This window comes from Phyllobates terribilis, unplaced genomic scaffold (assembly GCF_046119375.1).
Source record: "Phyllobates terribilis strain yellow unplaced genomic scaffold, ASM4611937v1 Scaffold_391__1_contigs__length_1789467, whole genome shotgun sequence".
NCBI lineage: Eukaryota > Metazoa > Chordata > Amphibia > Anura > Dendrobatidae > Phyllobates > Phyllobates terribilis.
In genome coordinates, this window is record NW_027363151.1 from 1717021 (window position 1) to 1789109 (window position 72089).

General features: G+C 45.8%; 1 pseudogene; it reads right to left on the reverse strand.

The window, feature by feature from the left end:
• Nucleotides 1-17360: 17360 nt before the first annotated feature.
• Nucleotides 17361-49315, reverse strand: LOC141224332 (uncharacterized; annotated as a pseudogene).
• Nucleotides 49316-72089: the final 22774 nt, after the last annotated feature.

Here is a 72089-nt window from a genome sequence, read left to right on the forward strand (position 1 = left end):
TCACCCCCTCCGATTTACAGTTGGCAAAATCTCTCATATAAAAAATCTTTTTACTCATGGATCCCACGAATTGTTTACTGGGTACGACCCATGGGCAAAACTTGCAACTTCCACGTCTATAGGTCCCACAGACTTTTCGATCTAGCCATGTTCCCTGATGTGCTGGTTGTTTATACAAGGAGTGGACCAATCTGTCTCTAATCGATCGTCCCTTCCTATATGTAATCTTTGGATATGGGGGCACACATCCCTTAAGGTCTGGATCAGCCATTAGGATCCCCCAATGCCTTTTAAGGATATTATACACCTCATTGGATCTAGTGTCAAAAGTGCCTATGACTCTCATCGGTCCCCTCTCATCCTCCCCACCCCTAGGGTTTAGTAAAGTGTGTCTATTCTGGTTTTTTGCAAATGTAAAGGCACTATCCAGTACCCTTTCTGGGTAACCCCTTTCCATAAAGCGGGATTTTAACTCCTGCGATTGCATCAGGAAGTCTCTGTCGTCTGAGCAATTGCGTCTAATGCGCAAAAATTGCCCTTTGGGGATGCCCCTTCTTAGGGGGGGTGGGTGATAGCTTTCCCATTTGAGGAGGCTATTGGCCGCAGTGGGTTTCCTGTGGGTCCGAGTTGTGATGGATCCTTCCTTATTTTTACTGATGACTATATCCAGAAAAGTAATCTCGTGTCTTCTAATTTCTGATGTGAATTTCATCCCTATTTCATTCACATTTAGGCAATTCACCAAATTCTTTCATAGACCCAGACCAAAAAATCAAAACGTCGTCAATAAAACGTGTCCACATCACTATATGTGGAAACCACCAGTTGTCCTCCTGCAGTACAATAGTCTCCTCCCACCAGCCCAGGAAGAGGTTTGCATACGAAGGGGCACAGGGATTCCCCATCGCTGTCCCCCTGAGCTGGTGGTAGGTCCTCCCATTGAACCCAAAATAGTTGTGACTAAGGATGAAAGACAAAAGATCCAGAACAAACTCGTTGTGTGGTTTCATCTGGGTGGATCTTGTACTTAAGAAGTGTTGTACACCTTTTATTCCAGCCCAATGGGGGATGTTGCTGTAAAGCGATTCAACATCTATAGACGCCAAGAGAGTGCCATCATCAATGTTAATACCCTCAAGTTTTTTCAGAAGGTCGGAGGTGTCCTTTATATGTGAGGGGAGAGAGGTTACGAAGGGATTCAGGATTTTATCGACATAAATCCCTAAGTTTTGTCCTATAGACCCCACCCCTGATACTATTGGTCGCCCCTTTAAGGGGGTCAGACCCTTATGTACCTTGGGTAGGGCATAGAAGGTGGATACTACAGGGTAATTCAGCAGTAAAAATTCAAATTCATTCTTAGAAATCATCCTTTTTTCAAGATTAACTATCAGAAGGGATTTCAGTGTTTCCAAATATTGCGTAGTTGGGTCAAATTTCAATATCTCATATGTTTCAGTATCTTTCAAAATTGATTCACACATAGCCAGATAAAGGGGGTTGTCAAGAATGACCAAATTCCCCCCCTTATCTGATGGTTTTATAATCAGATGTTTATTCATTTCCAAATTATTAAGGGCTTCTAGTTCAAATTCTGTTAGGTTTGCTTTATAATTCATGGGATAGGGATTTTTCAAGTTGGATAATTCCTCCTCTATAACTTTGAAGAAAATATCCACACTATCCAGTTCCCCTTTTGGGGGTGTTCTGGTGCTCTTGTTTTTGAGCTCAGTAAATGGCCCTAGGCCCGGTGTTTGCTCATTTTCTTCCAACAAACCTGCCAGTGTTTCTACTGCCCCTAATTCATTCTCTGAGATCCCCAATCTATAACACTGTTCTCTTTTTTCCTTTACAAAATGTTTGTGCCATTTTAATTTACGTCCAAAGAGTTGCATGTCTTTTACCCATGTGAAGGGATTAAAGGGGGTTGAGGGGACAAAGGTGAGGCCCTTCTGTAAAACATTAATTTCCTCATTAGACAGATTATAAATGGTCAGATTAATAATCTGGCCCTTATTCAGTTGGTCCGGTTTCTCAATTGATAACCTCCCGGGGCTCTTTGTTCCAAAAAAGACCCCGATGAGGAAGAGGATGATGGTACCGGATCTGGATTTGCTGTGACATCCAATGTTGGAATAGCCTGCCTTAATGTTGCCAATGGTGTCACACTCATCTGTCTCCCCATATCTCTGTATTGACCCTGTCGCATATTTCCTCCCCCTCGTCCTCGCCATTTATTTTTTGAGGATCTACCTCTCTCTCCACCTCTAAACCTCCACCTATTCCTGAGGCCCGAACCTTCTTGATCTGAACTTTCTGCTTCAGATGATGATATATCAGTATTATTTATTGGTGAAATGGACACAAAATTATATGCCCTATTATCTTTAAATTCATTATAGTCTCTAAGGAACTGATTATGCTTCCTTTCCTTTATTATGGTCTGGAACCGCTCTACCAATGACTGGAGTAGTGCTTCCCTTTTACCAAAATCAGGATCTCCTTTCAATTTCAAAGTTCTCTCTATAAGTCCATTCAAGTGGGCTTTCGTACGCTCAAAGTTCTTTCTCTCCTCTTGGAGAAGGATGTGCATAAACCTCAACGAGGAAGCTATAGATTCTTTTTGCCAGGCCTCAAGTACGTGGGTATTCGCGAGGCGATTAGAGACAGATTGGTCCACTCCTTGTATAAACAACCAGCACATCAGGGAACATGGCTAGATCGAAAAGTCTGTGGGACCTATAGATGTGGAAGTTGCAAGTTTTGCCCATGGGTCGTACCCAGTAAACAATTCGTGGGATCCATGAGTAAAAAGATTTTTTATATGAGAGATTTTGCCAACTGTAAATCGGAGGGGGTGATATATATGGCTACTTGCTCATGCCCCCGCAGCTACATTGGTAAAACAAAGAGAGAACTGCGAAGACGTATTGGGGAACACCTGGGGGACATAAAACACAAGAGAGATACCCCCATAGCGCGCCATATAAGAGAGTGCCATCAAAATGACCCCAAATCTCTATCTTTCTGTGTAATAGAAGTAATAAGAAAGAACCCACGAGGGGGAAATTGGGATAGGCTACTCTTACAGAAGGAGTGCCAATGGATATACAGATTGAACACCCTCACTCCGGTGGGACTCAATGAACAGCAGAATTTCTGCTGTTTTATTTGATTCTAAAACCCATGGTTTATCAACCTGCTTAATGGCCTGATTATTAAATTATATTTATCTAATATCAAAAATTAAATTATCTAATATATATATGACAGATATGATATTTCCCCTAGGAAAAATAACTGAGGGTATAACCTAATCCCCGGTAAGGGGTATAGGATAACCTTTGTATTGAAGGACAACTTGCCACGTAGATTATTCATTAGGGGAAGCATTTTCATTGTTAAATGACCCTATAGACAACCACAATGTATATGGATCACATAAGCAAAATGAAACATAACATGCTTTATATGTGAAGCTTCAGGAGCGATTTGACACACACATCCTTAATGCCTGGACTCTGAAAGAGCTGCATTACGTGTCATGTATGGGTTAAATCATGGCAGCATGAACAACGCAGCGGCAGAAATACTTCCTGACAGGGAGATGACGTCAGCATCAGATTAGATGGGAGGTGACGACTTCAGGGCTCCGGAGGGAAGGGAGGTCATGCGCAGTAGGAACAGAGACCTCTAGTGTCTGAATCGCGACTGACACATGCACAGTGGAGATAGATTAAGGATACAAATTGGCCACAAACGGGACTTTCAGGCATGCGCAGTAGACATTGGGAACCTCTAGTGTCTGAATCACCATTAGAGCATGTGTAGTAGAGAGAGGAGACAGAGGAGTATAATGATTGTGAATGGGGCTCTGTCTCTGGATTGTGGAAGTGGATTCAATCAGATTTCACGTGGTGAACACATATAAGGAAGGGGATAGAGTGGCACAATGTAGCTCTCTGCAGGATGATCTTCTCCTGATGAACCACTAAACAACGGGGAAACGCGTCGAGGAGTTTGGAGGAATGATGGGGGCAACCCAAATACATATTTCAGATAAGTCCTATTTTTGATCATGTTATTGTCTTGAAAAAGTATTTTGGAATGGAGTATCAGCTTATCATATAAACTCAAACTGTGAGGGGGATTAGCACTGTTAACCTTGTGAATATCATACTGTAATATGTGTAAAGCATCTGATTAAGGACTCTATATATAGGGTTGAGCCCTTGACATGTATGTGGTATATTGATACAGTTTGGGAAATAATAGATATGTATTCATAAGTCCCACCTATAATAACCTTCTCCTGCTGTTTTTAAGATTAGTGACCTATTATGTATAGGCTGTTTTTGTTCAAGTTCACACCTATATATTATATATCAAGTAGTGAAAGATTATCGTCTTCAGTAAGAAGGTGTGAAAATAGGAAAAATTAATCATGATGAATGTATATTTCTGCCTGCACTAGGTCACTTTTTATGGGCACTTTACGGGCACTTTATGTATGTTATATTTGTCAAATATGACTATTAAAGATTATCTTTCATAATAAATAGATAAAAGGGCTTTTTGTGTTAGTTGGTAAAAGATATTCCCTTTATATATGGAATCAAGAATTTGTGATCTTATGAAGCTGAGATGACACATAATAAACCCATGGATTGGGGACTTCAAGCCCTCCCATTGTTTTGTTTCTTCGCAGTATTTCCAGTTTGATTCTCGCAGTCTGTTTGTCCCATATTCATTTTCTAAACTCCTGACTGACTTTAAAGAAATACCTCTGATTTATCCATATTGGGGAGTTGTGTGGAACATACAGCAACATTAGGAGCAGCTGAATAATTTTGATCAGATTAGCACGGCCCACAACCGACAACAGTAACTTGGACCAAGCCCCTAATTTACTTCTAAACTTTGTTAATATTGGGTGAAGGTTCAGCTTCTCATAATCATCTATTTTAGCCGTTATGTTAAAGCCTAAGTACTTAAACTCCGATACTACCTGTAGGCCCGAGTTAGTGTAGTGGGAATCATTCTCATTTGTATCTAACGGAAGTATAACTGATTTGCTCCAATTTATCCCTAGGCTCGAATTTTTTCCAAATGTTTCAATCGTTTTCATTGCTATAGGAAGGGACTCAGAAGCTTTAGCCAAGAACAGCAAAGTGTCATCGGCATGGAGAGCAACCTTCTAATTTCTATTCCCCCTATGGAACCCAATTATACCTGGATGCTCCCTAATAATCGCTGCCAGGGGCTCAATGGCCAATGCAATGAGCAGGGGAGATGGGGAGCATCCGTGCCATGTGCCCCTACTTTACCCAAAGGTCGAGGTGAGATGTCCAGTCACTCGTATTCTGGCCACAGGCCTACCATATAGTAATTTAACCCATGATATGATGCCAGACCCTATACCAAATGTTTCCATTCCTGCCGAAAGATATTCCCATTCAATAGAGTCAAACACCTCAGCGGCATCTAGTGAGCATACAGCCCTATCCCTATCACCGTCCACCGGCAATTCAAGGTTAAGAAATAGTTTTCGAATATTGACAGCTGTGGATCTAGCAGGCATGAAGCCTGACTGGTCAGTATGGATTACTGTAGATATTACTGTATTTAATCTAGAGGCCAGAACCTTCGCTATGATCTTAGTATCTGTTGACAGCAAAGATATTGGCTTGTATGAATCGGGAAGTAAAGGATCTTTACCTGGCTTAGGTATGACTATAATCACCGCCTTCTGCATTGAATGAGGCAAAGCTCCTTCCTTAATTGCATCCTGAAAGGTAGTCAGTATGTGAGGAAGTAGGATGTTTCCAAATTTCTTATATACACTGCTCAAAAAAATAAAGGGAACACTCAAATAACACATCCTAGATCTGAATGAATGAAATATTCTCATTGAATACTTTGTTCTGTACAAAGTTGAATGTGTTGACAACAAAATCACACTAAAATCATCAATGGAAATCAAATTTATTAACCAATGGAGGCCTGGATTTTGAGGCACCCCCAAAATTAAAGTGGAAAAACACACTACAGACTGATCCAACTTTGATGTAATGTCCTTAAAATAAGTCAAAATGAGGCTCCGTATTGTGTGTGGCCTCCACGTGCCTGTATGACCTCCCTACAACGCCTGGGCATGCTACTGATGAGGTTGCGGATGGTCTCCTGTGCGATCTCCTCCCAGACCTGGACTAAAGCATCCGCCAACTCCTGGACAGTCTGTGGTGCAAAGTGACGTTGGTGGATGGAGCGAGACATGATGTGCCAGATGTGCTCAATTGGATTCAGGTCTGGGGAACGGGAGGGCCAGTCCATAGCTTCAATGCCTTCATCTTGCAGGAACTGCTGACACACTCCAGCCACATGAGGTCTGGCATTGTCATGCATTAGGAGGAACCCAGGGCCAACCGTACCAGCATATGGTCTCACATGGGTCTGAGGATCTCATCTCGGTACCTAATGGCAGTCAGGCTACCTCTGGCGAGGATATGGAGAGCTGTGCGGCCCTCCAAAGAAATGCCACCCCACACCATTACTGACCCACTGCCAAACCGGTCATGCTGACGGATGTTGCAGGCAGCAAATCACTCTCCACGGCATCTCCAGACTCTGTCACGTCTGTCACGTGCTCAGTGTGAACCTGCTTTCTTCTGTGAAGAGCACAGGGTGCCAGTGGCGATTTTACCAATCCTGGTGTTCTGTGGCAAATGCCAAGTGTCCTGCACGGCGTTGGGCTGTGAGCACAAACCCCATCTGTGGACTTCGGGTCCTCATACCACTCTCATGGAGTTGGTTTCTAACCGTTTGTGCAGACACATGCACATTTGTGGCCTGCTGGAGGTCATTTTGCAGGGCTCTGGTAGTGCTCCTCCTGTTCCTCCTTGCACAAAGGCGGAGGTAGCGGTCCTGCTGCTGGGTTGTTGCCCTCCTACGGCCCCCTCCACTTCTCCTGGTGTACTGGCCTGTCTCCTGGTAGCGTCTCCAGCCTCTGGACACTACGCTGACAGACACAGCAAACCTTCTTGCCACAGCTCGCATTGATGTGCCATCCTGGATGAGCTGCACTACCTGAGCAACTTCTGTGGGTTATAGAGTCCGTCTCATGCTACCACGAGTGTGAAAGCACAACCAACATTTAAAAGTGACCAAAACATCAGCCATAAAGCATTGGAATGAGATGTGGTCTGTGGTCCCCACCTGCAGAACCACTTCTTTATTGAGGGTGTCTTGATAATTGCCAATAATTTCCATCTATTGTCTATTCCATTTGCACATCAGCATGTGAAATTGATTGTCAATCAGTGTTGCTTCCTAAGTGGACAGTTTGATTTCACAGAAGTTTGATTTACTTGGCGTTATATTCTGTTGTTTCAGTGTTCCCTTTATTTTTCTGAACAGTGTATTTCAGTAGGGAGTCCATCCATCCCTGGTGACTTATTATTTGCCATAGAAGCTACTGCCATTTGTAATTCCTCCAGCTGTAGAGGACTATTCAGATATTATCGATCCTTAACAGAAAATGTCAGCAGGTTAATCTCCTTCAGATAGGATGAAATTTGTTCTCTATTGAATTCTCTATTGAATTGCAATTTAGATTTGTATAGGTCTTTATAGAATTCTAATAAAGTATTTGAAATCTGGTCAGTCTGGTTTACTACCACGCCCTCCTTGGTTTTTTTAAAAAAAACCTCCCCGTCCGGGCCCTTGTTATCACAGCCATAAATGCCCCGCTTCCCACCCCCCTTCAAAGAAGTGTGTCTGGTAGAACATGCGTTTATTTTTAGCTTCTTCCATGAAATGTCAGGGAAGCGCTTCCTGCGCCTCCCCCCAAATCATCAGTTCCTCCCTTGTACCAGTTAATACAAATTTCTCTTCTGTAGATCTAACTCTGTCCTGTAAAAACTCTCCAAATTGTTTGGTCTTAGTTCTAGATCTATTAATGGCCTGTATTAAGACTCCTCTTAAACACGCCTTCATAGCGTTCCATAGTGAGCTTTGCGACACCGGTTTAATATCTATAATTTGAAGCCAGAAGGGATTCATTGCCCACATAGTCAGAGATGTCTGCGGCCTGGGCAAGAGTCAGATGGTGGTCAGCAAGGGTGGGTGGTCTTATAGCACTCTGGGCAAATATTCCACCGTCTTTAGCAAGGGAGAAATATGTTCTGTACCCAAGATTAAACCAATGCATTACAATGTATTATGCGTGTATGTATCTATCCCAATATGGATGAACAATATTGGTGAAGTCTCCCATGCATTAAGTCTGGAACTCCCGGTACCTTATTCGTAAGTGAAGCAATGTGTAATGCACACGCCCGGGCTGAGCGGCGTGTGCGTGTGATTCCACTGGACCGTGCCGGAGAGTGAATGCCTGGAGGGGCGTAACTAGGTATTCACCCGATCCGACCAGGGTCGCACGACGGCATACGACGCCAGTGCACCAAGGAGGAACCGAGCAGAGGGACCAGGTGCTACTCCAGGACAGACCCCGGACACGGCTGTTGACCCACACAGGGGAATACAGGAACAGACTGGTTAGGCTGGCACACAGACTGGTGAGAATAGGCAGGCACGACTGGTATGCAGGCAGGCGGGTATGCAGGCAGGGGGGTACCGGCAAGCACGGCTAGAGTGCAGACAGGAAGGCACTAGCAGGTAGGAACACAGGCGGGATAGGACCCAGTACACACTGGGACCCTGGAACAGAACCACAGATGTGGCGGACAAACACAGCAGAGTGAGGCCGCCCAGAGAGGTGAGCAAGAGCAGGGCAGGACGAGACCGGCCGGAGCGGTGAGCAAGAGCAGGGCAGGACGAGACCGGCCGGAGCGGTGAGCAAGAGCAGGTCAGGACGAGACCGGCCGGAGCGGTGAGCAAGAGCAGGGCAGGACGAGACCGCCCGGAGCGGTGAGCAAGAGCAGGGCAGGACGAGACCGCCCGGAGCGGTGAGCAAGAGCAGGGCAGGATGAGACCGCCCGGAGCGGTGAGCAAGAGCAGGGCAGGACGAGACTGCCCGGAGCGGTGAGCAAGAGCAGAGCAGGACGAGACCGCCTGGAGCGGTGAGCAAGAGTAGAGCAAGACTGCCGGAGCAGTGAGCAAAAGGATAAGAGCGGAGCGAGACTGCCGGAGCAGTGAGCAAAAGGGTCAGAGCAGAGCAAGGCTGCCGGAGCAGTGAGCAAAAGGGTCAGAGCGGAGCAAGGCTGCCGGAGCAGTGAGCAAGGAGTCAGAGCAGGACGGACAGGGCTCTGTTCACACGGAACAGACAGGAAGGGAAAGGCAGAGCCAGATACCCACAGGGTACTTGCAGTGAAGTAGCGAGTGGACCACAAACTCACAAACGGGAGTACAGAGACAACAAGCAGGAGTTAGGTACGAGTTCAGACTCTGCAGAAAAAGGAAAGGAACAGACATAGAGAAAAAACAGGTAAAAGATAGGAGAGAGTTCAGACTGGAACTGAGTGTACGGAGGAGACCGACACTGCAGCGGGATACAGGAGCGGGTCTGGGAATACGGCCCCCAGAGAGGCGGGACGAACAGGCAAGGAGCGTGTTCAGACAGGACAGACAAGATACAGGAGCGGGTCTAGGTAATCGGCCCCTAGAAGGCGGGAGGAACAGGCAAGGAGCGTGTTCAGACAGGACAGACAAGATACAGGAGCGGGTCTAGGTAATCAGCCCCTAGAAGGCGGGAGGAACAGGCTAGGAGCGTGTTCAGACAGGACAGACAAGATACAGGAGCGGGTCTAGGTAATCAGCCCCTAGAAGGCGGGAGGAACAGGCTAGGAGCGTGTTCAGACAGGACAGACAAGATACAGGAGCGGGTCTAGGTAATCAGCCCCTAGAAGGCGGGAGGAACAGGCTAGGAGCGTGTTCAGACAGGCCTGGAAATACAGCCTCCAGGATAGGCAAACAAGAGAACACAGAACGGGACCTGGCACCTTCAGAGTGCAAGCACACACTGAATGAAACAATGCTCAGGCAGGGATTGATTGGGGCAGCTGGGTTAAATACCAGGTGACAGACAGCAATAGACTGAGGACGCACAAGGGGTGTGACCCACAGCAGGTACAAAAAGCAGGAAGTGATCGGGCGCCGCCCTTTAGCAGCAGAAACAGACAGCATGGAGGGAAGCCAGAGAGACATTCTGGACTGGAGATCAAGTGCGCGCTCTTGCACAGTGGGAGATGGACCACTATGCAAGGACGCCGCCAGGTATGTTACAGTACCCCCCCCCTTACGCCCCCTCTTCTTAAGGCCTGCCAGAATCTTCCGCAGGGAATTCGAGGGCCAATCCTTCACTTCAAGGAGATCACTTCCACTGTCCACAGGAAAAACTGGTCTCATCTGGTTAGCTAGGATGCTACCTCCTATCCAGCCATCCTCAGCAACAGACGAAACGGGTGGAGTACCAGGAACAGCACACAAGGAAGTCTCTCTCCACATATTTTCAGGTGGCACCCCAGAGGGTACAGGAGACAACTGGAAGTCCTCCACCGGGTTGGAGGGGAGCAGAGACTTGGGGGTAATCTCTGCTTCGAGGTACATCTTGTCAAATTCACAGGAAGAAATAGACGGGTTATCAGGTACAGGGTGAGAAAAAGTCACTGTCTCTTTGTTATCTGGTGGTACCCCGGAGGAGTCAGGAAACAACTGGAGGTCCTCTGCCGGGTCAGAAGAGTGCAGAGGCTCGGGGAAAACATCTGTTTCAGAGTACACTAGGTCAGACTCACTGGACGAAGCAGGCGAGGTATCGGGTACCGAGTATTGGAAAGTCTCTGTCCATTCACCACCAGGTGGCACCCCGAAGGGTTCTGGAGACAACTGGAGGTCCTCCGCCTGGTCAGTGGGGTGTAGAGACTCATGGGTAACCTCTGCTTCAGAGTACACTAGGTCGGACTCACTGGACGAAGCAAGCGAGGTATCAGATCCAGGATATAGGAAAGTCTCTGTCCATTCACCTCCAGGTGGCACCCCGAAGGGTTTTGGAGACAACTGGAGGTCCTCCGCCTGGTCGGAGGGGTGTAGAGACTCGGGAGTAACCTCTGCTTCGGAGTACACTAGGTGGGACTCACTGGACGAAGCGAGCAAGGTATCAGGTACAGAGTATAGGAGCGTCTCTGTCCTTTCGCTACCAGGTAGCAACCCGAAGGGCTCAGGAGACAACTGGAGGTCCTCCGCCAGGTCGGAGGAGTGAAGAGACTCATGGGTAACCTCTGCTTCAGAGTACACTAGGTCGGACTCACTGGATGAAGCAGCCGAGGTATCAGGTACCGAGTATAGGAAAGTCTCTGTCCATTCGCTACCAGGTAGCACCCCGAAGGGTTCAGGAGACAACTGTAGATCCTCCGCCTGATCGGAGGGGTGTAGAGACTCAGGGGTAACCTCTGCTTCGGAGAACACTAGGTCGGACTCACTGGACGAAGCGGGCGAGGTATCAGGTGCAGGGTATAGGGAAGTCTCTCTCCAATTGTCCTCAAGTGGTATCCCGGGGGATTCAGGAGGCAACAGGGGGTCCTCCGGTGTGAATTCTGGGTGGGCAGCAGTCTCTTCGGGCAGGAGAACTGGTGCACTACCCACGCACATTACCCGTTGGGGCTTCTCCGGGATACAGGGAAGTGAAGCTTCAGTAGGGACTTCAAGGTTGGGGTCAGGAGGTCTCAGGGAGGACAGACCCTGGCGTGATGGCTTGCCTCTACGTCTAGCACGTCTGGACTGCCTCTTGAGGTTGGGAGAAGTATTCCGGAGAGTGTAGTCACCCTGTGAGGATTCTGGGTGGGCAGTAGTCTCATTGGGCTGGAGGACTATTGCGCTACCCACACACATTACCCATCGGGGCTGCTCCGGGATACTGGGAAGTGAAGCTTCAGCAGGAGCCTCCGGGTTAGGATCATCGAAGACCATTAGAAAGGCCACCAGGAAGGCCATTATGTCTAGGACGATAGGATCCTGTGCGTCCCATAGGGGAATGATCCAATTCAAGGCATCACCCGCTAGGTAAGACATCATGAATCCCATCTTAACCCGATCTGTGGGAAAACAGAGGGTAGAACTTGAAGTGTAGCATGCATTGCTCCACAAATGCACGACTCTGTCTTGGATCCCCATAGTAACGTGGCGGATCCGCAGGAACGAGAGCTGATAGATCCATCTGGACGGGTGCGTAATTCGCCTGGAACTCAGCTAAGGAAAAAAAAAATATTTATTTATTTTTAATGCACGTATTCGCTGGAAAACATCTCAGAGAGTGAAGGCCGTGGGGCTCAACGGGAACCATGGTCTGAGCATGCTGTATTGCACACGCCCGGGCTGAGCGGCGTGTGCGTGTGATTCCACTGGACCGTGCCGGAGTGTGAATGCCTGGAGGGGCGTTACTAGGTATTCACCCGATCCGACCAGGGTCGCACGACGACATACGATGCCAGTGCACCAAGGAGGAACCGAGCAGAGGGACCAGGTGCTACTCCAGGACAGACCCCGGACACGGCTGTTGACCCACACAGGGGAATACAGGAACAGACTGGTTAGGCCGGCACACAGACTGGTGGGAATAGGCAGGCACGACTGGTATGCAGGCAGGGGGGTACAGGCAAGCACGGCTAGAGTGCAGACAGGAAGGCACTAGCAGGTAGGAACACAGGCGGGATAGGACCCAGTACACACTGGGACTCTGGAACAGAACCACAGATGTGGCGGACAAACACAGCAGAGTGAGGCCGCCCAGAGAGGTGAGCAAGAGCAGGGCAGGACGAGACCGGCCGGAGCGGTGAGCAAGAGCAGGGCAGGACGAGACCGGCCGGAGCGGTGAGCAAGAGCAGGGCAGGACGAGACCGGCCGGAGCGGTGAGCAAGAGCAGGGCAGGACGAGACCGCCCGGAGCGGTGAGCAAGAGCAGGGCAGGACGAGACCGCCCGGAGCGGTGAGCAAGAGCAGGGCAGGACGAGACCGGCCGGAGCGGTGAGCAAGAGCAGGGCAGGACGAGACCGCCCGGAGCGGTGAGCAAGAGCAGGGCAGGACGAGACCGCCCGGAGCGGTGAGCAAGAGTAGAGCAAGACTGCCGGAGCAGTGAGCAAAAGGATAAGAGCGGAGCGAGACTGCCGGAGCAGTGAGCAAAAGGGTCAGAGCGGAGCAAGGCTGCCGGAGCAGTGAGCAAAAGGGTCAGAGCGGAGCAAGGCTGCCGGAGCAGTGAGCAAAAGGGTCAGAGCGGAGCAAGGCTGCCGGAGCAGTGAGCAAGGAGTCAGAGCAGGACGGACAGGGCTCTGTTCACACGGAACAGACAGGAAGGGAAAGGCAGAGCCAGATACCCACAGGGTACTTGCAGTGAAGTAGCGAGTGGACCACAAACTCACAAACGGGAGTACAGAGACAACAAGCAGGAGTTAGGTACGAGTTCAGACTCTGCAGAAAAAGGAAAGGAACAGACATAGAGAAAAAACAGGTAAAAGATAGGAGAGAGTTCAGACTGGAACTGAGTGTACGGAGGAGACCGACACTGCAGCGGGATACAGGAGCGGGTCTGGGAATACGGCCCCCAGAGAGGCGGGACGAACAGGCAAGGAGCGTGTTCAGACAGGACAGACAAGATACAGGAGCGGGTCTAGGTAATCGGCCCCTAGAAGGCGGGAGGAACAGGCTAGGAGCGTGTTCAGACAGGACAGACAAGATACAGGAGCGGGTCTAGGTAATCAGCCCCTAGAAGGCGGGAGGAACAGGCTAGGAGCGTGTTCAGAAAGGCCTGGAAATACAGCCTCCAGGATAGGCAGACAAGAGAACACAGAACGGGACCTGGCACCTTCAGAGTGCAAGCACACACTGAATGAAACACAATGCTCAGGCAGGGATTGATTGGGGCAGCTGGGTTAAATACCAGGTGACAGACAGCAATAGGCTGAGGACACACAAGGGGTGTGACCCACAGCAGGTACAAAAAGCAGGAAGTGATCGGGCGCCGCCCTTTAGCAGCAGAAACAGACACAAACAGACAGCATGGAGGGAAGCCAGAGAGACATTCTGGACTGGAGATCAAGTGCGCGCTCTTGCACAGTGGGAGATGGACCACTATGCAAGGACGCCGCCAGGTATGTTACACAATGTTTTTCAAAATGGCATTGTTATAGAAAGGAGGAACGTAAACTGCCATAAGTAGAATTTCTTTTGTAAATATTTTACAATGAATACCTAAAAATCTCCCTTCTCCATCTATCTTGGAATAAATCAGTTCAAAAGGGATAGTCCTATGTACTAGGATGCTAACCCCTCTAGGGTATGTAGGAAAAGTGGAATGGAAGTTGTGGCTAATCCATTAATATTTCATACCTGCAACACTGTTTGTTCCAAAGTGCGTTTCCTGCAGACACACCACGGCAGGCAGATGGTCCCGGATATGTTCCATGACCGCCACTCTCTATAAGGAGTCACCCAGACCCCTAACATTCAATGAAGGGAATTTTACTTTATCAGCCATTATATCTAATCATTTAGGTGATGATTTGAAAATGATTTGTAGAGTATCACGCCCACTGCTTCCCTTTTCAAACCAGCTTTGTAATATTTCCACTTAATCAATATGACTACTGTTAGTTGCAGAACCGAGTGGCTTATTTATAGGAACAGAAACCCCACAAACACACTCAACAAATAAACATAAATCCATCCAAGCTGGGGGAAGGAAGGCACCAGTCCATTCTGTAGCCGTGTGCAAGGCAAGCAAACAACCTAAAATAAGAAATGTAAACATTTCTTAGAGGCTTGCAAGAGTAGGATGTAGTACAGGATAAGTGTGTCCACTGGGCGGTGGGTTAGATAATAAAGAATATGACCCCAACAGTCAATCGGGTAGCTACCGATGGCATAAATCTTAAGTTATTCAAGTTCAACGTTGCTGACTTTGACGGATCCTCTGCTCATTTAGGTTAATCCAGTGGAGTACATCTTTCGGATGTTCAAAGAAACAGGTCTGTCACTGAGTCGCCACCCTAAGTTTCACAGGGTAAAGCATGGAGTATGGTGTTTGCAAACTACACGATCGGCATTTTACAGCTAGAAACTGTGCCCTGCGTTTTGAAACTTCAATGGAGTAATCCGGAGAAAAGGAAATTCTTTTGCCATTGATGGAAATGCCTGCTTTATCACGGGAACCTTTAAGGATGGTGTCCCTGTCTTTATAATGCAGCAGCTTCATTAAAACTGGACGTGGAGAGGCCCTTGGTGGCAGTGGCCAGGATGGCACTCTATGCGCCCTCTCAACAGCAAAGAGACAGGCGGTCAGTCCCAAACAGAGAGTCCAGCGATTTCTCAAAATACTCAGTAGGGTTATTGCCCTGAGTTTTTTCAGGGACACCAACCACTCTTATGTTAGTTTGCCTGAGTCTGTTCTCTAAAACATCTGTCTTAGATAATAAGGCCAAAATCTGTTGATCATGTCTATGAGTGTACCGGATAATTTGAGGTTGTTTATCCTCCAGATCACCAATTCTGCTGCTTTGGTGCGGTCATTAACTTTTTGTAGCCTTTGCCTCATATAAAAAAATCCCTCTTTGATCTCCCCCATCTGGCTGCTGAGTGAAGATAGCGCAGATCCATACTGTGTTACAGCCATAAATACATCTTTTATCATAGGCTCAGTTATGTGCTAATCTGTGTCCTGATGGAGAGTAGCGAGTTCTGACTGAGGCTGCAGGCCGCAGGAACTTTCAGAGTCATTTTCAGCAGTATTATAAAATTCCTCTGAGCGCGCAGAGAAGCGGTTAGATTCCTCAGTAATTTGTATATGTGCCTCATTGCCGGTCTAGGCTCCGAGCCTGGAACTCGAGCAAAGCCAGCCTAAGTGCTGCGCCTGCAGCCACCGACTTTCCCACTCTTGTACCTGCTGAAGACGCGCCAGCACCATCTTGGATGACTCCATCCGCTACTTATCCCCGGAGTTCTTCTGCCGCACATCCGCTCACATGTCCGGCCAGGCCATGCCCCTGAGCCACAGGGAAATTAAACCCCTTTTGGATGCAAGTCATAGACTTTTAAGGGAAAACTGAAGGGTAAATAGAGAATCTTGTGATTAAAAAAAAATACAACTTCTATTTTATATGTATGGGAAGCCATGAAGGCCGACCTTAGAGGAATATTTCCAAAATAAATCTCAGCAGCTAAATCCCATACTAAGCAGCAGGATCCATTGGTGTTTCAGGAGTTGGGAGATGCAGAGAATGCGATAATTAGAGATCCAATGCCGGCTGCGCAAAACAGGCTGAAAGCAGATCCGGACATGAGGAATCAGGTAACATTGCATATGCAGGAAGGAAGAAGCGGTTTCTAAAGCTTCTGGTCCTTTCCTTAGACTCTCAGAATTTATTAGATGAACTACTTGATATACAAGAGCTAGAATGGGCACTGAGCTCAATGTCCAATGATAAAGCACTGGGAACAGATGGTCTTCCAGGGAAGTATATAAGAGATACAAGGAAGTATTACTACCACTGCTATTCGAGATATACAATTCATGTTTTGAGGGGATCATTGCCCATGTCCATAATTATGGTATGACCTAAACAAGGCTGTTCTATTTTACAGTAGCGACCAAAATGATTAAGGCCAACGAATAGGCCGAAACGTCTTGTATTGTTGCCATCCACGACTGGATTGATACTTCTATTTCTTTATTTCTTATGTTAATAATGAATTTTTGCATCTTCACCTCCCAAGTATGCGATGAATCATATTTGAACTATTGCAGCCCATGCACATTACATCAGCACCTCAGCTGTGACAGAGTGCTCGCCAATCATATCCTCTCTATTATTCCATCCATAGACCATACTAAGGACTAAGGGGCACTTCTTACAGGTGGACGAATGGCCATTTCGGCAAATAGGAAAGGGTTCTTTACAGTTAGAGCAGTCATACTGTGGAACACTCTACCATAAGAGGTAGTAATGGTAAACACTAACAAATTTAAAAAAAAAAGGGCTGGAAGACTTCCTCAGTACAAATAACATTGTGGGTTATAGATAATTTAGAGACAAAAATTTATAATTGGTGGGAAAAGGGTGAACTTGATGGACCTAGTTTTTTTTTCAACATCCACATGTTTCTATATGGCGACTTCCACCCCAGGACATTCAGAACTTATCTTAGAAAATTCACCAAAATGGGGATGAATACCATAATAACATAAAAACCTTCCCTGGATCCATCTTAAACCCATCAGCCGATAAAATGAAACCCATGAATGAAATTTACTGAACAGAAAAAACACATTTCTCAAGTTTAGCAAAAATTTTAGGAAAAATATATATCATTGTATCGTGTTAGCCAGTAGATAGAAAAATAAGATTTGAGAGTACTCAGTGGTTGATACCTTTTAATGGCTAACTGAAAAGATGGTAACAAATTGCAAGCTTTCAAGACTACTCAGGTATCTTCATCAGGCATACTTTAACACAATCTGAAGAGCCACATATTCATACACAGCAGGGCACAGGAATAATGCAATAGATAAGACAAGTGACATGAAGCAGAACTATCAGTATTGAAGAGGGAGAAGCAGTTGTGGCCGTAAATATTACCACAGTTCATAGATAAGGATTGTGAAAGTTTAATTGTCCTGTGATTGAGGTCTGGTCCATGATTGTGATGGTCCCAAAATGTTCTGAGGAGCACATTCCTTAGTTGATGTAGAAAGACATAAATCCATGCGATATACATACATTTATTGCTGCTCTGAGTGTGTCACGCCAGATGTGGGAAAGACTAAGTGAACACAGAGGGAAGAAGGAAAAGGAGCCCAGACACTAGGGAAAGGGGAAAGTGGAGACCTCCTAGTCTGGTCTAGGGTCACCCTGTCTCAACTACCGTCACTATATTCAACAATTGAGCTACTATATTGGCTCCTCGCCAATCACCGCACGTGTGCCTCACCCTGGCTTTCCCTGGCGTATGGCAAAGGCTAGGGAAGGGAGGAGATGAGCACTAGTCGATCTCACTAAACTCTATAGAAAACAAGGGTAGACAAACATGGGGGAGATTGCTTAGCTTTAGACGAACTCCAGACAAATGGGCACTCAGCCTCAAGCTCCAGAGATGATGCAGTACTGCTCTTGCTAAGCCTTCACAAGTAGAAATGAATATAGCCGGCACCTCCCTCTCAGACACACCAGGTATTTATACACCCAGGCCAGAGAGCTAATTAGCCAGAGGGAGGTAGCCGCTAGGTCCTAGAGACAGCCTCTCCTCTAAGAAGAGGTCTGTAATGCCAAACATAGAGATCTCCTGCAACCAACTGCAGGGCGACTATCTGTCACCTCTGATACACCCGTGACAGTGTGTCAAAGATTGTCATAAGATTGTACTCCCAAATTTTTTTTTGTCTCTCTGAGATTTGAAGTTACATTTTAATACAAGTAATTTCATGTCCACGGTGCTGTGATCAGGGATAAAAAATGTTTGGCCACAGGTAGATCTATTCTTTTTTTTTTATTGGGTGGCGATGAGAATTCATCCTTGTTCTAAGTTTTTGCCCTGTCTTCCCTACACACAGACACCCAGTTGAACATTTGGTACATATAATTAAGTACACGATATTAGATGTAATGCAGCTGAAATTACCTGGGATCTTGTGGTCCTGATGCTGGTTGGGAATCTTTATCTTGTCAGTGGTCATTATAAATAGACATGTTTTACATTTTTTTCTGGCTGCAGAGAAAAGTTCCTGTAGCTGTTGGAGAGGACTGCCTAAATCACAGAAGTGGGGGGTCTGGAAATATAGATTGTAATCGGGCATCTTTTTGTAATAATGGTTGTAATTTCCATGAAGCTCCCATTAGCACCTCCAGATTTGGATTTTAGGTGACTACGAGAGGCACCCGGTTGCTTTCTTGTTTAGTTTTGAAATGTAGATGATTCCTTGATATTCTGGTGGCTCTTGCAATCTGGTTTTCAATTGTTGTTTGGTGGTAGCCCTGGTTCAAAAAGGTGTTTCTGAGGCCACCAAGGTGTTTGCCTCTGTCCATAGGGTTGGAACATATCCAACTGTATCGGATGGCCTGGCTGTAGCCAATAGAGGTTATGTGTTTTGTATGGAAACTGACCCATTTAGGGGATGTTGGACGGTCAATTGGCTTCTGGTACATGGACGTCTCTATTTCATTGTTATGTAACTTAATGATGGTGTCCAAAAAGTTAATTTCAGTACAGAAGTAGTTGAGTGTTAAGTTGATGGTGGGATGAAATTGATTAAAGTGTTCAAGGAACTTCTTTAGATGTTGCTCAGAATATGTCCAGATGATTAAACTATAGTCAATTAGTAGTAGGTAGTAGGCCAGAGGCCTGATGTGACATGAGGACAAGAAGTCACATTCAAGCTTGGTCATGAAAATTTGCATACTGTTAAGCCATTACACTTCCTATTTCTGTACCAGTCTCCTGTAGATATATGTGGTTATGAAATTCAAAGTAATTGTGGGTGAGGATGAATTTTGTAAGTTTCACCAAAAAGCTGAAACTATCCTTTCCGTCTGTTTGCTTTCCCTTCCAGCAGCTTTTTCCACAGTTAGGTTTCTGGGAGGTCATACTTGTTCCTTTTATTTTTGATTCTCCTTGGCTTGACTTCTTTGCCCTATATGAATGTGTTTTAGTTTCTCACCCACAGTTTTTATATCTTACTTCACACTTTCCTTTCCACTTGTTGACAGTGTGTTGCGGCCTCCCCTCTGGTTCCTCAGGAGGTACAAGAAAACCCTCAATGGCCTACTACGGAGTTAGATCTGAGGTGGTGTTTTAAGTTGTGCAGCTAGGGTCTTTTTAGTCTATACAGAAACCAGTTGGGTGTAGTTGCGGCATTTTCCTGTGTGGGTTCTCCGGTGGCTATAAAGATGGGCTTTCTGGTTAAAACATTTTCCACATTCTGAACAGGAAAAAGGCTTCTCCCCTGTGTGAGTTCTCTGATGTTTGACAAGATTTGATTTCATTGCAAAACATTTCCCACATTCTGAACATGAAAATGGCTTCTCCCCTGTGTGAGTTCTCTGATGTGCAATGAGATTTGATTTATTTCCAAAACATTTCCCACATTCTGAACATGAAAAAGGTTTATCACTTATGTGAGTTTTCTGATGTGCGACAAGACTTGATTTCTTTGCAAAATATTTTCCACATTCTGAACATGAAAATGGCTTCTCCCCTGTGTGGGTTCTTTGGTGTATTACAACATCTGATTCATGGATAAAACATTTTCCACATTCTGAACATGAAAAAGGCTTCTCCCCTGTGTGAGTTCTCTGATGTTTGATAAGATGTGATCTCTCTGTAAAACATTTCCCACATTCTGAACATGAAAATGGCTTCTCCCCTGTGTGAGTTCTCTGATGTGCAATAAGAGTTGATTTAATTGCAAAATATTTCCCACATTCTGAACATGAAAATGGCTTCTCCCGTGTGAGTTCTCTGATGTTTGATAAGATTTGCCTTCTTTGCAAAACATTTCCCACATTCTAAACATGAAAATGGTTTCTCTCCTGTGTGAGTTCTCTGATGTTTGTTCAGATCTGATTTCCCTGTAAAACATTTTCCACATTCTGAACAGGAAAAAGGCTTCTCCCCTGTGTGGGTTCTCTGATGTACGATAATATTTGATTTCCTTGTAAAACATTTTCCACATTCTGAACAGGAAAAAGGCTTCTCCCCTGTGTGAGTTCTCAGATGTTTGGTTAGCCTTGATTTCTCTGTAAAACATTTCCGACATTCTGAACATGAAAATAGCTTCTCCCCTGTGTGACTTCTCTGGTGACTATCAAGATCTGATTTATGGTTAAAACATTTCCCCTGCTTGAAACAAAAAAATCTATTCTCTGCTGTGTACGTTTTCTGATGTTTAAGAAAAGACTTTTTGAGAAGACTATTTCCATATTCTGAATGTAAAAATGGCTTTGTTGCTTTAGGTGCAGTTTGTTTCTTAATGCCTCTTTTGTGACTATGATTTTCCTTAGTAGTCAGCAATGAATCAGAAGACAGGACCTGTTTTAAAGAATCAGATGACAGATCTTCGCTGTGAAGGGATGATGGGATATCTGGAGTAATGGCATTCACTTCATTTGTATCCTGCGGGATCTCAAGATCATCAGATTTAAAAATTGAAGATGCCAGCTGTCCCTCTGATCTCCTGGTACAGTCATCTGCCAAGAATAAAACAAATTATTATTTTTGAATAAAATATCCTTGAGTTTTATATTTTTGAGCATTTCTACTTAAAGTGTCTGTAGAAATGGCAAGTTATGTAAAAACATTGAATGATTTACCAAGACAATGACAGTTCACAGTCTAATATAAAACCTCATAGGATGAACCAGTAGAGCGTGGTGTTCAAATGTTTGTTCATTCTGGATCCCAAATATGGAATAAAAAGCCACCAAACAATGTTATGTAGGCAAAAATAATATCAATAAAAACTTCTATTCATCTCACAATAAACAAGTCCCCACTCAGGCCCATCATCTGTCAGTGGAAAAACAGAAGTTTCCACATTATTAGGGTCTCAAAGGCTCTTGAAAAGCAACATGGCTTCCATAAACCAATCCAGCAATATCCGCTCTCCCAAAGTCAGATCTCCCCCTCACTTCAGAGCCTTGCAGTGTGCCCAAACCACATTTAGCATCCATGTATTCGGCATTACTATAGGGAGAAGAACCCACTTAATTTAAGGTGTGTGTCTCCTGGAGCACAATCTGGGCACTATGTGTTGGGAAATAAAATAGTATATTTGCAATTTTCACGCTCCAACATGCACTGCGTGTTAATTTCCGGAAAGTGGTTGTGCAGTCAAAATAGTCACTACTCCTATACATTAATTCACTGAGGGTTATAATATTCAAAATGGAGTCACTTTATGAGAATTTCTACTGCTCTGGTTTTCTGCCATTTTGTCATATTAGGGCTTCTGCAAATGGTGTGACCCATCTCCTCTGAGATCTGCTGCTGCGACGTCTGCTTCTTTCACCATACCTGTCCTCATTCATTCTGCAGAGAATCTGACTTTATGGTGTAGGTAATCAAATGCCCATGTTGTCTACTATTCGTAGGGGAAACTACTCAACACATCAGGGACCATATTGCCAGCCATAAATCCACGATTTGTTGCGGCAAAACCTTGTTACCACTACCCCATCATTTCTCAAGCGCCAGGTATGCAGTATCACAACTCAGGTTCCAGGTGATCGAACAAGTACCCAGACGAGGTGGTAACCATATTAAACTCCTTAAACAACAGGAGTGGTGCTGGATACACACCCAAAAGACACTGACAGAGGGTCTCAACCATGAAATAGATTGGCTAACTTGATTATCTTTTTTTCAGACACACTAGATCAACTCTACAACCTCTCCTATTCCTCCTCTCCAGGTGAGTTCCAGAAACCCCCTTCCCCTCTCCCCTGGCTTCTCCCTCCTATCTCCGTCTCCACCCCTTCCCCTCTCCCTTCTCCTCACCCTCTTACACACAGCTCCCATATATCACTCTAGCAAACCTAATTACATACAAGGGGCATGGCCTCACACTATTTAGTTTCATACAGGACTCCATATATTCCTTACACCACCCCCCTCCATTATTCCTTTCATCCACAGCACCAATTGACCCAACCAGCACAATTTTATTCCCCCACCCAGATCAACCTCACTTTTGCCCCTCATCGATACACCATGATGACAACATAACAGAACTGAGTATGTATAATAATTCCCTAGCGCAGGAATAAGGCTGGAGATATACTAATGAGATACTAATAAATTTGTATATTTTATCGGTTTAAAATGGATTACACCACGAACGTGCCATAATAAGCACTTTTCTCTCCAAGTCACCCCTGGACTCTTTCCTGAGGTAATTGATTTAATTAAAAGTTACAATTCCTAATAAAATTATATGTTCTTTATTCTAACCTATTTTACCTTACCTATATTGTTTCTTTGATTCTCCAAGTCACCGGACCAAAAAGACCACTTGGACAATAGTAACTCGCTTCTTAAAAAGCTATCTATCAACATCCTCTTTTTCTTCCCGGTAGGTGTGGTACCACCAAACCCTTACCTGTAGACATAATTTTGAAATTAACTAATTTTCAATATTTTAGCTTTCTCTACCACCGAGAAAATACACCAACACAGAGGACCACTAACCATCCTTCCTTCCTCACCAGCAGGTAAGATCGGTTACTCCTCAATCAGACCTGCTATCTTCACACCACATTCTAAACCATTTGTCTTCTAACTAGGAAAGAAACTACTAAACCTCAACCGGACAAATTATCTGAAATACAGGAGGAAAATTACTATCCCACCATACTTCCCTCCTTTTTTTGACTGTATCTCCGACAGGCTATATTTTATCCTATTTATGCCCCAGATTTTACTTTTGTAATGTATTTTAAACCAATACTAATACATTTGTATATTTTATCTCATTAGTATATCTCCAGTCTTATTCCAGCGCTAGTGAATTATTATACATACTTTGTACATTCATTTTCCCCGACATACTGTCCCACTTGCTGCAGGAATAATAGGCCTACTTGCCAGCGCTACTCCTCTCTAAAAAAAATTACCATAACAGAACTATCGCATATAGCCTAAAGTGCATGCTCAGGCTTCACCAGACGCCATGGATGTGCTACACATGTGACACGGCCATACGGGAGGACGGGTCCGCCCCAACAGACCCACTCTCCCTGCCACATCACCTGCCTGTGACGCAACTTCCAAGGGGGGTCGAGTTTGAGCGCATGCACTTACGGTCTGACGGTAATCACGGAAACATACATAAACCCTCCAACCACAACTAGAGACAGATGCACAAGATGAAGGTGCGGAGCGCCTGTTCACAGCTCCATTAAAGGTACCCAACCAGCACATTTTGGGCAGTCAGGCAAGCCACCTGGCCACATGCCTCTATACTGATCGGTTTGGGGACCTGTACTCCCTATATGTCTCTGCCCTGTTACTTAATAAGCTTTATTACTTATCTGAGTGGGGACCTATATTCCTCATATGTCTCTGCCCCATACCTAACATAACTTTATACTCATCTATTTGGTGACCCATTTTCTTTATGTATCTGCCCTATACCTAACTTCTTTACCACCTAAGCTCTATCATTCTTCTCCTCGTCCGTCCTCCGGCTCCTTTGCTCCTCCACTTAATCATTAATCTTTTTTCTTCCATTGTCCCATATTTTTACCAATGACTTACCATGTGGCCAGAATATCAGCAATACTTACCTGCAGGACGGATGTCCTAGAAGCTGCTGAAGATTGTCGCACAATTACAAGTACATTCATGATGAGGATATGAAAGGCTCATATACATAATTTCTGTATATATGTAAATATGTATATGTGTCTTCACATTTATGTATCGTTTCTCTTTTTTCACAGTGACATTATGAATAAGACTCTGGCAGGGTCGAAACGTTAAAATTGATATGTGTCGCATATCCCTGCACCTTTTTAGGTCAGCGCTTATGTCTGAATCACCATATGTGAAATAAACTGTTTGCATACCAAAAGGATGGTGCGGTGAATCACTACCTACAGATATTCATTCTGCAGACGGCGCTGGTGATGGAGGAGACGTCAGAACCAGAAGCTCTGGAAGGCGCAGGCTCTGTCCAGCCACTAAGATTAGGGTTGCTGGGACCAGTAGTACCATCCAGTCTGGCAGTATAGGTGTGTGTGTTATCCAGCTGGAGTAATCTGCTCCCTGCTTCAGCCATTTGGAAAGCACCGCACCCTACTAAAGCTGGAAGCATATTGCCGGAAGCTTCCAGATACAGCCTTGTTCTCCTCTGGGTCAGTCCTCTGTGCTCAGCTCCCGGCTTGTGTATTTGTTTCCTGTTGTGACCTTGGCCCATTTACTGACTACTCTTGTGTCTTCTGATTTTGTATTTTCTCTGCCCTCCTGGTTCTGACCCGGCTACCTGACTATTCTTCTTCCCATCTCACTCCACAGAACAGCAGGTAACACCGTGGCCCAAGCCTAGGGGGTCTCTGTGTAACTCCAGATCCATGTAAAGGGGTTAAAGAATGTTGAGCCAACCAATCCCTGGGCTCTAGAAAACAGAGGAGATAGTGCCAAACCTGTTCGTGGTGGCCATGTTTGAGCTGCCAGGTGACCATGAACAGTGCCCCCAATACATTGTGTCTGCAAACTATTCCAGCAAAATCTGCATTCAAATAGATAAATGGCGCTCCTTCTCTTCTTAACCTGCCATGTGCTCAGACAGTAGTGTACAACCGTATATAGGGTATTGTGGGATCAATAGCCACCATGGGCAGCACGGTGGCTCTGTGCTTAGAATTGCAGCCTTAGAAAAATCCGGAACCCCCAGCGAAACGCGCGTCAGGGATGACTCCTGATAGTTTCATCAGACAGTATTATGCCATATTTGACCGCACTATAGAGTGCAGTGTTACAGTGCTGCATAAAACCAGATTTACCCCGTTTTAGCTGTCAGCTCTGTTAGACCTGACAGACTGTTGACATAGTTGAAATTGTCTCTCACGCTGATCATACCCACACACGTGTTGACAGCGTGGGAGAGGCCGATAGTGGCATATGCTAGCCGCATCTGATATCTAAATCGGCAGAAAGCGTGTTGGATCTCCTGCACAACCAGGAGATCGTGACTTAGTTGGATCACTTGCTTCTCCTGCTGACCATCAATTCTTGTGCAGACAGTGTGAGAGAGACTGTCAGTGGCATAGCTGAGCCGCTTGTGCTCTTAAGCTGGCTAAGTCTGTTATATTGCTGGAGTTATTTCACTGCCGACAGCACGACTGGAGATGCGAGTGGAATTATTAAGGATCCATTACACAGATTGTGTGACAGGTGCAATAGTGTACCCTGATAACCTCTGTACAAGGGCTCATTACACTTCTATCTATCAGACCTGCCACACTTTTGAAGTCACTTTATAATATGGGGAGTGTATCCAACGGGCTAGGAGAATTTTTTACTATTGAATTCACTCTGGCAAATTGAGCCTTTATTTAACACTAGAACTACTGATGGAGTCATTTTGACTCCTTTCGTTTTTTATTTCTCTTCTGTGACTACATTTTTCAGAATTCCGGCTTGAAACTCGGTGACTTTTCCTCAAATATGATGTGAAAAAAGATTTTGTGAGAATAAATAATTTTGGTGAAAAATTTGCGCGTTTTTTTTTTGAAAATTTACCAAGAACTACTGAAGGGAGTCATTTTGACTCCCTACTATATTTTGAGGTCCTTTTGTCACTAAATGTTGCTATAAAGTTTTGTGCATAATTTTTTCACTCTGTCTTATTTACCCTGATGTTCATATAGATGTAGTTCAATTTACATGTCAACTTTTCACATTTTCCTTGTGTTTTACCTGCTTGTATTACTGTGTAATGCTGAACAAAATAGCTTGTTTACTCTAGGCTCTTATCTTATGCTAATGAAGGGTGGTGTTTTTCTAAGGTCCTAGCAGGAGACAGTATTCTGGATAGTAACTTTACTTTCAGTTCAGCTGAAGAGACAAAGAGAACAGACGCAGACATACGAGCTCTGAAGACTCATACAGGTATGAATTGTTATGAAATAGTTTAGCTGTCTGTCAACTGATTCAGCCCACCTACTTTTGAAGGTGGCAGAACAGTTATTATTTCTTTTAGTTTTCATTTCATTTCTATTTTTCAGCAGGGAACTATATAGAATTATGGAATTTGTGAGGAATATGGAGAGAAGACGTTTGATAAAGCCTCAGGATATTCTGGCTACTTTGCAATCCATACCGGAGGATGAATCGGAATCCGAATTGCAGGAACATGTATTTGATTCTGACAGTGATGAAGATTTCATTCCTCAGAACATATCAAGTGAATCTGAAGACTCAGAAGGAACAAATCCAGAAGGTAAGTAGTTATGTGTATTTATTTGTTCTTCCACACACTGAGTTAGGGCCTGTGCACACTAGCAGAATTCTGGCTGAATAGCCATCTGGATATTCTTGCCGCAATACAGGCCGTACCTGCCCGCTCATGCCTGAAGCTCCGCTCCGAACCCCGGTCTGGAGCCGCTGTCAGGGACAGAGCAGCGCTTGCTTACGCGCGAGCACGGCTCCGTCCCAGACAGCGGCTCCAGCCCGGGGTTCGGAGCAGAGCTTCAGGTATGAAACTCCGCTCTGTACCTGAGCGGGCAGGTACGGGCCGGATTCTGGTGAGAATATCCAGTCGGATATTCCGCCGCTAATCCAGCCAGTGTGCACGGACCCTTACAAAACAAAAATTCTAAATATTCATCAACTTTTTTCCAGATATTCCAAGCACATCAACTGGGGATCAGGCTCATGCAGTTATATTGCCTCGTGACCATCCTCCTGGTCGTGGACAGAAAAAATCAGCAAAACGTCCCAGAAATGAAAGAACAACAGATAACGATGGCGGCGAAGGTAATGCAACAACAAACACCAGAGAAGGCGAATCTGAAGGAATACTAGTTTCAGCGGATGGTATTCAATGGAAACCTGTTGAAATTGGAGAACACTTGCCTGGTAGGCGTGACAGCCAAAATATTCTTAGAGAAGCACCTGGCCCTACAGGATACGCCAGAAGAAATATCATTATCGATAGTCCTTTGAGCGCATGGCGTTTATTTTTTAATTCATATATATTGACACATATAAAGAACTGTACGCTTGCAGAAGCATGCAGGAACAATAATTTACAGTTTACTCTATCTGATGAGGAGCTAGATGCATTCATTGCGATATTCTATGCTCGTGGAATATCTGGCACGAACCATCACTCGATTAGCAGTATTTGGTGTAATGACTGGGGAATACCGTTTTGCAAAGCGACAATGTCTAGGGACCGCTTTGTTGAAATTATGAGGTTTCTCAGATTTGATGAGAAATCTACTCGATCGGAGAGACTGCAAACGGACAAGTTTGCTCTATTTTCTACTGTGTGGGACAGGTTTATTGAAAATTGTATTGCGTGTTACAAACCTGGTCCATACATAACGGTGGATGAGCAACTTTTCCCAAGCAAAACTAGGTGTCCATTCACGCAGTACATGCCTTCCAAACCAGATAAATATGGCCACAAATATTGGCTAGCTGTTGATAAGAGGAGCAAATATCTGGCAAATGGCTTCCCTTATCTAGGCAAAGATGACACACGCCGTGCTGAGGACCGTTTAGCTGACCATGTGGTAATGAAGTTATTGGACCCGTTTTTGAAAAAAGGTCGCAATGTTACAACCGATAATTATTTTACTTCAGTAAAATTAGCTAAACAGCTAAAAAGCAAAGGAACAACCATCGTGGGAACACTGAACAAGATAAGGCGAGAAGTGCCTAAAGAAATAAAATCCATGAAAGAGGAATTGTACAACACTAAAGTGTTTAGAAATGAAGACAATTTTCCACTTACAGTATATCAAGGAAAGCCCAACAAAAATGTTGTCATTTTGAGTTCCGTCCATCCAGATGTTGTTGTTGCGTCTGATTCCGCTAAAAAAACTCCAGAAACGGTAAAGTTTTACAATGAAACAAAATATGGAGTAGATGTAGTGGATCAGATGGCACGAAAATATACCACACGAACATGCACAAGGAGATGGCCTGTTCATGCATTTGAAAATGCCTTAGACTTTGCGGGTATAAATGCATGGATAATATTCAAGGAGATTACCCACCAAAAAATGTCACGCAAGGCATTTTTGCAAACGCTTGTGAGAGAGTTGAGTGGTCCTTATGTCACAGATAGGGAAAAGGGTTCCACGTCCCAAGTTTCTACATGCTCAGAAGTGATGGTTCAAACAAAATTTTGCCAGATCAAAGAAAAGTGCAAGAAAAATAGATCTGTCGGCAATTGTAAGACTTGTGGTAAGTCTTTGTGTGGGCAATGTACTGCCATAAATCAAAGGCAATGCCTAAAATGCGAAACACCAAATGTTTAGAAGGTGAATTCTGCGCCATATTTTTATTTTTATGCTCCTCCACCTACATTTTCTCTGCTTTTTGTTCTTCAGTTGTTGTTTATATGTGTGCACTTGAATAAAAAAAAATGTTTGAAAAACGTCTATTATAATTATTGTTATTTTCTGTAGAAAAATAAGAAAAGCAGAAAAAAAACAATCAAAAGCATTACTGTTGGATCTCACAATAATAAAACATTACAAAAAATATAATTATTAATAAATAACCACAAATGAAACTCTAAAAATAAACGAAAACAAGCAAGGAGTCAAAATGACTCCTTTCAGTAGTTCTAGGCGGGGTCACGAGTCCAGTAGTCCTAGTGTTAATAAAATCTCTCCTGGCTGAGGATACTATCATAATTCAGCACACCCTAGATATAATCTATGGCATTCATTTTGTAAGCATAAACCCAGCCATCAATTATAAGGGACATTGGCTAGGGGCTTATTTTATTAATAATTTGATTCACCATCTGACTATCGGTAATTTAGTGGATCATGACTCCATTTATATAATCATGATCCATGATACATCCCTAATGGGATGTATGATTTACTAGGTTTTAATATTATTATTTCATAAAGAATTTCACTTTTACTCACACCCTTTTCCCTTTCCTAATTGTTTACTTGTAATTTGGTGGTGTTCACCTTTGTGAGTACTGTCTGATGAGATCAGACAATACTTTGACTATACAATTGCAGCCTAGCAGCGCTGGGGTCCTGGGTGCAAATCCCACCAATGACAACAAAGGAGTTTGTATGTTCTACCCGTGTTTGCGTGGGTTTCCTCCGGGTTCTCCGGTTTCCTCCCACACCCCAAAGACATCCTAATAGGGAATGTAGATTGTGAGCACCAATGAGAACAGTGCCGATTATGTCTGTAAAGCGCTGTGGAATTAATGACGGTATATAAGCGAGTAAAATAAATAAATAAGCTGGAAAATAATTTGTAAGGTCCATTTGTTTCCTATTATCCTTTGTGAAGAATTCCAAAGTTATCACCATATAAAGTGACACAAGTCAGATTTGAAAAATGAGGCCTGATTAGGAACACAAAACTGTCTGTGGAGTGCTAAGGAACCTGTGAAAAAAAATATTTTTTTTTATTCTATGTTACAGTGCCTACAAGTAGTATTCAACCCCCTGCAGATTTAGCTGGTTTGATAAGATGCAAATAAGTTAGAGCCTTCAAACTGCAAACGAGAGTAGGTTTTATGAACAGAAGCATAAATCTTACAAACCAAAAAGTTATGTTGCTCAGTTGAATTTTATTAAATTTTAAACATAAAAGTGTGGGTCAATTATTATACAACCCCTATGTTTAATATTTTGTGGAATAACCCTTGTTTGCAATTACAGCTAATAATCGTCTTTTATAAGACCTGATCAGGCCGGCACAGGTCTGTGGAGTTATCTTGGCCCACTCCTCCATGCAGATCTTCTCCAAGTTATCTAGGTTCTTTGGGTGTCTCATGTGGACTTTATTCTTGAGCTCCTTCCACAAGTTTTCAATTGGGTTAAGGTCAGGAGACTGACTAGGCCACTCCAACACCTTGACTTTTTCCCTATTGAACCAGGCCTTGGTTTTCTTGGCTGTGTGCTTTCGGTCGTTGTCTTGTTGGAAGATGAAATTACGACCCATCTTAAGATCCTTGATGGAGGAGCGGAGGTTCTTGGCCAAAATCTCCAGGTAGGCCGTGCTATCCATCTTCCCATGGATGCGGACCAGATGGCCAGGCCCCTTGACAGAGAAACAGCCCCACAGAATGATGCTGCCACCAGCATGCTTGACTGTAAGGATGGTATTCTTGGGGTCGTATGCAGTGCCATCCAGTCTCCAAACGTCACGTGTGTGGTTGGCACCAAAGATCTCGATCTTGGTCTCATCAGACCATAGAACCTTGAACCAGTCTGTCTCAGAGTCCTCCAAGTGATCATGAGCAAACTGTAGATGAGCCTTGACATGACGCTTTGAAAGTAAAGGTACCTTACGGGCTAGTCTGGAACGGAGACCATTGCGGTGGAGTACGTTACTTATGGTATTGACTGAAACCAATGTCCCCACTGCCATGAGATCTTCCCGGAGCTCCTTCCTTGTTGTCCTTGGGTTAGCCTTGACTCTTCGGACAAGCCTGGCCTCGGCACGGGAGGACACTTTCAAAGGCTGTCCAGGCCGTGGAAGGCTAACAGTAGTTCCATAAGCCTTCCACTTACGGATGATGCTCCCAACAGTGGAGACAGGTAGGCCCAACTCCTTGGAAAGGGTTTTGTACCCCTTGCCAGCCTTGTGACCCTCCACGATCTTGTCTCTGATGGCCTTGGAATGCTCCTTTGTCTTTCCCATGTTGACCATGTCTGAGTGCTGTTCACAAGTTTGGGGAGGGTCTTAAATAGTCAGAAAAGGCTGGCAAAAGAGATCTTTAATCCACACATGTGAAGCTCATTATTCTTGGTGCCTGAACTACTTCTTAATACTTTACGGGGACCGAATAGAATTCTTGTGGTTTGAGGGGTTGAATAATAAATGACACTCTGAATTAACTTTTTTTTTTTTTTTAAAAACGTTAAATCAAAACAAAATTTGCTGCAGTGCATTTCCCACTTCCAGGCTGATCTACAGTACAAATGTCACAATGCCAAGTTAATTCCGCATGTGTCAACCAGCTAAATCTGCAGGGGGTTGAATACTACTTGTAGGCACTGTACATCCCCAACAACAACCTATGTATAAGGGGAGAACTCCAACACTAAACCGGAGTTGCACTCATTTATGGTGGAGCCATTGGAGCTACTATGAGTCCTGACCAGAAGAGTAGAGAAAGTATTAGCGCCCCCATTTCAGGAGAGATTGTGCAGTAATCTGAATTCCTTAGGATGAAAACATAATGGAATTTATGACGTGGAGTGAATCCATGAAACCAGGACTGGAGCCAACACATCTCCTGCAGGCGGGAATAAATGTATATTACAGCCATCAGCCACGCACAGCTTAGAGATATATCATGGCACAGGTGTAATGTTTTCTGTATAGGTTATCACAATCCTGTTTGAAGTTAGTTGGTTTTAAAAGAAATTGTAAAGTCAGGATAAAGGGAAACTGCTGTTATTGTACAGAAATTCACACTTGTCCCTCACTGCACATTTAATGTTGTCAATCATAAAAGTGAAGTTTGGCCAGAAAGACTGGACCTGGTCTTGTAGGGACCATATGAGCACATTCAGCAGCACAGAAGGGAGAGAAGGTAGATTCATCCAATAAGATATCAGGGATCTAGGAAGCCAACAGCATCATTACCCTTCGCTTTCTCTAAGAGGTCCAGCATAATATTTTTCTTAAAGTGATTTTCTCACTTGTCAGCACATTCTAGGTACGCTGTCATTTGGCTTTATAGTTTACAGATCTGGGCAGGTAACGGTCAGAAACTCCTAATTCCAGGGGGTAGGTGGATCCTCCAGGCTGTAAGTTCTACAGAAAAGGGGTTTCACAATTTCCCCAAGTAATTAGAACATTTTTCATATGGAGGCGAACATTATGCTCTAGTGGCAAAATGGTGATCACACGATCGTGATACAGCCGGACTGCACCACTGATAAAGCAGCCTCAGCCGGTGACTGAGAAGAATCTGTGACTTCTCTGCATTTAGTGGTCACTACTCACCTGGGTAGTCATCTGTAGGAATCTCCTCTTTACACCGCTCATCACCCCTCACATATGCCTCTGTAGTATCAATATGGGTCAGATCTTCACCCTGAAACAAATATTATAAGTCACAGACAGATGAGAAGTCACATCTATGATCAGCTCTAATCCTGCCATCTCCACCGTTCTCATTACACAAATATAAAACATAATAATGGCAGATAAAACTGAACTGAAGACATGACCTTTACAGCCGTCTACACATCATAGGGGAGATCTCATGACACCTTCTCTCCATCTACCTGAGGAACATTGGGATCTTCTTGTTTACAGTCCTGTGGAAGAAGAGGACGGGGACATCTCTGGTGTTGTCCTCTTACTGGATAGATCTGATGGAAACACATACAGGGACTTAATTCATTCTTTACATACAGATAATTATAGGCCGTGTGTATTTACTCCTGTCTATTACCTGGTGATGTGAGGGGCTGGGGAACCTCCATCATGACGTCCTTGTACAGATCTTTGTGTCCCTCTAAATACTCCCACTCCTCCATGGAGAAATAGACGGAGACATCCTGACACCTTATAGGAACCTGACACATACAAAGATACTGTCATCCCCCCGATCCCTTCATATAATTAATGTATAATGTCCCAGCATTCCCAGCAGTGTCACCTCTCCAGTCAGCAGCTCAATCATCTTGTAGGCGAGTTCTAGGATCTTCTGGTCATTGATGTCCTCATGTATCAGGGGGTGAGGTGGAGGCCCTGTAATTGGGCTCAGGGGTCTTCCCCATCCCTCAGACACAGGGGCCTGACAGCACTCACTAGAGGTTTTCTTCACTACTGTGTAATCCTGGTTATGGAGAGAAACATTAATAAATCTCACTCCAGACATTTCCAGAGTCCTCACCTCTCCAGTTCTGTCCATCTGTTATTCCCATAGATAAGAATGATGTAATGTGACGTCATCAGAATCTCTCACCTCTCCAGTAAGCCGGAAGAGGATCTCTAAGGTGAGGTGTAATATCCTCTCCGCCATCTTGTCTCTGTCCATATCCATCCTTGATGGGTGATTCAGAAAAATTCTCTCAATATAGAAGATGTCCCCTGAGATGATCTGATATTGTAGTGACCTAAATAGGAAGACAATGAGACGATGGAACATCATACAGAATTCCGTGTAATAATACAATTACTGGACACAACACGAGCCAACAGGCAACCCTGGCACAACAACCTCACTAAACAGCTTCGACAAGCGTCCAGGGTTGCGGAGCGGCGTTGGAAGAAAACACATACTCAAGATGACTTCACTGCATTTAAACAAGCAACGCTCGCATTCAAATCAGCACTCACCTCTGCTAAACAGGCCTACTTCACAACCCTCATATCCTCCCTATCCTACAACCCCAAACAGCTATTCAACACTTTTAACTCTCTCCTCTGCCCTCCACTGCCCCCTCCGACCTCCCTCATCTCTGCTGAGGAGTTTGCCACACACTTCAAAAACAAGATTGACCAAACACGGCAAGTCTTTACTGTCCGACCACCACAACCCCTTTGTTTTCCACACCATTTCCCTACCCGTATAACCTCCCTTCCCAACATCACGGAAAGAGACCTTACTCATCTTCTCACCAAATCACACCTCACCACATGTGCACTCGACCCCATCCCATCCCACCTCCTGCCCAACCTCACCCCCACACTCGTCCCATCCCTAACCCATCTCTTCAACTTATCACTATCCTCTGGTACTTTCCCTGCTGCCTTCAAACATACTAAACCAAGGAGAAAGTCAGGAGTAGCTTAGATAAAAGGGAGAGTCCATGATCACATTTAAGGTCCACAGTCCAAGTATATGTGAATAAATAAATAAATACATTTATTCATATATACTTGGACTGTGGACCTTAAGGGTATGTGCACACGATGCAGAAATGAAGCAGAAAATTTCTGCATCATTTCTGCATCTCCCTGGCAGAAAAAACGCATGCAGATTGTGCATGCGTTTTTCCTGCAGAATACATGCGGATCCACATGCAGATTCACATGCGTTTCCGCATGCAGATTGACAAGCGCTTTCCAGGCGATGTTAGCATCACCTGGAAAGTGCTTGATAACTAGGTCACACTATATAAATCCATGCAAACAGCATGGATTTATACAGTGTGAACCGAGAGAGTGTATATACTTACCTCCGATGGCCCGCGCTGTCCTGCTCAATCTGTTCTCCCTCGCCGGCAACTTTGAATTGAAAGACCTGCCGACGTCAGCGTCACGTGACCCGTCACATGACTCTGACGTCACCGCAGGTCCTACAACTCACTGCAAGTGCCGGGAACCAAGCGGGAGCGCTGTGCGGGCCGACAGATGGTAAGAATACATTTATTTTTTATTTTATACAGCTTTTTTAATGGTACCTGGGTGTGGATGAGACTCTCCTCTCCTCCACACCCGGGTACCATCCGCACATTAGAACGCACCAATTACGCAAGTACAAATGCTGTCTTGCGGAATTGGCGCGTTCTAATGCAAGTCAATGGCGGCGAAATCGCCGCGTTTCCGCAAAATTAATTGACATGCTGCGGATTTTTGACCGCAGCGTTAACGCTGCGGAAAAATCCGCATCATGGGCACAGCACATGCGGATTTCCATTGGGGAACATTGCTTCCCTTCTACCATGCGTTTTTCATGCGTTTCCGCGGCGTTTACGCAACTGCAAAAACGCCGCGGAAACGCATGAAATACGCATCGTGTGAACACAGCCTAAATGTGATCATGGACTCTCCCTGGTCCTGGTTATAATGTATGATTGATTGCTCCCTGGCCATTTTTTTCTAGATTATAATGGGTACCTTACCTTAGGAGTCCCCACCCCGCAAGTCACTAATATAATGCGGATGTATGGGGGTTCTCAAGCGGTTTTGTGCGGTTACCACTCAACACCCTCTTTACCCCCATTTGTGTTAATTCTATGACATGATTACTTATTTTGATATTTATGTATTTAATAAAGACTATCTTTTATCTAAGCTACTCCTGACTTTCTCCTTGGTTTAGTATGTTATTGGAGTAGAGTTTATGCTGACCTAGTTCCTATGGTTTATCAGCTATGTTTGCTCTTGGGCATGTTGTATGTTTACTAACTGCCTTCAAACATGCCACAATCACGCCCATCCTCAAAAAGCCATCCTTCGACCCATCCGCCCAGTCCAGCTATCGCCCCATATCGCTGCTCCCATTTGCCTCCAAACTCCTTGAGCAACACGTTCACGCTGAACTTTCCTCCCACTTTTCATCTAACTCTCTCTTCGACAACCGACAATCCGGCTTCCGCCCCCACCATTCCACCGAAACTGCCCTTACCAAAATCATCAATGACCTACTTACAGCCAAAGCTAACAGACAGTTCTCTGTACTCCTTCTTCTTGACCTGTCCTCTGCTTTCGATACAGTCGACCACTGCCTCCTACTACAGATCCTCTCTTCCTTTGGCGTCAAAGACCTTGCCCTATCCTGGATCTCCTCATACCTTTCTAACCGCACATTTAGCATCTCCCACTCCCACACTACCTCCTCACCCTGCCCCCTCTCTGTTGGAGTCCCTCAAGGCTCTGTCCTAGGACCCCTACTCTTCTCAATCTATACCCTCGGCCTGGGACAGCTCATCAAATCCTATGGCTTCCAGTACCATCTGTACGCTGATGACACCCAGATCTACCTCTCTGGCCCAGAAATTACCTCTCTGCTGTCCAGAATCCCAGCATGTCTATCAGCCATATCCTCCTTCTTCTCCTCCCGCTACCTCAAGCTCAATGTGGACAAAACTGAACTCATTATCTTTCCCCCATCTCGCATATCTTTCCCACCTGATCATTCTATCACAATGACATCACTCTTTCCGCTGTACCGACAATCCGCGTGCCTCGGAGTAACCCTTGACTCTGCCCTGTCCTTCAAACCCCACATCCAAGCTCTCGCCACCTCCTGTCGCCTCCAGCTCAAAAATATTTCCAGAATCGGTCCTTTCCTCAACCCTAACTCTACTAAACTGCTTGTGCATGCTCTTTTCATCTCCATCCTCGACTATTGCAACATCCTCCTCTGTGGCCTACCTGCTAACACTCTCGCACCCCTCCAGTCCATCCTTAACTCTGCTGCACGACTTGTTCATCTCTCGCCTCGCTACTCCTCTGCTACCCCCCTTTTCAAATCCCTTCACTGGCTCCCATTCCCCCAGCATATCCAGTTCAAACTACTAACACTGACCTACAAAGCCATCCATAACCTCTCTCCTCTGTACATCTTTAAACTAATCTCCCAATATATTCCCTCACATAACCTCCGGTCCTCTCAAGATCTCCTTCTCTCCTCCACACTTATCGGTTCCTCACGCAATCGCCTCCAAGATTTCTCCCGAATATCCCCCATCCTATGGAATTCTGTGCCTCAACACGTCCGATTATCCACCACATCTGGATCCTTCAGACAGAATCTGAAAACCCATCTCTTCAAGAAAGCTTACAACCTGCAATGACCACACTGCCTCCTCAACAACACCGGAGCTACTGCAACCCCCCAACCTACTGTCTCCTCCCCATTCCTGTAGAATGTAAGCCCGCAAGGGCAGGGTCCTCTTCTCTCTGTACCAGTCTATCATTGTTAGTTTGTTTACTGTAAGTGATATTTTTATTTGGTATATAACCCCCTATGTACAGCACCATGGAATCAATGGCACTATATAAATTAATAATAATAATAATGTTGTATTCTCTAGTCTTGTAAGGATTGGAACATAAGTTGAATTGCAAAAAAGGACATCTCCTCCATGCTCCCAATCACTGGCTAAGTTGACCATTGCTTAGCCAACTGATTAGCTGTAGGAATCACAAGTACGCAGGAAATACAGAGACTGGTGGGGGACCCAATCAGCAATGGTATTCTTATTAGTTTACAACATTCTGCTTTTACCCTGTCATGTACTAATGAAACATATATTTTAGGCCACAGACAACAAGCAATTTCTTCCTCGGAGTCTGTAGCTGAACACGTTTCTCATAGACTCATCTTCCATAAAGCTAATTCTCGTCTCATTTACCGACACTGGAATCGGCATTAGTAATACTGCAGGAGATATTCATTACACGTGACATGAGAAATAACTATTTCATGATGAGGATGACATCTTCTACTATAGCTCTAGAAACATATTTGGCCAGAGTCCATCACTGACTACATCATCACTGGTCATCTATAAGAAAGTTTCCCATCTTTCCCAGGCTGTAATCTTTTTATCACGATAGATCTCATGTATAAAAGTTTGCTTGTAAGAACACCAACACAGGAGTGGTTTAATGCTAATGTCTCCATGTACGGTGTTTTTTTTTTCTGGATAGGTCATAAAAAATATTAAAAATCTCTGAAGTTAATCGCCCCCTCCCTCCTTCCCTCTGTCATTTGCAATCTGAGCTGACACTCTTAGGTGGAGGATAGTACAAATTACACTGGTCAACAAATTTTAACTTTTTTTTCTGTTTCCTGTTTTAAAATATGTTGTCTATGTATTTTGAGGCGCTGATTTCAGAAATGTAATCAGAATTTCTGTAGCACGTATCATTCCCGAGATATTTTAAGTTTATGATTATAATGATAAGGACAGTACATTGTGCATAATAAATTAGCACTTATATTAAACTTTTTATTTCAGAAGAGTATTTTTTGTAGAAATAACCAATGGAATTCATAATATGGACTCTCTTTATTATAATATACAGCACTTAAGTCCTGTCCAATCATGCATTGCATTAGTTGTGCACTCTCAGGCACGTCCAGACACAACTGTCAGACTTTGGTCTATTTCCAAGTAGCATTATATAATAACAGCAGTAACGACGCTGTAATCTTCATGAGTTTCTTCTGTTCTGAGAAAATTTCATAAGGAGCAAAACTGTTTAATAAGTAATGAGTTGTAGAATGTCGTGTCAATGTCGCAATAGTAGTGATCTCTTTTGTTATACATTTGGAGATTATACCCTTAAAGCCCATAAAAGGAGTATAACTGCAGTTGTTAAGAAGGCATATGAGTTATATTTTGGATGCAAAATTGGTGACCAAGACAGAGCAAGGGCTACTCATATATGCTGCTCATCTTGCGCTACGAGTTTGAGGTCTTGGCTGAAGGGTGTGCGACCATAGATGCAGTTTGTCATTCCAATGATCGGGAGGGAGCAGAAGGACCAAATAACCGATTGTTACTTCTGCATGACGAATGTATCCGGCTTTTCCTCCTAAGAACAGGAGGTCTATTGAATATCCCAAGCTCGCTTCTGCAATTAGACCAGTGGCGCACGATGAAAGTCTGCCAGTTCCAAAACCACCGCCGGTGTGGAGAATAGAAGAGGGCGATGAAATGATGGTTGATTCATTAGAGATGGAAGCTGCTGCTGATTCACATTTCGAACCATCAATATCAACTGCTCCACGTTTAATATCTCAAGCAAGACTCAACGATCTGGTTAGAGATTTGGGTTTATCAAAGAGTCAGGCAGAACTTCTTGGATCAAGGTTGCAAGGGTGGAATCTGTTGCAGCCAGGTACAGAAATTTCAGTATTTTGCAGTCGTCATGAAGATTTAACCAAATATTTCAGTCAACCTGACTGTCTCACTTTTTGCAGTGATATTACTGGATTGTTTTCTGTCCTTGGAGTTGACCATGACCCAAGGGAATGGCGACTGTTCATTGATTCATTGGCCTTAAGTTTTAAGGCTGTCTTGCTACACAATGACAATGTCTATCCTTCGATACCTATCGGACATGTCGATCAGTATGAAGGAGACCTATGAGAATATGCAGATGCACATTCAATACTCAAGGTACAAATGGAATATATGTGGTGATCTCAAGGTAGTTGCAATTTTATTAGGTTTACAGATGGGATACACTAAGTACTGTAGTTTCCTTTGGGAATGGGACAGTCACGCAAGAGACTCGCATTATATCAGGAAGGACTGGCCACTACGCAATAAATTTATTCCAGGGCAGAAGAATGTTAAACACGAACCATTGGTAGATGAAAAGATGATATTCCTTCCACCTTTGCACATCAAACTGGGATTCATGAAGAACTTTGTCAAAGCAATGAACAAGCAAACTGAAGTCTTTGCTTACTTGCGACAGAAGTTTCCATGCATCAGTGATGCCAAGATAAAAGAGGGTGTTTTCATTGGCCCACAAATCCGAGAGCAAGTAAATGATAGTAAGGCTAAGTGCCCACGATGCAGAAATGCTGCATATTTTTTCCGCATCTCCCTGGCAGGAAAAAAGCATGCGGATTTTACATGCGTTTTTCCTGCCAGGTAGAAGCGTTTGTCAAGCGTTTTTGCATGCATTTCTGCATGCGGGTTATCAAGCATTTTTCCAAGCGATTTTAGCATCACTTGGAAAAGTGCTTGACAACTTGATCACACTATATAAATCCATGCAACCGGCATGGATTTATATAGTGTGACCAAGTAATAGTAAAAAAAAAAAAGAATAAGAATGGTAAAAAATAAAGATTATACTTACCTTCCGATGGCCCCCGGTATCCTCAGCGATGCGACCGGTGTGTTGGGCAGCTCGCGATGGTCTAAAAGGACCTTCCATGAGCCGCCCAACACACCGGACGCATCGCTGAGGAGACCGGGGGCCACCGGAAGGCAGGTATAATCTTTATTTTTATTTTAAATTCTTTTTTTCACAGGTACTATGGGTCTGCTTGAAAAACGCATAGTGGGCATGCAGCCTTTCTTTGATGGTCTTCTGCATGGTGCAGAACATGTAGCATGGTCGGCCTTCAAGAATGTCGTTTTCAACTTGCCAAACTATGCTGAACAGTTTGAAAGTTTTCTTCAGGCTTACAAGTCAATGAAATGCAACATATCACTTAAAATACATTTCCTTCATTCACACATTGACTTTTTCCCAACAAACCTAGGCGCTGTAAGTGATGAACATGGTGAAAGGTTTCATCAAGACATTTCCCAGATGGAGAAACGGTACCAGGGGAGGTGGAGTCCCTCGATGCTGGGTGACTATTGTTGGAATCTTGCCTGTGAATCATCGGACAGTGATTATAAAGAAAATCAATGGCAAAACATTTTTCAACTTGATCGCTGTTGCTGACTTTTGCATTCGGAATATCACATGCCACTACGAATTTGACAGTATTCAATGCATACATAATTGCATTTTTCTCAAAAATCTTACGTGATAGAGCAATTCTGAAGTTATTTCTCAGCATGACAATTCCGATAACATTCACCCAATTTCAGGCCGGAAACAAAAACTTTGTTGAACAGTGTTACCTATAGTGTGAAGTGAACCAGCCTAATCAACATGCAGGCCGTCCCTTGTGAAGTAAGAGGATTAAAGTAAACACCTCACAAGATTTTCCAGTAAGACAAACAGCTGACAGTCTCCAAGACTTAGACAAGAAACTAATACCAGTAAGAAATTGAATGTGGCCGAACAGTGAATCAGCTTAATTAACATGCAAGAGCTTCTTGTAGGGAAAAGACTATGAGGATGTGTATTGTGCATAGTCAAAGACTGCAGATTAACCTATCTGTTCAGACAGGAAAAGGTCTATCAAGGATAAAAGGGATATCTCACACTCTTTAGAAATAGCCATGGTCACCCAGCATACACATTCCTTTCATCAGCACAGCTTCAGCAGTCAGGATGTCTCCGAATGAAAATATAGAATATTGGAATATACATAAATCCAATATTAATGAGAAATACATTTCCAGCACATGGGCTAGCCAGAGAAAAGGATACATATTTTCTCATAACTGTAGCCCCTCTGCCAATGAGCCATAAATGCACAGTGGCCACATGACTGACAACAGCTATGCCATTTTTGGTCTCTAAGTAAAAACAAAATCCTGATGGAAAATATGGTGCCAATCTACAACTTCTGCGATCATCCAGAGAGGCGTTATCACATAAGTTGGGGATTCCATAAAATCATGAAGTGCTGAGACAAGCCCACATCCTGGCCCATGTATGAGAGATACACATCATGTATGCAGGAACCCCCGTTCACGAAACGGCCATTTGAAGTGCTCTCCTTCAGCTAAACTGAATCGTCTCTGCGATCGGTGTAGTAAGTTCTCTTGTTAATCCCTTTTATTTTCTGTAACTGTATATGCTGTAGCCCCTGTTTCAGCTAGATGTGTGTCCTCGGACACACATTCATACCAACATAGTAATGTAGGTTGAATAAAGACCTACAGTAGGTGCATCCAGTTCAACCTTCCTTATCTTTTTATACATCCTAAAATCTTGCTTGCTTTTGCGGCTGCTACTTGACATTAAGTACTGCTGCTCAGCTTACTTACAGAATACCCAAGTCCTTTTCCTGTTCTGTAGTCCCAAGTATACTTCCATATAATGTATATGCAGCAATAGGATTACTCCGACCTAGTTGCATTACTCTACATTAAACCTCATTCGCCAAGTGTTAACCCATTCAGTCATCTTATCCAGATCGTTCTGCAATATCATAATGTCAAGATCAGATTTTAATATTTTGCATAGTTTGATGTCATCAGCAAAAACTGACACTTTACTCTCAATCCCATCCCCAAGGTCATTAATAAAGAGGTTAAAAAGAATCGGTCCTAGTACAGATCCCTGCGGCACCCCACTGCTGACTATATCCCAAAATGTAGTACATTTCCCTCTACACTGTGTTCCAAATTATTATGCAAATAATATTTTCTCAGATTTTCCCAAATTACCTATATGAAGTGCAGTCATTGTAATTTTCCAGTCAAATAACTATTAGAGTACAATTGAAAGGTTTTTGTACAAACTGCCTATGATAACAGTATATTTTTATAAAAATAAAAAACTCAAACTGCACTCAAAATGCATGTTCCAAATTATTATGCACAGCAGAGTTTTCAACCTTTTCATTTTAATAAAGAACAAAAAAATTATCATTTTTGCAATTATAAGCATTAGCAGGTTATTACAAACTGAAATCAAACAGTTTTCACCTCAAAACTTTATTCTAGGTGATGTCACATTTGCACATAGGACCCCTTGTTGGAAAGAAGCTTCTGAACTCTCTCGTCCATTGAATTTGTCAGGTTTTGGGTGGTTTCTGCTACAATTGTTTTGCATGAGGACAGAATACCCTCCCAGAGCTGTTGCTTAGATGTGAACTGCCTTCCGCCATCATAGACACTCCTTTTGATGATGCTCCAGAGGTTCTCAATGGGGTTAAGGTCAGTGGAGCATGGGGGCCACACCATAAGTTTGTCCCCTTTTATGGCCATAGCAGCCAGAGATGCAGATGTGTTATGTGCAGCATGAGATGGTGCATTATCATGCATGAAAATGATCTTGCTGCGGAATGCACGGTTCTTCTTCTTGAACCATGGCAGGAAGTGCTGTTTGAGAAACTCAACATACATTATGGAGTTCATCTTTACCCCTTCAGGTATCCTAAAGGGGCCGACAATCTCTTTCCCCATGATTCCAGCCCAAAACATTACTCCACCTCCTCTTTGTTGGCGCCGTAGCCGTGTTTGCATGGGGTGTCCATCAACCAGCCATCCTGCACTCCATCCATCTGGACCATCGAGCGTTGCACGGGACTCATCGGTGAACAAAACAGTTCGATGGTCCAGATCGATGGAGTGGGCATAAAAGGGGACAAACTTATGGTGTGGCCCCCATGCTCCCCTGACCTCTACCCCATTGAGAACCTCTGGAACATCATCAAAAGGAGTGTCTATGATGGCGGGAGGCAGTTCACATCTAAGCAACAGCTCTGGGAGGGTATTCTGTCCTCATGCAAAACAATTGTAGCAGAAACCATCCAAAACCTGACAAATTCAATGGACGAGAGAGTTCAGAAGCTCCTTTCGGACAAGGGGTCCTATGTGCAAATGTAACATGACCTAGAATAAAGTTTTGAGGTGAAAACTGTTTGATTTCAGTTTGTAATAACCTGCTAATGCTTATAATTTCAAAAATGACCATTTTTTTGTTCTTTATTAAAATGAAAAGGTTGAAAACTCTGCTGTGCATAATAATTTGGAACATGCATTTTGAGTGCAGTTTGAGTTTTTTATATTTTAAAAAATATACTGTTATCATAGGCAGTTTGTACAAAAACCTTTCAATTGTACTCTAATAGTTATTTGACTGGAAAATTACAATGACTGCAATTCATATAGGTAATTTGGGAAAATCTGAGAAAATATTATTTGCATAATAATTTGGAACACAGTGTATGTTTGTCACACAGTCATGGCTTTCATCCAGCTAGGTTTCCGTAATACCCACCACATCGTATTTTGTGACCGATATAAGAGTCTCCAGTTCGTTCATTTTGTTTGCGAGACTTCTTGCATTTGCCAGCAGACATTTATTATTATTAGCACATTTATTACACCTACTCAGCTCTCTACTATCCTTGCATATCCCAGCCCCTCCTAGATCCTCATTGACCCCTACTACCTCACTCCCATCTTGTCCGTGTGCCACAATACACGCTGCCGACCAGAGGCCATCAGATGAAGTCAGCGTACACGTGACTAGAGGCGCATGGAAGTGACATCATGCGCTCCCGTCGCTTGCACGCAGAAGCCAGCAACCAGCTCCAGAAAAATATGCAGCGCGACAGAGTGAAGGTGAGTATAATGTGTTGTTTTTTTAAAAAAAAAACTGTGGGCCATGCACCACCCTACACGCGCGACTGTGGGCCGTGCACCACCCTACACGCCCGACTGTGGGCCGAGCACCACCCTACACGCCCGACTGTGGGCCGAGCACCACCCTACACGCCCGACTGTGGGCCGAGCACCACCCTACACGCCCGACTGTGGGCCGAGCACCACCCTACACGCCCGACTGTGGGCCGAGCACCACCTTACACGCCCGACTGTGGGCCGAGCACCACCCTACACGCCCGACTGTGGGCCGAGCACCACCCTACACGCCCGACTGTGGGCCGAGCACCACCCTACACGCCCGACTGTGGGCCGTGCACCACCCTACACGCCCGACTGCGGGCTGTGCACCACCCTACACGCCCGACTGCGGGCCGTGCACCACCCTACACGCGCGACTGTGGGCCGTGCATTATTCTACAATTATGAGTATAGGCTCCTGTGTGCATTACATTACATGTATGACTATGGGCTGTGCATTATACTATATGGAGGACTATGGGCTGTGCATTATACTGTATGGAGGACCATGGGGAGTGCATTATACTGTATGGAGGACCATGGGGAGCGCATTGTACTTCTGCTATGGGGTCCCATGACTTCTAAGTTCGCATCTGGTAAGTATAAGGCTATGTGCCCACGATGCAGAAATGCTGCATATTTTTTCCGCTTCTCCCTGGCAGGAAAAACGCATGCGGTTTTTACATGCGTTTTTCCCGCCAGGTAGAAGCGTTTGTCAAATGTTTTTGAATGCATTTCTGCATGCGGGTTATCAAGTGTTTTTCCAAGCGATTTTAGCATCACTTGGAAAAGTGCTTGACAACTTGTTCACACAACATAAATCCATGCAACCGACATGGATTAATAGTAGTGTGACCAAGTTAGTTAAAAAAAAAAAAGAATAAGAATGGAAAAAAATAAAAAAAAGATTATACTTTCCTTCCGATGTACTCCCGGTATTTTCTCTGCTGCGTCCGGTGTCTTGGGTGGCTCGCGGTGGTGTGAAGGACCTGCGATGACGTCATTGAGTCATGTGACAGGTCACATGACTCAATAACGTCATGGCAGGTCCTTCACAACAACGCGACCCATACAGCAGACCAGACGGAGGGGAGAAAACACCGGGAGGACATTGGAAGGTAAGTATAATCTTTATTTTTTATTTTAAATTCTTTTTTAACGGGTTCTATGGTACCTGGTTCTGGAGGAGAGTCTCCTCTCCTCCAGACCTGGGTACCATCCGCAGATTGAACCATGTGATATCCGCAAGCAGATGCAGTGATGCGGATATCACGCAGTCCAATGCAAATCAATGGCGGCGATTACGCTGCGTGTTAACAAAATTAATGGACATGCTGCGTATTTTTCCGCAATGATAATCCGCAGCATGTGCACAGCACATGCAAATTATCATTGGGGACCATGGGCACGTATTACCAAGCGTTTTTTAAGCATTTTCGCTGCGGAAATTCCGCGGCAAAAACGCTTGAAAAATGCATAGTGGGCACGCAGCCTAGGGCTGCGTGCCCACGACACGTTTTTGGTGTGTTTTTTGGTGCGAATTTGCAGCGCAGAAACGCTCCAGAAACGCATTGCATACCTTATCCCATGACTTCCTATGACATTCTGCAAGTTCTGTGCACATGGGCAGGATTTTTTCTGCGTGGATTTTACTCGCACAAAAATTCCTGACATGACCAATTCTTGTGCGTTTCTGCATGCAGATTTGACTATACAATGCATTGGAAAAAAGCATGGCAAAACGCGTCAAAAACGCATGTAAAAACAGCATGCGTTTTTCTGCCAAGGAGATGCAGAAATGCTCAGGAAAATTTCTCCTTCATTTCCGCATCGTGGGCACTAAGCCTAAGGGTCCGTGCCCATGATGCGTTTTTCAAGCGTTTATCCTGCGGAATTTTTGCAGCGTAAACGCTTGGGAAACGCTTGGTAATCCTTCCCCCATGGTCCCCAATGGAATTCCGCACTTTCAATGCCCATGCTGCGGATTTTTCCGCAGCGTTTTTGATGCGCTCAAAAATCCGCAACATGTCCATTATTTGTGCGTTTACGCATGCGGAATTGCCATCTAAAATACATTAGAAAACGCAAGGCAATTCCGCATGTGCAAAACGCGCGAAAAACCTGTGTCAAATTTCGCCCGCGTTTTTCCGGGCAAGGAGATGCAGAAATGAAGCAGAAATTTTCTGCTTCATTTCTGCATCGTGGGCACATAGCCTTATAGTTCATTTTTTTGTATACATTAAATGGGGGATATATATACCAAGATAGGGGACATATCAGGATGAAGGGGGAGGGGAGGGTCAGTCGAAATCTTTGCACCGGGGCCCATCAGACCCTAGTTACACCACTGATTATACGGTGTGTGTGTGTGTGTGGGGGGGGGGGGGGGGATTATGGCACTGTGGGAACATTATACTGTGTGGGGGTATCATACATCCTGCATAAGGGGCATTACACTGTGTGGGGGCATCATACATACTGCATAAGGGGCATAATGGGGGCATTACACTCTGTGGGAGCATCATACATCCTGCATAAGGGGCATAATGGGGGCATTACACTATGTGGGGGTATCATACATCCTGCATAAGGGGCATTACACTGTGTGGGGGCATCATACATCCTGCATAAGGGGCATAATGGGGGCATTACACTATGTGGGGGCATCATACATCCGGCATAAGGGGCATAATGGGGGCATTACACAGTGTGAGGGTATCATACATCCTGCATAAAGGGCATTACACTGTGTGGGGGCATCATACATACTGCATAAGGGGCATAATGGGGGCATTACACTGTGTGGGGGCATCATACATCCTACATAAGGGGCATAATGGGGGCATTACACAGTGTGAGGGTATCATACATCCTGCATAAAGGGCATTACACTGTGTGGGGGCATTATACATACTGCATAAGGGGCATAATGGGGGCATTACACTGTGTGGGGGCATCATACATCCTACATAAGGGGCATAATGGGGGCATTACACAGTGTGAGGGTATCATACATCCTGCATAAAGGGCATTACACTGTGTGGGGGCATCATACATACTGCATAAGGGGCATAATGGGGGCATTACACTGTGTGGGGGCATCATACATACTGCATAAGGGGCATAATGGGGGCATTACACTGTGTGGGAGCATCATACATCCTGAATAAGGGGCATAATGGGGGCATTGCACTGTGTGGGGGCATCATACATCCTGAATAAGGGGCATAATGGGGGCATTGCACTGTGTGGGGGCATCATACATACTGCAAAAGGGGCATAATGGGGGCATTACACTGTGTGGGAGCATCATACATACTGCATAAGGGGCATAATGGGGGCATTACACTGTGTGGGAGCATCATACATCCTGCATAAGGGGCATAATGGGGGCATTACACTGTGTGGGAGCATCATACATCCTGCATAAGGGGCATAATGGGGGCATTACACTGTGTGGGAGCATCATACATCCTGCATAAGGGGCATAATGGGGGCATCATACATCCTGCATAAGGGGCATAATGGGGGCATTACACTGTGTGGGGGCATCATACATACTGCATAAGGGGCATAATGGGGTCATTACACTGTGTGGGGGGCATCATACATCCGGCATAAGGGGCAGAATGGGAGCATTACACTGTGTGGGAGCATCATACATCCTGCATAAGGGGCATAATGGGGGCATTACACTGTGTGGAGGCATCATACATCCTGCATAAGGGGCATAATGGGGGCATTACACTGTGGGGGGCATCATACATCCTGCATAAGGGGCGTAATGGGGTCATTACACTGTGTGGGGGGCATCATACATCCTGCATAATGGGCATAATGGGGGCATTACACTATGTGGGGGTATCATACATCCTGCATAAGGGGCATTACACTGTGTGGGGGCATCATACATCCTGCATAAGGGGCATAATGGGGGCATTACACTCTGGGGGGCATCATACATTGTGCATAAGGGGCATAATGGGGGCATTACACTGTGTGGAGGCATCATACATTGTGCATAAGGGGCATAATGGGGGCATTACACTGTGTGGAGGCAATACATTGTGCATAAGGGGCAGAATGGGGGTCATTACACTGTGTGGAGGCATCATAGATCCAGCATAAGGGGCATAATGGGGGCATTACCCTGTGTGGAGGCATCATACATCCAGCATAAGGGGCATAATGGGGGCATTACACTGTGTGGGGGCATCATACATCCTGCATAAGGGGCATAATGGGGCAATACACTGTGTGGGGGCATCATACATCCTGCATAAGGGGCATAATGGGGGCATTACACTGTGTGGGGGCATCATACATACTGCATAAGGGGCATAATGGGGGCATTACACTGTGTGGGGGCATCATACATCCTGCATAAGGGGCATAATGGGGGCATTACACTGTGTGGGGGCATCATACATCCTGCATAAGGGGCATAATGGGGCATTACACTGTGTGGGGGCATTACACTGTGTGGGGGCATCATACATCCTGCATAAGGGGCATAATGGGGCATTACACTGTGTGGGGGCATCATACATCCTGCATAAGGGGCATAATGGGGGCATTACACTGTGTGGGGGCATCATACATCCTGTATAAGGGGCATAATGGGGGCATTATACTGTGGGGCCAGTAAAGGGGCCCTGTACTATGAGAACAATACGTTTCCTCCCTTCCTGTCTCCATAGTTGGGTCGTATGTATCTATTACAGGAAACAGAACAAAAACCTTATGATTCTTATAAAGGGGCAACACAAGACCCCAAAAGAGTCTCCGTGCTGAAGGGGTTAATGCCCCCTGCGCCCAGTAATGGGGGATCTCCACATACCTCCACCTGCAGAGCCGCCACCACATATATGGCTGCTCTGTGCGCCCAGGAGCTGTGATGAGGTCACAGGAGGGGAGGAGTCAGGGGTCACATGATCAGGGGCCTCAGTGGATGCAGGACTCTGCTGTGCTGGTTGTCATGGTGCTGGATGAGCTGAAGTTTATGTGTGGGGTCAGGAGGGGTTTACAGTGTGGACGTAGCAGAGCCGTGTGTGTACGAGGTGTACGGAGCAGAGCCGTGTGTGTACGAGGTGTGCGGAGCGGAGCCGTGTGTGTACGAGGTGTGCGGAGCGGAGCCACGTGTGTACGAGGCGTACGGAGCAGAGCCGCGTGTGTACGAGGCATACGGAGCAGAGCCGGGTGTGTACGAGGTGTACGGAGCAGAGCCGCGTGTGTACGAGGTGTACAGAGCAGAGCCGCGTGTGTACGAGGTGTACAGAGCGGAGCCGCGTGTGTACGAGGTGTACGGAGCGGAGCCGCGCGTGTACGAGGCGTACGGAGCGGAGCCGCGCGTGTACGAGGCGTACGGAGCGGAGCCGCGCGTGTACGAGGTGTACGGAGCGGAGCCGCGCGTGTACGAGGTGTACGGAGCGGAGCCGCGCGTGTACGGAGCAGAGCCGCGTGTGTACGAGGTGTACGGAGCAGAGCCGTGTGTGTACGAGGTGTACAGAGCAGAGCCGCGTGTGTATGAGGTGTACGGAGCAGAGCCGCGTGTGTACGAGGTGTACGGAGCGGAGCCGTGTGTGTACGAGGTGTACGGATCAGAGCCGCGTGTGTACGAGGTGTACGGAGCAGAGCCGCGTGTGTACGAGGTGTACGGAGCAGAGCCGTGTGTGTGCGGAGCCGCGCGTGTACGAGGTGTGCGGAGCAGTGCCGCGTGAGTACGAGGTGTACGGAGCAGTGCCACGTGTGTACGAGGTGTACGGAGCGGAGCCGCGTGTGTACGAGGTGTACGGAGCAGAGCCGTGCGTGTGTACAAGGTGTACAGAGCGGAGCCGTGTGTGTACGGAGCGGAGCCGTGTGTGTGCGAGGTGTACGGAGCAGAGCCGCGTGTGTACGAGGTGTGCGGAGCCGCGCGTGTACGAGGTGTACGTAGCAGAGCCGCGCGTGTACGGAGCGGAGCCGCGCGTGTACGAGGTGTACGGAGCGGAGCCGCGCGTGTATGAGGTGTACGGAGCGGAGCCGTGCCGTGCGTGTATGAGGTGTACGGAGCAGAGCCGCGTGTGTATGAAGTGTACGGAGCGGAGCCGCGTGTGTAAGAGGTGTGCGGAGCGGAGCCGCGTGTGTACGAGGTGTACGGAGCGGAGCCGCGTGTGTACGAGGTGTACGGAGCGGAGCCGTGTGTGTACGAGGCGTACGGAGCACATATGGGGTATCAGCGTATTCAGGAGAAATTGCACAACAAATGGTATGGTGCATTTTCTCTTTTTCCTATTCTGAAAATGCTAAATTTGGGCATAAAACAGAAGTTTTGTGGTAAAAATAAGATTTTTTATTTTCTCGGCTCAACGTCATAAACTTCTGTGAAGCACCTGTGGGTTCAAGGTGCTCACTACATATCTTGATAAATTCCTTGAGGTGTCTAGTTTCCAAAATGGGGTCACTTGTAGGGGGTTTCCACTATTTAGGCACATCAGGGGCTCTTGAAACGCAATATGGCGTCCGCTACCGACTCCAGCCAATTTTTTGTTGCAAAAGTCGAATGATGCTCCTTTCCTTCCGAGCCCTGCCGTGCCCCAAACATTAGTTTTCCACCACATATGGGATACCAGCGTATTCAGGAGTAATTGCACAACAAATTGCATGGTCCATTTTCTCATGTTAGATTTGTGAAAATGCAAAATTTTGGACAAAATAAAATTTTTGTGGGAAAAAATAAAATGTTCATTTTTTTCCATTCACATTCCATTAATTCCTGTGAAGCCCCTGAAGGGCTAATAAACTTCATGAATGTTGTTTTGAGCACCTTGAGGGGTGCAGTTTTTAGAATGGTGTCACTTTTGGGTATTTTCTGTCATATAGACCCCTCAAAGTCGCTTCAAATGTGATGTGGTCCCTAAAAAAATGGTTTTGTAAATTTTGTTGAAAAACATCGCTGGTCAACTTTTAACCCTTATAGCTCCCTAATAAAAAAAAAAAATTGGTTCCAAAATTGTGCTGATGTAAAGTAGACATGTTAGACATGTGGGATATGTTATTTATTAACTATTTTTTTGTGAAATATCTCTCTGATTTAAAGGCATAGGAATTCAAAGTATGAAAATTGTGACATTTTCGAAATTTTCGCCAAATTTCCACTTTTTTTTCACAAATAAACATAAGTCATGTCAAAGAAATTTTACCAATGTTGTGAAGTACAACATGTCACACAAAAAAAGACAGTCTCAGAATCAGGGGGACCCGTTGAAGCGTTCCAGAGTTATTACCTCATAAAGTGACAATGGTCAGAATTTAAAAAAAAATGGCCTGGTCACTAACCTACAAAAGTGGCTCAGTCCTTAAGGGGTTAAAACGGAGTATAATTATTATTATAGTGCCACTAATTCCTTGGCGCTTTACATGTGTAAAAGGGTATACATAGCAAACAACGAGTACAATAATTTGAACAAAAATCAGTAACCGACTGGTACAGGAGGAGTGAGAACCCTGCCGGCAAGGGCTCACAATCTACAAGGGATGGGTGAGGATACAGTAGGTGAGGGAATATTTGACACGTTCCCTAAAAATTTCTGGATTAGTATCGCAGTAATATCTGATATGTATGACGACCACGGTTTTAGGTACTGGCCTTGTAGTATGGTATTGGTCAGCGACCAAGTGTGAATAGTTTGGAACAACACACAACTGCCGGACTTTAAATGGAGTATAAAGAACGCCTTGTAAACACCACAACACATGGCTCTGCTCCGTACACCTCGTACACGCACGGCTCCGCTCCGTACACCTCGTACACGTAAACCTCTACTACGTACGCCTTGTACACGCACGGCTATGCACACCTCGTACACGCACGGCTCCGCTTCGTACCCCTTTTACATGCTGTGACGGATCAGCTATTGGGTAGGCGCAGTTTCACACAGGAATGCAGCCTGCAGGTTCAAAATCAAACTGGTGGTTTATTAAATGTCCATAAACCAACCAGGAAAACAAAACATAACAGGCTTTTTTCTGGAACAAAAAGGTATAACAGAACAAAGCTCAAAATAACCCGTCCATATGCAGCACGGCTTCAGCCGTTTAAATGTAGTGCTTTTCTCTGCCTCCAGAAGACTCTGAGCAGCACATGCAAGGTCTGCTCACCTTGCACAACACACAGTACACTGAGACCGATGCAGCTGTCTTAACCTTCCGTCAGGGGCAATATGTTTCATAACGAGTTTAGGGGCATTGTGCATGTCAGGCACAGGCTAGAAAATTGGCTATATTTTCCTTTTTTTTAAATTTCAATGCTCTAAAAGTGATCAGTTACCTTAATAAGAATGTAATAAATGAGAATACACATAATCACACAGCCTTTAAAGTTAGGAAGGTACTGGGAGGAGGGTGTTTCCCAGACAAACCACTGAAAATAGAGAAATGAAACTAAGTGAGCTGCGCCTGTCAGATCAGTTGCCCCTGACAGAGGGTTAAATCAGGCCATATAAGACCTGGACTGGAGGTAAGTGAGCAGCTGTTCCCCTCCCTCAGCTTTTTCAGCTGCTCGTAAAACCCGGCACTTTAATCTATGTGTGCTGGAGCCTGCTTCTTCGGGTCATACATCACCGAAGCTTGGTACTTCGGGGACACATACCTCCCGTCCACGACCTGTCCGGTAGCAACCTTACATACCCCCCTTCTACCCAAAGCGGGGGCCTTGGCACCTTCTGCCACCATACAATAGACCCTTGACAGGGCATCAGCATTCCCATGTTGTTTCCCAGGCCTATGCTCTACCTGGAAACTAAAATCTTGAAGGGCTAGGAACCATCTAGTTACTCGGGCATTGTTCCCCTTCTTTTCTCACATTCACCGCAGTGGGGCATGGTCCGACACTAACCTGAACCTTCTACCTAACAGGCAATATCTCAGAGTGTCCAACGCCCACTTGATGGCTAAACATTCTTTTTCCACTATAGAGTAGTTCTTCTCGCATGTGGACAGTTTCCGACTGAGGTACATTAGAGGGTGTTCCTCTCTGTTAATCTGCTGGGACAAGACTGCTCCCACCTCAACATCCGTTGCATCCATCTGGACCACAAACTCTTTATAGAAGTTGGGTGCCACCAAGACTGGCTGTTTACAGAGGGCCAGTTTCAATTCCTGGAAGGCCGCTTCAGCTTCCGTGGACCACTTGGCCATAGCTGACTTCGTCCCTTTCAGCAGATCCGTCTACTATCAGGGCAAAGTTAGGGACAAATCTTCGATAGTAGCCCACGATGCCTAGAAATGCCCTGACCTGCTTCTTCGAGAGGGGCTGTGGCCAGTTCAGGATCGCCTCGACCTTATTTATTTGTGATTTTATTTCCCCTCTACCAACCACGTAGCCCTGATACTTTGCTTCCTCAATCTCCATGGCACATTTCTTCAGGTTGATGGTAAAGCCGCCTTCCTTAGGGTGTCAAGTATGGCTTGAACTTTTCCAAAAATACTTTCCCAGTCCTGGCTGAATATGATGATGTCATCTAGGTAGGCCGCTGCATACTTTTTGCGGGGTGCTAAGATCCAGTCCATGGCTCTCTGGAAGGTGGCCGGAGCTCCCTGCAACCCAAACGCCATCCTGGCATATTGATAACATCCGTCTGGCATCGAGAAGGCCATCTTCTCCTTGGCCTCTTTGGACATGGAAATTTGCCAATATCCTTTGGTGAGGTCCAGGGTGGTGATGTACCGAGCGGGTCCTAGCCTTTCAATAAGCTCATCTAACCTAGGCATTGGGTAGGCGTCGAACTTCAAGACCTCATTCAGCTTCCTATAGTCGTTGCAAAACCGTGATTCTCCATCTGCTTTCGGCACTAAGACTATAGGACTGGACCAGCCACTCTTGGACTCCTCAATGACTCCCAGGTTCAGGATCCGCTTCACCTCTTTCGAGATCACCTCTCTGCAGGCCTCTGGTCTCCGATATGGTTTTAGGTTGACACGAACATGAGGCTCTGTGAGTACTTCATGCTCTATGACCTGAGTGAGTCCTGGCAACTCCGAAAACAGGTCTTTATTTTGCTGTAGCAACTCTTTGCACTGTTGCTTTTGGGCACGTGACAGTGACTCTGCCACCTTGACCTCTTTCACATCAGCGTCAGGCTCAGCCACTAAACACGAAGCTTCCACGGGTTCCCTATCTCGCTATGGCTTAATCAAGTTGACGTGGTACACCTGGTAGGGCTTCCTTCTCTCTGGCTGGTGGAGTTTATAGTTGACCTCACCAACCTTTTCAACTATTTCGTAGGGGCCCTGCCACTTCGCCAGGAATTTGCTCTCCACTGTAGGTACCAGTACCCGATCCCTAGGGTTGAAGTGTCTCAATCGTGCTGATCTATTGTACACCCTATATTGCGCCTCTTGTGCTTGGAGGAGGTGCTCTTTCACGATGGGCATCACCCTGGCAATTCTCGCTTGCATTTGGGCCACGTCTTCGATTACACTCCTGTAGGGTATAGACTCCGCCTCCCAGGTCTCCTTTGCCACATCCAGGAGTCCTTGGGGTGTCAGCCATCCAACAGTTCAAAAGGGGAGAATCCAGTAAAGGACTGTGGTACCTCTCTGATGGAGAAGAGAAGGTACGGAAGTAGGCAGTCCCAGTCTCGGCCGTCCTTCTCTACGACCTTCTTTAACATGGCCTTGAAGGTTTTGTTGAACCTTTCCACCAAGCCATCCGTCTGTGGATGGTAGACTGAGGTCCGTAGTTGTGTGATTTGCAGAGTTTTGCACTACTTTCTCATCACCTTTGACATAAATGGGGTCCCTTGATCAGTTAGGATCTCCTTAGGTAACCCCGTTCTAGAAAAAAAATGGACCAACTCCCGAGCTATACACTTGGAGGTAGCTTTCGGATACCATGTCGCATAGTCGAGTACCACCAGGATATACTGATGCCTTCTGGGGGACTTTAACAGGGGCCCCACCAGATCCATGGCTATGCGATCAAAGTGCACCTCAATGATAGGTGACGGCACCGGAGGCGTGTCACCGGGGTAGGTCAGCTGGCAGGTGGGACAGGACCTACAATAATTTACAATTTCTCGGTGACAACCGGGTCAATAGAACCTCTGGAGGATTAGTTCCTGTGTTTTTTTCTACCCGCAGGCAACCACCTAACACATGTGCATGGGCCATGTCTAATACCTTACGACTGTATGTTCTCGGCACCAGCAACTGCTCGACGAGCTCCCCTCTCACCTTGGTGACTCGGTATAGCAAGTCCCCATTGACGGCAAAGTATGGGTATCTGGTGTCACCCCCGGCTCTTGAGCAACAACGTTAAGTATAGACACATTATCAAATGTCCCTTTAAGAGTTAAATCCCTGAGTTGGGCAGTTCTAAAGTTTCCCTCGGATACCTCCAGCTCAGGGATGTTGGCGTCAGGGGATGCTGCCCCATCCTCATCGCCAACAAACACACATGGGAAACTCTTCGGTTACGGCCTGCGGCGAGGTTTCTTCAGCGGTGTTCTGGCTGTCATCTGAGCAACCAGGTGTCACCACTTTCCCCCACGTCCCAGAATAATGCACAGTCCCGTCCGATTATTATCAGGTGCAACAAGTCTTTAACGACCCCCACTTCCTGAGCTGTGGTGCCACAGTCCGCATTTACATCCACCCGGGCAACAGGACATATTTTAGCGTCCCCATGGATACACCGGACACCCATCACCTTCTCAGGAACCAGCCAATGAGGGAGTTTGGCGCTTATCAGGGTTACCAAACTTCCTGAGTCCAGCAGTCCAGACACTTGCATCCGTTCACGGACACTGAGCACGCCTGAGGGCTCTCGCCGTGTTGATGAACCGCGCTACAGGCAGGGTAGGCAAAGTAGGAGCAATGCTGGCCTACGCTGCAGTCCATTGCCTCAGAGTTCCTGGGCCACCGAGCAGCTATATGGCCAGGGGCATGACAACTCCAACAGAGGATGGATTGGGACTGATTCCCCAGCTGCGATTCATCTGCCTCTTGGACTTTGGACGAATGCCCAGTGAAGAAGATTTAGTCCCCTTCTTTTGGAGCCCCAGAAAGGTGACCTAACAACTGCTTGACCACCCAAGGAACCCTCTACCGCCCGGTACCTCTCTACTAGGCCCACCAGGTTGTCTGCATTTTGGGGATCTCCCTGGGCAACAGTGGACTAAATCGGCTTTGGCAGAGAGTGGATAAACCGATCTATGACCACTCTCTCGACCATCTGGCTGGGGAACAAGTCTCTAGCTGCAGCCACTTCTGTACCAGGTGCAGAAGATCAAACATTTGACCAAGGAGGTTTGTCCCTGTGGAAGTCCCAGAGGTGGACTCATTGTACTCTGACTGCAAGGTTATGCCCAGCCGCGCCAGGATCTCAGCTTTAAACTTGCTATACTCCTTAGAATCCTGCAGTGTCAGATCAAAATACGCCTTCTGTGGTTCCCCGATCAGATATGGCGCAAGATCCTCTGCTCACTGCTCCGGTGGTAGTCTCTCACGGTCCGCCACCCTCTCAAACACGGCCAGGAACACCTCAACGTCATCCCCCGGAGTCATCGTTTGCAACGCCCCTCTCACGGTTTTCCTCACCTGGGTCTTGTCGCTTTGGCCTGGACGTGGTGCTGCTTCACTGATACGGAGGGCCTCCACCAGGAGCCTCATCTGTTCCTACTGCTGCATCTATTGCTGTTGAAGCTGGAACTGTTGTACTATCAATTTGTTAGTCTCCTGCTGAGCTTGCTGCTGATGCATATTCGCCTGCACCAGTTGCTTTATCAGCTCCTCTATGCTGCCGGACGAACCTTGCTGGCTGGCGGCCTTCACCCAGGACATATACGTTTTTCTGTAGCAGTCACACTGCCCCTTGAGATTTGTGCCCGCATTCTCCACCAATTTGTGACAGATTAGCTCTCGGGTAGGTGCAGGTTCACACAGGAATGCAGTCCTCAGGTTCCAAAGCAAACTGGTGGTTTATTAAATGTCCATAAACCAACCAGGAAAACAAAACATAACAGCCTTTTTCTGGCACAAAAGGTATAATAGAACAAAATTCAAAATAACCTGTCCATATGCAGCACGGCTTCAGTCGTTTAAATGTAGTGCTTCTCTCTGCCTCCAGCAGACTCTGAGCAGCACATGCAAGGTCTGCTCACCTTGCACAACACACTGAGACAGGTGCAGCTGTCTTAAATCAGGCCCTCCAAGACCTGGACTGGAGGTAAGTGAGCAGCTGATCCCGCCCAGCTCTTTCAGCTGCTCTTAAAACCCGACTCTTTAATCTGGGCCCATTAACTCCCTCTCAGCATTATGTGTGCTGGAGCCTGCTTCTCCGGGTCCTACATCACCGAAGCTTGGTACTTCAGGGACACATATCTCCCGTCCACGACCTGTCCGGCAGCCACCTTACAGCGCACAGATACGCACACCTCGTACACGCACGACTCTGCTCCATAAACCTCGCTCACACGCTGTTCCTCTCCCCCAGCTTTTTCAGCTGCTCTTAAAACCCGACCCTTTAATCTGGGCCCATTAACTCCCTCTCAGCATTATGTGTGCTGGAGCCTGCTTCTCCGGGTCCTACATCACCGAAGCTTGGTACTTCGGGGACACATACCTCCCGTCCACGACCTGTCCGGCAGCCACCTTACAGCGCACAGATATGCACACCTCATACACACAAGGCTCCGCTCAGTACACACGCTGTTCCTTTCCGTACACCTTGTACGCAAGCGGCTCCACTCCATACACCTCGTACACACACGGCTCCACTCCGTACACCTCGTACACACACGGCTCCACTCCGTACACCTCGTACACACACGGCTCTGCTCCGTACGCCTCGCACACACCCGGCTCCGCTCCGTACACACACGGCTCTGCTCCGTACACCTCGTACACACGCGGCTTTGCTCCGTACACCTCGTACACACGCGGCTCCGCTCCGTGCACCTCGTACACACGCGGCTTCGCTCCGTACACCTTGCACACACACGGCTCTGCGCCGTACACCTCGTACACACGGCTCCGCTCCGTACACCTCGTACACACACGGCTCCGCTCCGTACACACGCGGCTCTGCTCCGTACACCTCGTACACACACGGCTCTGCTACATCCACACTGTAAACCCCTCCTGACCCCACACATAAACTTCAGCTCATCCAGCACCATGACAACCAGCACAGCAGAGTCCTGCATCCACTGAGGCCCCTGATCATGTGACCCCTGACTCCTCCCCTCCTGTGACCTCATCACAGCTCCTGTGCGCACAGAGCAGCCATATATGTGGTGGCGGCTCTGCAGGTGGAGGTATGTGGAGACCCCATTACTGGGCGCAGGGGGCATTAACCCCTTCAGCACCGAGACTCTTTTAGGGTCTTGTGTTGCCCCTTTATAAGAATCATAAGGTTTTTGATCTGTTTCCTGTAATAGATACATACGACCCAACTATGGAGACAGGAAGGGAGGAAACGTATTGTTCTCATAGTACAGGACCCCTTTACTGCCCCCACAGTGTAATGCCCCCATTATGCCCCTTATGCAGGATGTATGATGCCCCACACAGTGTAATGCCCCCATTATGCCCCTTATGTAGGATGTATGATGCCCCCACACAGTGTAATGCCTCCATTATGCCCCTTATACAGTATGTATTATGCCCCCACAGTGTAATGCCCCCATTATGCCCCTTATGCAGGATGTATGATGCCCCCACACAGTGTAATGCCCCCATTATGCCCCTTATGCAGGATGTATGATGCCCCCACACAGTGTAATGCCCCCATTATGCCCCTTATGCAGGATGTATGATGCCCCCACAGTGTAATGCCCCCATTATGCCCCTTATGCAGGATGTATGATGCCCCACACAGTGTAATGCCCCCATTATGCCTCTTATGCAGGATGTATGATGCCCCACAGTGTAATGCCTTCATTATGCCCCTTATGTAGTATGTATGATGCCCCCACACAGTGTAATGGCCTCATTATGCCTCTTATGCAGGATGTATGATGCCCACACACAGTATAATGCCCCCATTATGCCCCTTATGCTGGATGTATGATGCCCCCCACAGTGTGATGCCCCCATACAGTGTAATGCCCCCATTATGCCCCTTATGCAGGATGTATGATGCCCCACACAGTGTAATGCCCCTTATGCAGTATGTATGATGCCCCACACAGTGTAATGCCCCCATTATGCCCCTTATGCAGGATGTATGATGCCCCCACACAGTGTAATGCCCCCATTATGCCCCTTATGCAGGATGTATGATGCCCCCCACAGTGTAATGCCCCCATTATGCCCCTTATGCAGGATGTATGATGCCCCCACACAGTGTAATGCCCCCATTATGCCCCTTATGCAGGATGTATGTTGCCCCCCACAGTGTAATGCCTCCATTATGCCCCTTATGCAGTATGTATGATGCCCCCACACAGTGTAATGCCCCCATTATGCCCCTTATGCAGTATGTATGATGCCCCACACAGTGTAATGCCCCCATTATGCCCCTTATGCAGTATGTATGATGCCCCACACAGTGTAATGCCCCCATTATGCCCCTTATGCAGTATGTATGATGCCCCACACCGTGTAATGCCCCCATTATGTCCCTTATGCAGGATGTATGATGCCCCACACAGTGTAATGCCCCCATTATGCGCCTTATGCAGGATGTATGATGCCCACACAGTGCAATGCCCCCATTATGCCCCTTATGCAGGATGTATGATGCCCCCCACAGTGTAATGCCTCCATTATGCCCCTTATGCAGGATGTATGATGCCCCCACACAGTGTAATGCCCCCATTATGCCCCTTATGCAGTATGTATGATTCCCCACACAGTGTACTGCCCCCTTTATGCCCTTATGCAGTATGTATGATGCCCCACACAGTGTAATGCACCCGTTATGCCCCTTATGCAGGATGTATGATGCCCCCCATTATGCCCCTTATGCAGTATGGATGATGCCCTCACACAGTATAATGTTCCCACAGTATCGCCTGAGGTCCTGCAGTTGGAATACGTCCTGAATTTTTACTGTTGGAATAATCCCTCCGGCAATGGTTTTCCCTTTGCCTGCTCCCCTACATGTAGACCCTCGAGCATGTATACATGCATGTAGGGGAGCAGGCCTTACTAGATATCGAGGCTTTGTACAGTAATATATCGCATGAGAATTATATCAGAGGCGTAAGATGTTTATAGAAATCGAGATCCGTAGAGTGTAGCAGACATAATGACTTTGTGGAGGATCTTCTAAAATTAATTCTTACTCATAACGTCTTTCTTTTGGCAGGAAGTACTTCCACCAGCTCAGGGGTACTGCGATGGGGAGCCCCTGTGCCCCCTCATTTGCTAATCTATTCCTGGGCTGGTGGGAGGAAACCAAAATACTCAGGGATGATTATAAGTGGTGGCAACCATATATTAGGTCATGATATAGATATATAGACAACATTTTTATCATCTGGTCAAGGACGAGTGAACAATTTCTTGAATTTGTCAGGGAACTCAATATCCATAGAGTGGGGCCTTAGATTTATATCAGTTTAATTATTACCAGTTGCCTTTCCTGAATGTACCAATCAAGAAAGTACGGGATGGGAGCCAGGGCTGTGGAGTCGGTAAGCCAAACCTTCGACTCCTACTTCTAAATTTCCATGACACCGTCTCCGACTTCACGACTCCAACTCCCTCATACATGGCTCATGTTTAAGTGATAAATTTACAGTAGGACACATTTTTCTCAGCTAAAAGTCTAGACCCTTAGATCAGGAATAGGACAGGCATTTATAAGACATTTCATAACTTTCCCAAATTCTTATGAAAAAATATTCCTCACAAACTGCATTGAACTATTGTACCCAATTTACTACATATTTTAGGCGTCGGAGTGGGTCCCTTTTATTCCAACTCCGACTCCACCAAAATGGGTACCGACTCCGACTCCACAGCCCTGGTTTGGACCCTAGGGACACTCATCTACCATAAACTATTAAAGTGGGATAGCCACCACCCCATCCTCCTTAAAAAAAAAACAATATCCAAGTGCTAATGTTTACAGTTGCGAAGAAACTGCTCTAATGTCACAGATATTAATATACAGGCAATAGACATAAACACCAGATTCAGGGAAAAAGGTACCCACAGTACATTTTGGATTCCGCACGATTGTTTGCAGAAAAACAAAGAGAGACACTCCTCCATACCTAACCAAGACACCAAGAAAAATATGGGATAACACAAGTAATAGGAACTTGTGACAATCAGAGTGACCATATCTTTAATATCCTCAGAAAACACTAGGATGTACTTGTGGCCGACCTGGACCTGAGGGTGCTGTGTGATCTACTCCCACAATAACTTTCAGAAAGGGTTGGTCAATTAGGGACCGTTTAGTGCATAGTTTCTAAAAAAAAAACTGCACCCAAGGGGACATGGCAAGATAGAAGAATCTGTGGTTTATTTAGATGTGTAGAAAGTTGTACATGTACAGTGCTGGCCAAAAGTATTGGCACCCTTGCAATTCTGTCAGATAATACTCAGTTTCTTCCTGAAAATGATTGCAATCACAAATTCTTTGGTATTATTCTCTTCATTTAATTTGCTTGCAAGGAAAAAGCACAAAAGAGAATGAAGCAAAAATCAAATCATTGATCATTTCACACAAAACTCCAAAAAAGGGCCGGACAAAAGTATTGGCACCCTCAGCTTAATACTTGGTTGCACAACCTTTAGCCAAAATAACTGCAAACAACCGCTTCCGGTAACCATCAATGAGTTTCTTACAATGCTCTGCTGGAATTGTAGACCATTCTTCTTTGGCAAACTGCTCCAGGTCCCTGATATTTGAAGGGTGCCTTCTCCAAACTGCCATTTTGAGATCTCTCCACAGGTGTTCTATGGGATTCAGGTCTGGACTCCTTAGAAGTCTCCAGTGCTTTCTCTAAAACCATTTTATAGTGCTTTTGGAAGTGTGTTTTGGGTCATTGTCCTGCTGGAAGACCCATGACCTCTGAGGGAGACCCAGCTTTCTCACACTGGGCCCTACATTATGCTGCAAAATTTGTTGGTAGTCTTCAGACTTCATAATGCCATGCACACGGTTAAGCAGTCCAGTGCAAGAGGCGGCAAAGCAACCCCAAAACATCAGGGAACCTCCGCCATGTTTGACTGTAGGGACCGTGTTCTTTTCTTTGAATGCCTCTTTTTTTTCCTGTACACTCTATGTTGATGCTTTTTCCCAAAAAGCTCTACTTTTGTCTCATCTGACCAGCGAACATTCTTCCAAAACGTTTTAGGCTTTCTCAGGTAAGTTTTGGCAAACTCCAGCCTGGCTTTTTTATGTCTCGGGGTAAGAAGTGGGGTATCCTACCATACAGTCCCTTTTCATTCAGACGCCGATGGATAGTACGGGTTGACACTGTTGTACCCTCGGACTGCAGGGCAGCTTGAACTTGTTTGGATGTTAGTCGAGGTTCTTTATCCACCATCCGCACAATCTTGCATTGAAATCTCTCGTCAATTTTTCTTTTCCGTCCACATCTAGGGAGGTTAGCCACAGTGCCATGGGCTTTAAACTTCTTGATGACTCTGCGCATGGAAGACACAGGAACATTCAGGTCTTTGGAGATGGACTTGTAGCCTTGAGATTGCTCATGCTTCCTCACAATTTGTTTTCTCAAGTCCTCAGACAGTTCTTTGGTCTTCTTTCTTTTCTCCATGCTCAATGTGGTACACACAAGGACACAGGACAGAGGTTGAGTCAACTTTAATCCATGTTAACTGGCTGCAAGTGTGATTTAGTTATTGCCAACACCTGTTAGGTGCCACAGGTAAGTTACAGGTGCTGTTAATTACACGAATTAGAGAAGCATCACATGATTTTTCAAAGGGTGACAATACTTTTGTCCACCCCCTTTTTTAGGTTTGGTGTGGAATTATATCCAATTTGGCTTTAGGACAATTCTTTTTGTGTTTTTTTCATTGAAGACAAATTAAATGAAGAGAATAATATCAAAGAATTTGTGATTGCAATCATTTTCAGGAAGAAACTGAGTATTATCTGACAGAATTGCAGGGGTGCCAATACTTTTGGCTAGCACTGTAATTGAATGAGACCATGTAAATCTTTCTCGAGTTCCTCTACAGGTGAAACCTTTTTTCAGAGAGATTATTCCAACTGTAAAACCTCAGGACTTGTATATGTGGCCACATGCCCCTACCTCCTAGATTATGTATGCACGACCAAGAGGCAGTCTAAGAGGAGTGTGAAGGGGGCATTTGGGCGAAATACGCCATGGTTGGGTGTCACGGTGTGTCAAAGGTGACAGTCGCCTTGCAGGGGTTTGCAAGTGATCTCCACGTTTGGCAATGCAGACATCTGCCTAGATGGGAGGCTGTGTTTAGGACCCAGATTCTACTTCCATTTAGTCTGGGTGTATATATACCTGGTGTGTCTATGTTGGCGTCGCCGGGTATACTCATTTCTACTTGGAACTTGGCTGAAGCAGCATCACGTCCTCTTTGGAGTCTTGAGGCCGTGTGCCCTGTTGGAGTTTCCTCTAAAGCGAAGTTGTAATTCCCCTGTGTTGTCTTCCCCTTTTGTCTTTAGAGTGCTAGTGGAGGTAGACTAGTGCTCATCTCCTTCCACCCCCAGCTATAGCCTTATGCCAGGGATAGTTGGGCGAGGCATGTGATGGGCGACAGCTGTGGAGGCTGTATAGGGACGTTAGGGAGAGACAGGGTGATGCTAGTCCAGATTAGGAGGTCACCTCTTCCCCCTTTTCCCTAGTATCTGGGCTCCCTTTCCCTTTCTCCTCTGTGTTGCACTCACACCTGGCGTGACTCTCTGCGTTGCACTCACACCTGTCGTGACATCAGGACACCCCATTAGTGAGACACATGAACAGTGCACATTGAGGTGAAACAAGAGAAATCTCCTTTTGCATCATTGAAGTGGTTAAACCCAATGTGATAGGTGGTGATCTTAATAGATGTATCCTCAAAAAGGAAAGTGAGTGGATTTCCAGACTGGATTCACTAGGCCCTAAGGGACTGAATGAGCAAATTTCCTATGCCTGTTTTGTATGACCCATTCCGGATTACATTTTATACTCTACCCATTGCTATTCAGTTCCCTGTGAACGAGGTTCACATATTGTTTTACTTCATCAAGAGATCTGAGCTTCTATATCAGAATTATTTCTTATCCGTTATATCCCAATTATACTATTTAGTAACTAGCAAGTGTGGTGTTCCTTGTGTATCTCTAATTATGCAATAGGGGTCAAATATGACCATTTAGGAGTATACTGTGGGCCACCATCCCATATATTTTGTAGTGATAAAGTAGATCCACATGCCGATTGCATGATGGGGGGATGTGCAATACTTATTTTTAGTCTCCCATGATACTGATCTCAGAGAGAGGATTTTTCTGTTGGTGGAATGCAATCCAATACCATATGCGCTCCGGTGTGGAACGCAGACATCTGGGCATGCACAGTTGTGGATAATGATCCTAGATGGAATGATAACTACGGGCATGCGCAGTCACAGGTACGAGTGGTGCGGCGGCAATCAGTTTATCTGGTGTTTCAGCATAAAGCACGTCACTTCCCGACATGCACATTAGGTGATGGACATTATCGGACCTCTAGCTCATGAGAAGTAGCGTAGGCGCAGTATATTATTGTAGACAGACTCTATTCTGTATATCCTGTGAAAATTCACCTCTAGGAATGGGAATGAGCCTCCTAATCTGGGAGGGATTTTGGATGAAGTGGGATATTTAAACATGGACACCTGGCTATTAGGCACACTATGCTGAACATCATGAATTATTATCCCTCTATCAAGCCTCCTAATGAACCTGTTGGGAAAATGTGTTGAGGCGGATTATTGAAACATTCTCTGAGTACCATACCCTTTCCTTTATACATATTGTAGGGGTTTTACTCACTGGGGCACAATGGGAGGAAAACAGGAGGCATGTTCCTTTAAAATTTCATGTGGGTTTATTACTTCATAAACCCAGAAGCCAAACAGAAAAGCAAATGGCCTTTAGATCAGGCAAACAAAGTAAATGTCCTTAGCAGGTCTCTGCTCAGCCAGGCCTGTGTGGCACACAAGCTGGGGTAGCGTCCAGTGTCCTGGCTTGGTCTGAAGACAAACATACACAGTAGGCCTTCTACCTCCAAACATACAGACCATGTGCCAAACAACAGCCTTCATTTTATAGGCTGTTAACCACACCCAGAGGTGAGGTATGTGGGTAGCTGGACTCACCCATTCTCTCCTAGCTACCCGTAACCCGACTCCCAGGTGCACCAAACGATCCTCTTAGTGCTTATGTGCCCTAGAGAAACACTCTGGGTTACATCACAGAGACCAGCCATCTCTGTGACACATACCTCTCATCGACTACGCGACCATTTGCCACCTTACATACCCCCCCCTCTGCCTAAAGCCGTGGGCTTGACACCTTTTACTACCAGACAAGGGATTCTCGAGAGAGCATCGGCATTACCATGTAGCTTCCCTGCTCTATGTTCTACAGGGAAGTAGGAGTCCTGTAGGGCTACAAATTCAAGGGTGACTCTGGCATTTTTTAACTTTTTTCCCTCATCCATCTGAGTGGAGCATAGTCGGATAATAATCTAAATTTTCGACCTAACAGATAGTACGGTAAGGTGTCCACTGCACACTTTATAGCAAAGCGTTCCTTCTCTATGACCGAATAATTTTTTTCGCTGGAGGACAGCTTTCTACTCAGGTAGAGGACTGGGTGCTCCTCCCAGTGTATCTCCTGGAAAAGGACTGCTGCTATCCCGACATTTGAGGCATCTGTCTGGAGTATAAACTCTTTATTGAAGTCCGGGGCAACCAGGACCGGTTGCCTACACAGAGCCAATTTCATCTTTTGAAAGGACGTCTCCGCCTCTGCAGTCCACTTGGCCTTGGCTGATTTTGTCCCTTTAAGGAGGTCAGTCAGGGGTGCGGCCATCATGGCGAAGTTTGGGATGAATTTCCTGTAGTATCCCACGATTCCCAGGAAGGCTCTGACTTGCTTTTTCGACACCAGTCTCAGCCAATTTTGGATTGCTTCTACTTTAGTATTTTGGGGTTTTATCTCAACTCTACCCACTACATATCCGAAGTACTTGGCTTCTTATTTCCCCATGCCACATTTCTTCGAGTTTATTGAAAACCCCACCTTCCTCAGAGCATCAAACACAGCCTGAATCTTTTCCAGATGACTCTCCCAGTCTGGACTGAAGATAGTATTGTCCAGGTATGTTGTGCATATTTCTTATGGGATGCAAGGATGCAATCCATAGCTCTCTGGAATTTTGCAGGGGCCCCTGCAGTCCAAACGGCATCCGGGCATACTGGAAGCATCCGTCGGGCGTAGAAAACGCAGTCTTCTCTTTGGCTACCTGTGTCATGGGGATCTGCCAATATCCCTTCGTCAGATCCAAGGTGGTTATGTGCCTTGCTGGCCCAAGCCTCTTGATCAGCTCGACGACGCGTGGCATTGGATATGCATCAAATTTGGTAACCTCATTCAACTTCCGATAGTCGTTGCAAAATCTCCACTCACCATTGGGATTTGGGACCAAGACGATCAGGCTCGACCAACTGCTCTTGGATTCTTCAGTGACACTGAGCTTCAGCATACAAGCTACCTCTTTGGATATCAACTCTCGTCGGGCCTCAGGTATCAGATAGGGCTTCAAGTTCACCTGCACATGTGGCTCCGTCAGAATCTTGTGTTCTGTGACCCTTGAGCAGCCCGACAATTCCGAGAACATATCCCTGTTCTTCTGCATCAACTCCCGACACTGCTGTTTCTTGGCCTTCGTTAGCGTTTCCGCTATTGCGACTCCTCCAACGTCACCTTCTAGCTTGCCCAGCAAGTATGGAGCTTCCACAGCCTCTCTGTCTTGGCACGGCTTGATGAGGTTGATGTGGTATATCTGGTACGGCTTACGTCGTCCCGGTTGATGAACCTTGTAGTTCACTTCACCCACTTTTTCCACCATCTTATACGGCCCTTGCCACTTGGCCAAGAACTTACTTTCCACCGTAGTTATTAGCATGAGGACGCCGGTCTCTCGGATTGAATTGCCTCACTCTGGCTGACCGGTTGTAGACTCTGGCATAAGCTTCTTGTGCCTGGAGAAGATGTTCTTTTACGATGGGCATCACCTTCACATTCCTCTCCTGCATCAGAGCAACGTGCTCAATGACACTCCTGTGGGGCATGAATTCGGCTTACCAGATTTCCTTTGTGACATCCAGAAGACCCCGCGAATGTCAGCCATACAGAATTTCGAATGGCGAGAACTCTGCAGAGGCCTGTGAAACCTTTCGGTTGGAGAACAACAGATACGGTAGGAGACAGTCCCAGTCTCTACTGTCCCTTTCTATGTCCTTCCTCAGTATACTCTTCAGAGTCTTGTTAAACCTTGCGACTAGGCTATCTGTCTGAGGATGGTATACTGAAGTCCTCAGTTGGGAGATTTGGAGGGCTTTGCATAACTCCCTCATCACCTTACTCATAGAGGGAATTTCCTGGTCGGTGAGTATCTCCCTTTGGTAAGCCTGTTGGGGATAAAACTCACAGGATATATTCTTTGCGGAGGAGTTTCTCAGTGGAATCACTTCAGGATAGCGTGTGACATAGTCCAGGATAACCAATATAAATTGATGCCCACGAGCACATTCAACCAGGGGACTGACCAAGTCCATAGCAATTCTCTCGAACGGCACTTCAATAATGGGCAATGGCACGAGGGGACTTCAAAAGTGAGAGGTGGGGGCGGTTAACTGGCACGTAGGGCAAGACCTGCAATACTTAAATATTTCCCGGGCCAATAGAACCTTTGTAAAAGATAATGCCTTACCAACACCAGATGCAGCAAGCCTCCATGACAAAGGCGGGGCCAGCACATGTGCAAAATACTGATGCAGACAGCCACTCACTAACCTACCAATTCATGAAGGGGGTGGCTGTGTAGTATTATACACGCACACCGATGGAGTCTGCATAGGGCGCCAGTCACACAGATATGTGCGATGCACAGTTTCTGGCTTTCAGCTTGTTGATGACGCCCATACTATTAGATCAGGTGGGCTGCCCAGCACTATATACGTGCACCCCCACAAGACAGACGCCCCAATTCACCCAGCCAACACTAAAGAGGCCTGGCCGCATCCTGCAAAAAAATGTGCAAAAAAGATGAAAAATAGTGTAGAAGATAAATACACCACATGAGGTATTGGTCGATATTTTGGCCAAAATACACAAGCTCGCAACCCAAACGTCAAGGGTCCTCATACTTGCGAGTCCTAACACTAAACATTAAAAATGGTGAACATTGGACATAATTTCAAAAAACATCACAGTAAGGCTGTATGCCCACTATGCGTTTTTTAAGCGTTTCCGCAGCGGCAATTCCGCTGCAGAAGTGCTTAAAAAACGCTTGGTAGAAGGTCTGCCATGTTCCCCAATGATAATCCCATGTGCTGTGCACATGCTGCGGAAATTTCCGCTGCGGATTATCATTGCGGAAAATTCCGCAGCACTACCAATTATTTTGCGTTAGCGCGGCATTTTCGCCGCCATTGACTTACATTGGAACACATGGAATCCGCATCATAGCATCTGATGATGCGGAATCCATGCGTTTCAATGTGCGGATGGTACCCAGGTTTGGAGAAGAGGAGACTCTCCTCCGGACCCGGGTACCATAGAACCTGTAAAAAAAAGAATAAAATAAAAAATATACATTATACTTACCTTCTGATGGCCCCCGGTGTCCTTAGCAATGCTTCTCCGCTTGCCGGTAGCTCGCGATGGTCTGAAAAGGACCTGCCATGACGTCAATTAGTCATGTGATGGGTCACGCGACCGCTGACGTCAGCAGGTCCTTTAGTCTACCGCGAGCTGCCGGCAAGCCAGGACGCATTGGATAAAGACATCGGGGGCCATCAGAAGGTAAGTATATATTTATTTTTTATTTTTTACCATTCTTTCGGTCACCCTATATAAATCCATGCCGGTTGCATGTATTTATATAGTGTGACCAAGTTGTCAAGCATTTTCCAAGTGATGCTAAAATGGCTTGGAAAGCGCATGACAACCCGCTTGCGGAAATGCATGTGAAGAACGCTTCACTTCCGTACAATCCACATGCGTTTTTTCTGCCAGGGAGATGCCGAAACACTCAGGAAAATATCCGGAGCATTTCTGCATCGTGGGCACGTGACGGCGCCTCTTGAGAAAGAAGAAGCGAAACGCGCGTCGGGGCGCGTCCTTTACTACCTGCACTTTCTGTGGCTCCCCTGGGATCTGGCCGACTGTTCTATACTCAGGTTTCTACCCTTCTGCTTGCTTGGGTGAGTGCCATGTACTAGACTCTAGGTGCGTCCTGGACACTGCAATCTACTATATATTGGTGCCTGATATGGGTGCATTTTTTATTTATTGCTTTAAGTCCTTGTCAGTCACTAATTATTGCATTAGACTCAATATACTGTTTTACTGACTGTATTGGATTTCCCGCCCCACAATGGGGCTGTTTCCCTCTCAATTGAGGGTTTTTGATTGATCTATCTATGCACCCATATCTGGACTCCTTGTCCTCCTGTTAGATGTACCTGCCAGGGTCGGATATCCCACTGTATGATCTCCAGGAGATGCCTTAGTTCTGGCACCTCTTTTTACCTCATTGCTGTGTTATCTCCATATGACTTTTAACACTTTGTTAATGTATTTTTGAATAAAATTGCTGTCTGTTTTGCCATATTGCTCTCTTTGTTCTCCTTTTTTGCATCTGATCAACGAGTAGGCAATATGAACCTGGTGTCTGATTCATTGTTTTCAGCTCCAGGGTTCGTCTTATATTATGCATTTGGCCAGTTTGTTTCTCATCGTGGGCACATAGCTTAAAAGATAATGCCTTACCAACACCAGGTCAGATCACCAATGCACTGCAGGATGCGGCAAGCCTCAATGATAAAGGCGGGGCCAGCACATGTGCAAAATACTGATGCAGACAGCCACTCACTAACCTACTATTTCATGGAGGGTGTGGCTGTGTAGTATTATACATGCACACCAATGGAGTCTGCATAGGGCGCCAGTCACACAGATATGTGTGATGCACATTGTCTGGCTTGCAGCCTATTGATGACGCCCATACTATTAGATTAGACGGGCTGCCAAGCACTATATACATACAAGCCCACAAGACATATGCCCCAATTCACCCAGCCAACACTAAAGAGGCCTGGTGGGGTATTTATCATGTGGTGTATTTATCTTATACACTATTTTTCATCTTTTTTGCACATTTTTTTGCACTGTGCATCACACATATCTGTGTGACTGGCACCCGCCCTATGCAGACTCCATCGGTGTGCATGTATAATACTACACAGCCACCCCCTCCATGAATTTGGTAGGTTAGTGAGTGGCTGTCTGCTTCAGTATTTTGCACATGTGCTGGCCCTGCCTTTATTATGTAGGCTTGCTGCATCCTGCAGTGCATTGGCAATCTGACCTGGTGTTGGTAAGGTATTATCTTTTACTGTGATGTTTTTTGAAATTATGTCCAATGTTCACCAATAGAACCTATGCACGATCCGTTCCTGCGTTTTTTCAACTCCCAGATGTCCCCCCAAGACATGTGAATGGGCCATGTCCAACACCTTCCGTGTAAAAGGGCCCAGCACTATTAACTGCTCCACACTCTCCTCCCTCACTTTCTTGACCCGGTACAACAACTCCTTACTCATCATAAAATGGGGAAACCTTGTGTCAGCCCCCGACTCCTGTGCAACCCCATTTATAATAGTGACATTATTAAAGGCTTCCTTCAGAGTTAGGTCCCTATGTTGGGCAGACCCAAGGCTGTATGGGCCTCGGCAGGGAGTGCACAAACCAGTCCATCACTACCCACTGTACCAACTGCGCAGGCATTGAGGCCTCTGGCTGCGCCACTTCTGGACCAGGTTCAGCAGGTCAAACATTTGGGACGGAGGTGGTTTGTTCCGGTGATAAGAACCCGCTGTGCCCTGATAGTCATTGTCAACCCCAAGGGTGCGAGAATCTCACTTTTTAGCTTGCCATACTCTTTGGCATCCTGCAAAGCTAAATCATAGTACACCTACTACGCGTAATTCTGGGGCTCTCCAAGTCAAGTATGGCAACAGTACCTCTGCCCACTGCTCTTGTGTAAATTTCTCCCTCTCGATGACCCTTTGAAACATCATCAGGAAGGTCTCAACATCATCCCCCCAGGGTCATTTTCTGCAAAGCCCGTCATACCGCCTTCCGGACATGGGAGTCATCAGTCGGACCTGGGGTTGGAGCGCTCATCCTGCCCTGGATGGCGGTTGCCAGAAGCTGCATCTGCTGATGTTGTTCCTGCTAGTGCTGCTGGATCTGCTGTAACTACAGCCTGTTGGTCTCCTGTTGATGCTGCTGCGACTGGACCTGGTGTTTCAGCTGGTCCTCCATTTTGTCTGGCGATGCTTGCTGGCTTGCGACAGACTTCACCCAGGGCATGCAGTCCATCCTGTAGCAGTCACACGTCTCTGCTGGGAATGCTGCCCGCAAGTCTAACACTAATTGTGGAGGTTTTACTCACTTGGGTGTGACAGGAGGAAA